The sequence below is a fragment of the Rhipicephalus microplus genome, chromosome 7, assembly GCF_043290135.1.
Source record: "Rhipicephalus microplus isolate Deutch F79 chromosome 7, USDA_Rmic, whole genome shotgun sequence".
Lineage (NCBI taxonomy): Eukaryota > Metazoa > Arthropoda > Arachnida > Ixodida > Ixodidae > Rhipicephalus > Rhipicephalus microplus.
Genome location: NC_134706.1, coordinates 50,964,014 through 51,036,102, shown reverse-complemented (window position 1 = coordinate 51,036,102; position 72,089 = coordinate 50,964,014). Strand labels below are relative to the sequence as shown.

The following is a 72,089-nucleotide window of genomic DNA, read 5'->3' as shown; positions in this document are numbered from 1 at the left end:
TAAAAGTGCGGCGCCTCAGTAGCTACATACGACTGTCATGCATTCATACATAGATAACAATAAACGTTGGTATCGTGAAATGCAAGAAATATCAATAAAAGGTCAGATGGTTGAGGACTGCTTAGGAGATTGACGACAGTGTGTGGTTGTCTTTAGATGGTTGGCAATGAGTAGGTCTTCGTCATAGTCGTTAAAACAGGTAATCATCTCCTCTTTGATTTTTTTGCCATGACTCATCGTGCTTGAATATGTTATTTAGGTAAAATTTAAATGCCTCACCGGTGACGTAGTCGCTGAAGTTCATAACCATCTCCCGTTCCGACCAAGATGCTGCGGTAGCGTGGAGTTCAAACAGGTTGAACCAGTCCTGTACGGGTCCATCGTCCGCTGATCCGGTGTACTTGGGGATGTCGAGATCAGCCGATGGTTCTGTCATGGTGCTGGTCGTTGTCCTCCTAGGCGATGATTTGGTAGTCAATGTATGGTCAGGGCGTCTTCTGGGGAACTGCGTCGATGATGAGTGACTGATGAAGGGGCAGGCAAGTCTCCATCCTGTCGACTCGTGTGACGCTATAATGAATGGGTGACGTGGCCTGGCTCATACCTCATGTGAAGGTCGAATGATGCCTCTGCGATGTATGTCGTCTACTTGGTCAGCAATGACGCGGCGTTCTGCAGCGGACACGTGATATGGGCGTTGTCGCAGTGGTGAGTGGGACCCAGTGTCGATGTGGTGTCCTACTGCTAAGGCACGGCCGAGAGATGTTTGTTCAACGTCGAAAGAATGGCGGTAGCACTGAAGAATGATGAGGAGTTGTGAACGTTGGAAGATGTCAAATCTGCAGCGATGAATGGTAGAAATATGTTTGCTGACGTTGAGCCAGCCGCTGAGACGACAGCCAGTTCACAGACGGAGGTAGAAGGCACCTCATCGGGGACGAATATAATTCTGATAGAACTGATTGTCTCGACGTGGCCAAGGCACTCGTGACAAAGTAGGGATAAAGACGACGACTCATGATTATAAATTGGTATTGTGGTTGAGCCTTCTACAAGGTCGAGAGCAGCAAAAGACAGGGGGAGGGCTCTTTGGGCGACGAATATTGGAGATGGTGTGAAGAAGACCGCGCCGTCGGATATGGCGCTGCATGAAACTGGCACGAGCGCAAAAGAGCATGGAGGGATGTAGGTGTCATCGTTAACGACGACTTCAGCGGCAGACTGGGTGTCGACGTACGCTTGGTCATCCAGTGAGCGAAATTCAACCTCAGCCCTAGCACAGTCGATTACGGCGTTATGACGCGACAAAAAGTCCCATCCCAAGATAATAGTATGGGAGCACGATGAAAGAACGATGAACTCTATCGTATACAGAACGTCCTGAATTGTCACGCGGGCCGTACATACTGCGGTCGGTTGAACAGGTTCAGCACTGGCTGTGCGAAGCGATAATCCAGAGAAAGGCGTCGCAACCTTACGAATTGAGTGGCAAAATCCAGCATCTATAACAGAAACAGCTGCACCGGTATCTACAAGAGCGACAGAAGGGATATTTTCAACGAACACATCAATATCATTGGTAGGTGACAAATGAGGACTTGGGCAAACCGAAACTTGCACAGTTCTTGCCTCAGGAACTGTGTCATCTAGTTTTCCTCCTCGTTAGGCGCGGGCCGTCGACGCATAGGAGAAGGCGAGCGCCGGCGTGGAGAGGGTGAGCGAAGACGTACCGACCGAGGGCGGTGGTCTTCCTGGTAGCGGGCCGGCATTGGAGTGGAGGTACCGTATCGCGCGTTGGAGTCAAGCGGGAAGAAAGGCTCATGGCGGTTTTCATTGGTGATATGCGTCCGGCGGCGGCAATACCTTGCGACGTGTCCGGGGTATCGACAAGCATAACATATCGGACGATTGTCGAGGGTGCGCCACGGGTTGGCGGTGTTAGTGCTGGTCCAGTGAACTGGAGATGGCGGATAGCTCGCGCGAGGCTGGAACGAAGACGCAGGCGCCTTGCGAGTTGGCATGGCTGCAGCCGCGGTGTAGGTGAGAGGAGCAGCCACAAGATTAGGCTCGCGAGCAGCTGGTAAGGCCTCGGCGACCTCTCCTTGAATGACGCCACGTAGAGACGATGGTAAAGTTGTGGTAGGTTCTGGTGTGAAAGGCACCAAGGAAAGCTGTCGTGCGACTTCTTCGCGGACAAATGCTTTTATTTCGGCTATTAGTGACACTTGGTCATGACCACTGATCACACTAGACAGCGATGCCAAATCGTGCGCTGGAGGACGTCTTGTCAGAGCTCGCTGCTTCCGCAATTCATCGTAGCTTTGGTAGAGGTTAATTACGTCGTTAACAGCGGTCGGGCTTTTCACCAAGAGCATTTGAAAAGCGTCGTCGTCAATCCCTTTGAGGATGTGCTTACATTTTTCAGCTTCCGTCAATGCGGCGTTCACGCGTCTGCACAAATCGACGACGTCTTCTATGTAACTAGTGAAGGTTTCACCCGTTTCTTGTGCGCGTGTGCGTAAACGTTGCTCGGCACGAAGTTTTCGGACGGCAGGTCGATCGAAGACTGCTACAATCGACTTTTTCAATTGCGGCCACGTTCGGACGTCTGCCTCATTGTTTCTAAGCCAAAGGCTGGCTACACCCGCGAGGCAGAACGACACGCGTGTCAACTTGTCCACGTCCGTCCATCTGTTTAAAGCGCTCACCCGTTGGAAAGTCGAGAGCCAATCTTGAACGTCGTTGTAGTCTGTTCCGCTGAAGATTGGAGGCTCCCGCTGAGGAACACTGCCTGGACAGGTGGCCGGAAGGGATGGAAGCGTCTGCTGATCGTCGTCCGGCATAGCAGAAGGTAGCCGTCGAGAACGGAGTTCCAGGATGGTAGAGGGAAGGTATAGGGGACCGTACCCAGCACGGCTCCACCAATTATAAAGGATATTTATTGAGTAGAAAGGTTGATGCTTGGAAGGCTTGGAAGGCGATGCACCAGCCGCCTTCCAAGCCGCCTTCCGATCACTCTCATCTTATGATGAGAGTGATCGCCTACAAGTGCACATCAGAGAGGACCTTGAGTAGTGTTAAATGGCGCATGCAAATACGCGTATTAGCGGTGCACCTTTGTGGACTGCATTTTCGTACAATTGCCGGCACCAGCAACTCCCCGTGCAAGGCCGCTGCCAGTGATTTAAAATAAATAAACGTATGCGGGCAGCTAGCGCAGCGAAGACGATTGTACCATGGAGTAACAGTAAATGTTTACTATATTTCTCTATTATTGTACTTGAAAAAGCTGAGTCTGCAGGGAAAATTTGAGTGTAAAAAACACTCCTTGTTCTATTAATTCTTTCGACACCACGCCTATTTGAGTCGATCACCAGCAATAAACGCTCTGTGTCATCGATTTTATGATTGTTATTTTGTTTTGTATGCGATTGAATTTTTTAGTCAAGTTATGTCAGGCGTCCATCGGAATCCATCCACCACTCTCTCCCATAGCAATAGCTACGTGTACTCGCGTCCCAAACAATTGGAGCTCCCACCATGTCACGCTTCGGTGTCAGCAGCTGTCAGCAACAGCTTTGGGCGCGCGCGCTTATCGTCGTTCCTAGCCACCGGGGCTTCCTCCTTCTTGACTTGAACGTGACTTGGCAACCCATCAAGCAGTGCGTTTGAAACGCGTTTGTAGTGTTTGTGCTGCCAGCGTTTGTGTAGCGTTTTTTTTACCGCGCTTGCTAGCTACTAGAGCTGGAAACACATACCACGTTTCTTGCGCTACAAAAAACGCCACGTGCAGTGAACGGTGTGAGAAAAAGAAAGAAAAACATTATTTTTCTAGCGCTAGGTTCTCACGTGCGAAATGCCAATATAGACGCTACGCTATGCATTCGCATTTCTTCACAATTCCTTTTGGCGAGAGGGGGGGGGGAGGCATTTGTTCGCACATGCAGCACTTTCTAATAAGTACTCTATATACGTTCGAGGTCCCCATGCCACTGAGGCTCGGTGTGCTGGCACCGGCTGCCAAGCTTCTCCTCCCGACAAGAAGGCCGCCGGAGACATCTTGACCCTGACTATGGAGCAGCGCGAAACATCTGAGATCTCTATGCGAGCTTGATCATTTTTTTACACGATGCATAAAAATTCAAAGGAATATGCTTGAATGCCTATAGTAAAATGCCAACCTATATGCAGAAAGAGGTGACTCATGAACAGAGGTGACGCTAGACGTCCCCTCTTTCAAGTCACGTTCATTGAACATCTCATTTGTAGATGGATTAGTAACATCATGAGCATCCACCTATATTGAAACAGCGACAAGCTCTTATCAAAAAAAAAACTAAAAATTATTGAGAAAAGCCTAGGAGTGCACTTTTGCCTCATAAAAGAAACTAAGCAATGCTTCACCGCATGACACGTACATTGAACCAGCACCCCTGTTTTAATTTTCTTTCTTTATGAGAATGGAAATTTTATACTGTATTTGTTACTTTTGTAGTGTTCCTGGGTCATTTATTTTGAAAATTTGTATCGTGAAATATTCTAGTTCTGCCATAGCGAGCGTTTAATTTTGTATAACTATTTCCGCTTTGCCTATGTCATCCACGAAACACGTCCAGCAACTCCTCAACCTTTACACTCAGAGAGAATCGCCTCATGTACTATTTCTCGGGATTTTATATAACTACTACCCGAAGATGGAACACATTAGTCAGCCATGTTATAGGCATGCTTCAAGTCCTGTTTTGTAGTACTAAATAAAGTACTAACTAAAGTACTTTCTTTCCAATTCTTTATTGCCCAATGCATCCTAAGAAAAGAACCACATGCCTACATCTATTGTCCGCACGTCAAGTCCTTTCTGTATTTAAGGGGACAGAAAAGCAAAAATATTAAAAAATCATTTTCTTGCGTTACTTGAAATCTGCAGCCGTTTCCGAACCAGCATCAGTCGTTTCATTGCCTTAGTACAACCAAGTTTTGCTGAAAATGACATACTTCTCAGCTTCTGCCTGGTTTTTCACCTGACGGGGTGAAAAACCAGGCGAACCTCTGCAGCTTCCCATTAAAATCATTCTCTCTCTCCCCTTTCTTATGTAGCCAGAGACTCCTTGCAGTTCAAGCATCATGACCTTATGGAAATGTTAGTTTGCAAGCTGGAGGGCAATTGGCACTTTCAGATAAGAATTGGCCTAAAATGGGGAAAACAAAAAAAACGAGGAAGAATCAAGCTTTTTGCTGAAAAATTCATATCGAGCCGGGAACGTCTTAGTGGTATCATCACTGACCGGCACCAAAACTACTATTGTTGGGCCAAAAATCAAATACAGCCAGCTTGGAGGACACCCGAAAAGCTGTCCGGTGCACATATTTTCACTTGGCATAAGAGGGTACCAATCAATGCCGCAGCTTTTGCTCGAAAGACACCGATACTTGTTGCAAGTTCATCAAAGCCTAGTTGAATGGTTAACCATTCGTTCATAAAGAACGCCTACCAGTATCAATATCGAGCCAAATTATCTGGAACTATCTCATCTAGAACTGCTCGCTAAATGCCTCTGTGGGAAATCTGAAAACCTTAACAAGTCATTAGACTGTCGTGTCAGATAATCGTTTTCATTGGGCACCAAACACTGTACATATGCATTCCTGATGGTGTGTTCACTTTTAATGATGACATTATAGTCCGTGTGACTGTGCTCAACTATATTAGAAATTCGCTAAGGCACTGCGCCATGCAGGGCCTAAGCACCTTTAAATTGCGTCGACAGTATGGTGCTGACACGACAGTATAGCAGTCGTTAAATGAGGCTCGCCAAGGAAGAGGGTACAACACACAAAAAAAGTTTATTCGTGATGTACATCTGGCTTGTACCTATTGAATAGGTTAATCAACGTTGTGTTATCACGTTTTAGTTTCGAAATAATGCAGATATTTAACTATGCACGCGGTTATCTGAAAAATGCTGTATTTAGCTATAATCATTTTTCTGAGCAACGACAGTATTTAGAATCATGAATTTCAGTCAGTATTTAGGTGACGTAATAGGAAATACACCTAAGCATGATTATTGTTGATTGAGGAAGCGCTCTTCTGCAATACAAGACCTTATAGCTATATCAAGTGATAATTAAGTACCTGATGTAAAAAATACTAAAAGTGAGCATTACAATTTTCAGTGCTAAATTTGCTTCAGTAAGTAGAAGAAAAGCTCATTATCTCAAAGATAATGAAAAAAAATTACTGTAGCTCTTATGGTTATTGAGAAAAAAGGCACACAAACTTCTCCTAAATTACATGACGGGTATGGAGTTTACCTTGTTTTCTTATGCCCATGGTTGAAAATTTTAATTCAGGTGGTCACTAACAAAGACATTATCTTTTACAACGATTCCTTTCTGTAACGCCATTTAGGTTTGAAGGTGCTGCATTAGAATGTACCACCGGTCGCACCACGATATGATGGATATATATCGATGGCATCATATCGTGGTGCTGGCACCACGATATGATATCGTGGGGCTAGCACCACGATATGATGTTGGAGTATGGCGGGTCGAGGGGGCACTCCGGATTGTGTTTGAAAAATAGCAAGCGGCACAAGAACGTGCGCTTACGTTGAAGCTCAGAATGTTGTTTTTTACTCTTACCCTCATTCAAATACGGCCACCATTGCTGCTAAATGAATCCACGTTCTCTTCATCGTAACGTCGTTTCTGAGCCACAAAACTACTATAGTGGGTTCCCAGACTTGTTGTAAGTACATGACAAAAATCAAAGCAGAATGAAATTTCAGACGTACCATTCCTGTAAGCATTGGGATTATAAAACCTTGCTTCCCATGATAGTTCCGCCAGGCATAGTGTCCCAGCTGAAGCGATCACAAGGCATGTGTTAAATCTCGACATGATAGCTGCGAAGCAATTCTACGTGCCGTTTTAAAGTTTTCCACTAGCGAGCCCCTAAAAAAAGCGTAACGTCATATGTACCAGCCTTTTTCCTTCACGCGTATTTATAAAGGTATTCACACTATGAACGAAACAGGTGTTTGGATGCGGGGAAACGTTCACATGAGTTATTGGAAAATGTACTATGACAGTTTCTGAACTGTTAAACCTCTCGTCGCCTCGACGACACATGATCGCAAAGAAATAAAGAAAATGTAGTGCAGTAAACATTTTTTTTTGTAAACAACTCTGCACTTAAACTGACGCCACAACTCAAATGCGAAGGACGTCTATCATTCTATCATGGCCCAGTTTAAGTTAAGATGGCAAACTGAAGAAAAGAAAAGCGAGGCCTGCTGTCATTTCTAAGTTGAACAATGGAGAAAAGTGGAAGGTGAATAACGTTCGATAAAACAAAAAAAGTACACAGTTTTCCTACTTCGCCTATCTAAAAAACTAAGTTTGCTCTCTTAGAAGTCTACGACCCTAACAAAACGGGAAACCCACAATTAAAAAGTTCTTAAACCAAAGCGCGATTTAACGCGACACATTAGTTTCTTCCTCGCCTTCACCACCTTTTCCACAAGCGCTATCTCCTGCTCGCCACGTATTTATTTATTAATCACCTGCAATGTAAGCCCAAAGAGTTGAGCCAGTCAGAATATGGCTCCCTTTGAGCACACGCTACTATCTCTCCACGGGCAAAAGCAAATACAGAAAACAAAGTGAATGAATTTATCGTGCACAAAAGACATGCAAAAAAAGCAGAATGGTTGGACGTATGCATGTCAAAACGGAGTAGGCGACAAATGACAATAGGTATTTATCGTACATTGGCCAATCCAGCAACTATTTCAGCGTGACGTCATGTGAAGCAATAGCTGGCGTCACGAATAGCGTTGCAAATATGGGAGACGCCGAGGGAGAATAACGAGAAGGTTCTACACATTTTCAGAGGGTATTTAGGAGAGCGTCAATACATCTGCCCTGGAAGCACACCTACACAAACTAAGGACATGGTGTGGAGTCGCAGTGGCTGGCTCATAACTTGGGGACTCTAATCTGGGAGCTTTGCAAGCCCGTGAAGCTATAGCCAGTAGACGCGGTCTCTATACCATCCCTGGCGCGGCCTACTAGTGCCATCAATTTACCGTATTCTTAATTAGGTTGTCTGACTCCGATCGTAAAATATTGTGTCGAGAATGGTAAATAACACTGGCAAGTGGCCTTTTTTATTTGAGACAGAATTACGTTTATTTTCAGGGACTATAGGGCAGGGCAACTAGTGTACGGCCACCACCCTTAAGACAACGACGGCCAAGCTACCACTCTTTAAACTTAATGAGTGAGGCTTTTATTGCCAGACACAAGACGCAGTGTTGAACAGGGTACGCTGTGGAAGACTAATGCTAATTTAAACACGTGGTTGTCTAAAGGGCGCTGAAATCTATGAGCACGGAGAAATTTTCGCACTCGATATGAACGATATCATTTCACGCTCCTGCGACGCCGAAACAAATACGCGCCTTAAATCGTAGCAAATCTACCAAGGTCGGTCACCTGAATGCATGTTACTTGAGAAGACAAGAAAAAAAAACATGCTCACGTGTTAGGTGTACCATTCTTGTAAGCATTCAGTTCGTGGTACAGTGCTTGCCGTGATACCTCAGTCTGACCTAGTTTGCCAGTAATAAATATCACAAAGCATGTGCGAGGTTAGGTGATAATAAATTCAAGCAAAGCCTACGTGCTGCTTCAGTGATAATAAGGCTCGGTAGTGAAGTGCTCAAAAGAAAAAAAAAAGCTCTCGCTGCCTAAGTGTCGACATCGGCCCCTTTCTCTCGCTATTCAACTTGCCTGAACGATTGGTGCTCCGAATAAAAATTAAAGAGGGAGGCAGACCGTAAAATGTGTGGCATTTTGCACAGAAAATAGTGCAAAAATACGCACTAGTCAAGCCATGACAGTTGCTCTAGGATTGATGCCCTCGCGTATGCTTCGACAACATGCAATTGATTAAAAAAGAAGAGCAAATCACTAGACTTTTCTTCCTTAGGGAACCTGTGCATATCGTGATGCCACCTATAAATTAGAAGTACTTTCGTTACTTTACCCTGGCTGACGCTAACTATGTATAACTATAAGAAGAAAAGCGAAGCTATTTTTGTAGTTTATTCAGATAGATAGATAGATAGATAGATAGATAGATAGATAGATAGATACATAGATAGATAGACAGATAGATAGACAGATAGATAGATAGATAGATAGATAGATAGATAGATAGATAGATAGATAGATAGATAGATAACTTTATTCGGGTCCGGAAGAATCTTCACCCCGTTTTTATAGGGGCAAGACTGTGGGCCGCTCCCACGTTGGGACAGGGAGGCCAAGCTTCACCGCCGCATCGTGGGCCTTCTGGACAGCCCGGAGTTGGTCAAACCAGTCGTGCTCGAGAGGAAAGCAGAGAAGGCTTCCTCCGTTGAGCCGTGGATTGTGTAGTGCTAGAAAGAGGGGCACGCCCAGAGCATGTGCTTAAAGTCGCGAACCGCCCCACAGTCGGGACACACAGGGGAGACCTCTGTGTACCTACTGAAGACGGAAAGTGTGGTATACGACTTTGTCTGCAGAAGCCTGAGAGTCAACAATAACATAAATTGTACAGGGAGACACAGCTAAAGGCGAACATTGCCTGAGCGGGCCGTGCCATTTCGAAGTCAAATATTCGAGGAGTGTGCAGTCAGTGAAGCGCTCAGTAGAATAAAAGACAAAGGGGTATATTTTTTCCTTTGCACAGCGAGGCAAGTTAGTCGGCCTTCGAGAACCTAAAAAGAAGGCCACCGAAAAAAAAAACAGTGTTGGGGAATCTGTGATGAGAGTGCGAAATAGTTCTATAATTATGCATTTACCAGATATACGCAATGACTCCCTTTGTAGTCAGCACGTTTCAGTGAACAAAGTTCTGGTATTTGTTGTATTGTATTTGTTCTGTTTTAAATGCGAAGCATTCCTTAGCGAACTTCAGTGACCACGAAAGCACCCAGCCGCTTACGTTTGGGTGCTCTCGTGGTCACCCCCTTAGCTTAGCCAGAACCAAAATTAACATGGGATGATAAAATGGTTTGACGAATAAGACGTGCTGGTCAAGACATGAATAATGTCACAATCCCGTCGCGTACGTCGTCAAAAACTTCCCACCGGACAGTGGCACGTACCCGTGGGTGGGTATGTGCCGCTGGTATTCTGGTATGTGCCACAGATGATTGACACTTGGTATCTACCAAGGAACGACGAGAACACACATGGGCAATTTGAACGCACAAGCGTTAAGAAATACCCTTTATCAGTAGCGTCGACCCGACGAATGCAAAAAATGGCAGTGGCTTACCTCAGCTATGCCAGGATATACGTAGCGTTAGCAAAGATTCAGCTTATTATTCTTAGCTTTCCAGATTGCCTACATTAGCTTGATTATCATGCTTACAGCTGTTCCAATGACACACACACGGTATAAGTGTTATGTGGCACATGTATACTTATTTTGCCGGGCAACTACTTCAGGATCCGATGAGTTCAGCTTGTTCACTCTACTGCACCGTTGAGCAGCATTTGCACTCTCCTTCTCCATGGCTATACCACAGTGGCAAACGCCAGTCAGAGGGGCTATCAAGCGGCTCCTCCGCAGTGTCAGATGGCGACTGCACAGGGAAGGCACGTGCGTCGGCGTCCATATGTCTACCAAGGCTATGACGGCACTCCTCTGGAAAGCGCACACCGGCGGCGGCGAGCCGCGCGCGGTGGCGGCGGAGTATCATTGCGCATGCGCAGACCAGTGCCACGCAAAATTGGCTGAGCGAGGCCAGTGTAGCTAACGCTACAAAATAAATGTCAGGGTCTCAGCTGGCATCGAATCCAAGCATTCTGCGTGGCAATGAAACATTTTACCACAGAGCTATGCCAGGTCTCGAAACTACTTTTCAAATAGACGCTGATCATCGTGAAACGTCAATAGTGGTTGCAGTGTTGCCAATGTAATTTTATAAACATTACATATGTACTCCTTTCATACAGTCGTCAAGTCGGGTTAACGTCAATTGTGGTTAGTTGCCACACGCTGAAGTTGATTTATGTAGCAGTGTCCAGGGCCAGTATCCTCACGGGCATCGGCGCTTCATATCAGCTTATGGTGTGGCTGATATGCATGTTCCAGTTGCCATCGTTAAGCAAGTGCAAACAAATGGTTATATAAATATCTACAACTTGTCAACATGTGTCTGTGCGCACAACATTTGTACATATACTTAGCGTCATTTCATGACGTGTCGCTCAATAAAACATTTGCAGCACGGGCACCTTCCCTCCACATGCTTCCGATTACTATAGATACATGGGATCAAGGCAAATTTTTATTATATTGTAAAAAAGATTTTGTAATTATGCTTTTTTTTGCATTTCACATTGACGTTTATGAGTAGGTTTTCGCATTTATTACTGATCTCACTATGCCTGTGCGATGCTATTTTTGCTGCTTTTATTGCGAAGAGTATTGTATGCCAATTCCTGCTTAACACCTGCTAAACAGGTAACAGCATGCAATAGTATATATATATATATATATATATATATATATATATATATATATATATATATATATATATATATATATATATATATATATATATATATATATACTATTGCATGCTGAATGTATATATATATATATATATATATATATATATGTATATATACATATATATATATATATATATATATATATATATATATATATATATATATATAAATTCACAAGAAATTAGCCGTCCATGTAATGGTACCATGAAAAACAGTCTCTGTACGGCCCCCGGCTGTGGCCAAGTCTGTTGAGCGATTTGGTAAATACTCCATGATATTAACTAACTCACCACGTAAACTCCTGTGTGCACTGTAGGGAAAACAAAACAATAATTTGAACCTGTACCTCTTTAAAGAACACTGGAAATCCTTATGCTTTCAGCAGCACAGAATTCTTTATCAAAATTGATAGCTGTGTGTCAAACGTTAAGGGCCGTTGGTTTTTAACCTTCAGAGATGGGCTTTTTTATTTTATTATATTTAGCCATAAAAAAAAACTCTGGAATGCATATTCAGTAGTGCCCCTGTAAAATGTAGAACTCTTTGTTATTGGTTACGTTGAAAGCTTGTGCACTCATTCAACAACAAAAAAAAACAGTGGACAGGTGCTCAACAATGCTGTCATAACTCAGGAAAGAGTGTAGCTTCTGGCTTTGCGGTCCTCTTTCCTTTCCCTCTTCACCCTTAATTCATTTTTCCATCCATTGTTACGCTATACTATACAGCGCACGCCAGCTATCTTCAGCCATAGTGTAAAAGATATGTAGACGCACGCACTGATGACACGATGAAATGCAGGTTACTGACTGTTGCCTAGAATTTGTCAAACTTTTGTTCATTCTGGTTGCGCATGAAGCCTCCTTGACTCTTTGCATTCTTCTCTTAACACTGGCCTCTTTGCGTTCGTCGGGTCAACGCTGCCAATTTCGGTGTGTCTTGACGGTTCCGCATTTAAATTAGCAATGCCTGTTGTTGCCCTTCCTCAGCATATATGAGTGAGTGAGTGATAATTTATTAGAAGGCAGAGAGGTCAGCCTGAGCTGGTTCGCTCTAGCCTGGTACTCTACACAGGGGATAAATGAACTTCCAAACACCTGTGGCGTATATTCGCTTACCTTGGTCCATGGTACACGTGTATGTGCCACGCATATCTGGAGGAAAGAGTTTGACATCGTACGCGACGGGATTTTCATGTAAGGATTGTGCTGATCAAACAGTCGCGTTTGGCAAGCCATTTTACCTTGATTGGAGCATTGCGTGGAGCATTGCGTGGAACATTGTAGGGACCTCTCTACCATGAACTAATGGCGAATTCCTCTTGTAGAACCGGAACGGCCGCCGAAATTCAGGAGCGAGCTCTCACATTGCGCCAAGCGAGATCTGCGAGTGGAACACGTGAATGCCTCACGTGAGGTCGCTCCGGAAGTTGTTTACGCAGACGTCACTAAACCGGAACCGAAAACTATTTTGCTTCCGCTTTCTGCATTTTTAAGGCAACTGTGTCGCCACTGCAAAGCGCGCATTTGGACCACGCCGTCGCTTAAAGTAGAGGTTCTTTTGTTGTGATGACGTATATCGACGAGTTCATCGTGAGCTCTCCGGTGGTGTGTCGGCTTCTGGTGGGCGTGATTACGAACGGTGGGAACGAGTGCAGAGGCAAGTGCCACATACTTCTAATAATTTCTGCACGTAATTGTAATAAATATTTATTACGGCAGGCCCAAAGACCTGTTGTTTTATAATCTGCCACACACACCAATACCTTTGCCAACTTTGTAAATATGCACTGTCAGCTTCATATGAATGCACGATCATTCAGGCACAAAAAAGTGCAACATCAGTTCTTCCTAGTGCGGATATACCTCATTTACTATGATGCACACGCACTATTTTTTCTTTCTGTACTTGCAGGCGCTACCGAGGGTCTGACGTCACCGACACTTTGACACCTCCACAGAGCACACCTTCGGGAAATGGCAAGTCGTCTGTTCAACAGTGTGAATATAGCCAGTTTTTGTTGTGTATACAGATGATTACATAAGTATAGGGCCATGCCTTGACAAACATATGATGACTGCACTTGAAGAACATCGGTAAATCTGCTTAAATTGTAACGTTGAACTCCACTTTCCAACTTCTCAATGCAGATTCTACAGCATTGAGTGGTGCATCGTGTAGTTCAGGCAAGCCAAGGGCTGCTGTACGTGTTAAGTATGCATGCACTATGTCGGTGGTCCTAGGAGCAGCAGTAGTTCAGATTGTTGCACCCATTCAACATGATCCACGAACTACTCCAAGCAATTTGATGACTTTTCATTGCATGTCTTGAACACTATGGTGTAGAATAGAGTTTAATTCGATGAGTTGACATCTCCATGAAAAGGTGTGATGTTTATATGAAATATTTTCAAATTTACTCCAAGGGAATTGCGCCTTTAAAAATATTCTCCACGGTAGCAATATTACCAGGTTGTGCGAATGCCTTTTTTATGTGCAGCGAAAGCTCTTATGAGATCGCTTTTCCGGTCACGCGCAGTTGCATGTTGTCCACCTCCGCCTTCGTCATCGGTGTTCGTAACAACATCACGCAAAATTAGAAAAAAAAAACTTTGCACCATTGACACAGTCGGGCAGGAACCCGGGTACGCTGGGTACCAGCTTAATATCCTACTACTTAGTGGTGTCAAACTTGCCTTAGGCAGCCATGACCTAGCACCAAAGGCGCAGTGGGGCTCGAACCCGGGTCCGCTGGATCTTAGCCCAGTATTCTACCACTGACCTACACCGGTGTCAAACTACACTGGTGTCAAACTAGCCTAACGCAGGCTTGAAGTCGGGAAAGCAATCGCGTTACTACGACTTATAAAGCATTTTAAAACAGCTAAAAAACAATCAGTCGTTGCACAAGCGATTAGCATAACGAGTGGGCCGCCCAATGCTCCAATCGATTACAAAAGCTTGTTCTTGTTTCCCTATTAACTGTGGCGCATACCCCCCGCAGCCATAATTCTGCATCGTCGTCAGCCACTCTACATGGATGATTGGCACGAAATTCCTTGCAAGTGTTTAGCGGATATCACGCTCCTTCGAGGAATGACTAAAAAATAGCATGGCGAATTCCGGCCTAACACTCAAAAGTTTATTATTAATGCCCTAGTGGGTACCAAGCAAGTGTGCTTGCAGTAGTTACCAAATGAGTGTTTTGAAAAGGCTCTAAAAGGCCGCTCTTCTAGCTTTCGCTATGACTGTGCTGCGCCTACCGTGCAGGCCTGGCGTGTTATGTTTACTGTTAAATATAAAGAGTGTTATCTCCTGCCCTCAATATATGTTGCGTCAAAAATGCGTTGACTACTAAAAGTTACAATAAGCATTTCACTGCTCAGAAAGCACAGCCTAGGTACCAATAGGTCAACGAAGTGCAGCCGTATACATCATCTCATCTCATTGAGCCAGACTGGCATTGCGGCTAAATGTTGCATATGTAAAGCCATTAGTGTCGTCAGCAAGGAGCGGAAATATCTTGTTAGTATAGTAAATTTCTCAGTAACCGAAAAAGTTCAGAAAGCTGCCCTTGGTGTTAAATAATCGCTTTCTTTATTTCAGCTTAACTAGTTCTTTATTTCCATGCATGTTCTTTGTTATAGGTCATTGCTGAACATTTTTTGTGGAGAAGTAGCATTGTCGTTGCCGTAAATATCCACAAATTTTATGTGTTGTTCATTGCGCTAAGGCATTGATGTGTTTCTACTTTACAAGTCTATAGTGATGAGTGCAGAGTGGGAAATGGTGTTTGATTACTGAGCTATGAAACTCGTGTGTTGAATATTTCAGCTGCGGTGTGTGAGGGGACAAGCAGCGAAACGAAGCTGCTGCTCGACTTGTATGCCTCGTATTTACCCCTAGTCGGCCCTATGAAAAGATTCCGAAACACGAAGGCCATTTTTGATAGAATCTCCAGAGAAATTGGTGAAAAACTAGGCGTAACGCAAACAGGCGAGCAGTGCTGCTCAAGGTATAAGACTGTCCTAAAAAGAAAAAAAATGGCAGCAAAAAAACAACAACTCTGGCAATTCCCCGGAAGAAGTTTCATGTGAAGATGAATTGGAAAAAAAATAGGTGGCTATATGACAATGTAGAGCCGGAGCTAGTGAGAAATGCAAGTGGCGTTTTAACAAAAAAGACATACCCACAGACACCGACTCAGCCCGTCTCTCAAGAACATTTTAGCCCGTCACCAGAAAATGGTACAGACAATACATCCGGTTTTTTGGAGAAGATCACACAGCAGATTTTAAAAAGCGCCCAAATTCAGTTTGGGCACTTCGTAAGCAAGCATTCTTTGATAGAATGGGAGAAATAGAAGAACGTCACTCAAAACAAAAAGCTAAAAAAAGCTGAAAATGAAGAACGATGCCTTGACAAGACATTGAGCTAGGAATAAATGCATGCTAAGAAGATGAGCCTTCTCCGTCAAGTTTTTGGCTTGAAAAAAGACGAATGAAGGATCAAAAACACGTTTATTGTATGCATTGCATTGCTTGACATCATGTACACAGGTGCCTCGACTATAGATTTACAACTTTTCCTCCAGATGACCAGTAAGGGTTGCTATGCCCTTTAAAAATTACTTGCATCCATTGTTCATCGTTAACTAAAGTAACTAAAGAGCAAAAAATTAACATAGTCTTGGCAACACCTAGGGTGCCCTTTCTCTTGCATAATTTAATAAAGCACAATAGCTACAGTAGTTGGGCACAGAAAATGAACATTTATGGCTAAGTAACGAACATGCGCTGCAGTACGTGCTGTGTGAAAACTAATGCGGCACATGCAGCAGAACTGTGTGCAAAAAGAAAAGTTTGTGTTGTGAATAACAAATCTAAGAACTCTCTTCAAATCGTACAACTTAAGCTGAGCTCGGAAACACTCAATTTCACAGCGCTAGTTTAGCAACAGATTTTGTGAGAGGCACTGTTGGTTTCGTATCACAAGTAAACATCAACAGCTTGAGCAAAAACAAACACTCTAAAGCACTGTTTCATTTGGCCCTTCTTTGGTATGCAAACGTTTGGCATGGTTGAAGAAATTGAAAACCAAGGCACATAAAAATAAAGCTACTGGAGAACAGGGAAAGAAAAACAAACCGATAAAGCGAAACGACGCAGAGATAAACCAAAGAAAAATGCATCACCTGTGAGCTAACTTGGTTTGAATTTAAATAATAAATAAATTGTTCCTACTTTCAACACTGCGGTGCACAGATGTGGAACGAAAAGTGTTAATTCACACGTCTTCTGTCAAACTTATATACATGTAACACATATAGCAACATGCCTTGTAGTACTTTGCAGTGCACTTACTGATTGTTCTGTTGATAAATAACAATATAAACAAGCAAAATAGGCAGCCTTCGATGCCTTCTTTAGACATCCCTACAAGAAATAAGAACGTGGCTGTCTGCTACACAACCCACAGCAGCTGCATTTTACGAAAAACACTCTCTTTTGTGCTCTGCGTTTCTGTGCAGCAATATATCACTTGCCGCCTGTGGCCCACAGTTTTCAGCAGTATCTTCAGAAAGCTTTTCTCAGGGGTTACTTTGGGTGCCATCACCAAAGTAAAATGGGATATTCCCAACTCCAGCATTTATGCACGAGTTACGCAGAACAGAACACGATAGCATGGACTCATTCATCTTGTCAACGAAAAAAAAGTCAAGATGCAGAAGCTGGCGGATACGAGCTTTTTTTCAGCAAAGCCATTCTTGATCCGCATTCTTGTAGCGGAAAACTTTGCGTTGAACTTTTTCTGCTGATCCGTGAGGCTGGCATAGTCTCTGAATGGGGTCAAGAGCCACTTCATCAAGAGATATGCAGCGTCTCCCAAGACAGGGAAGTTTCCTGGGGCACAAACTTGAGGAAGTTTTTTTCCTGATAATTGAGAGTTTTCACATACCCTGGCATCACGAAGCTTACTCGGATTCCCAACAGTGACATCCAGAAACCTTTTCTCATGGTCACAGGCTGCCTGCAGTGTTATTGATAAAAAATTGTGCCGATTGATGTACGTTGATCACACCTTATCAACTGGACAGTGAATAGTTATGTAGCTGCCAGCGATGTATCCAGTGACACCGGGCGCCCCAGACAAGTACAAATAAGATCAATAATTAGCCACCAGCTCAAATTCTTTATACTATGGTACTTGCTCTTTATATTGAATATACTGTACAAAATTAAAAAAAAAGATTTGTTTTGATGTTTCATATGCACTGAAGCTATAAAAATTTTTATTGACAAAAACTTTTCAGGTTACAAAGCAGGCATTGTGCAAATTTTATTATTGCCTCCTCACCCAATGCCTCTTCAAGGGCCTGTGGGGTTTTCTTGAATAATTTCTGCAGTATATATCATTTGATAAGTCATTATTGCGCACTTGAAATGGTGACAGCCCAAGAATGCCATGGTGGGGTACACCTGAAGTAACGTAATAAAAGTATAAATAAAGATATTACTTATTGTGAAATACTGATGATTACACAAAAAAATTGTGAATCGATTATAGGGGGAGAGGGGTCTGGTTTGACATCAGATAATTTGAAAATCAAGCGGCGATGTGCTTCGAGGAGAAGCGGATTGGAAAAGTTTAGAGAGGCATGATCACTTTATATATCACGTCCATCTTAGGATGTAAATATGCTGTTAATTCGAATACTTGGGTATCACATTAGCGTACTTGTGTTGAGTATTTTCCTGCTGCCGCAACCATGTTCGATACCGTTCTCCCCCTTTCTGCATAGCCTGGAGAAACAACCACTATTATGTATAGAAATTTCAGACGTTCATTTCCACGCTGTTTCATACATGCTCGAACTTCAAGGACAGGCCCTGCAAGTGATCAGGGAAGGATACCACCGTCTTGTTTGACTCCATCAAGGAAGGATACCACCGTCTTATCCAACTCCACAAGATAGTCCATCACACGCTCAATGACTTCGAAAGCGGTTGTTTCTGCAAACCCGAAGCGACCGGTGACATCTCGGACGCAGGCTTTATTTGCAGCATACCTGGGAACAACATTCAAGTAAACTTTCAGCTTAACGAATACGGACGTCGGGGGGCACAGAAGTCACTTTCAGAACAATACTGAAGTTATTAGCGTGAATTCAGCCCCCCCTCCCCCCCATTGTTCCAGCGAGGGTAGATCGGCGAAGCACAGAAATTTTTGTGCAGGTCGGCAGCAACAGCCCTTAAGACTCTGAAGTTTTTGCGAAAATATATAAACAAATATGGGACCGTTTAAGAATGCACAGTAATCATGACGCTAAAAAAAGTTATGCATCACTCAGAAGTATACATACCTCTTCTTCTGAGTACGCGTGCACAACTTCTTCGACGTAGCCGATTATCTTCGGCCACGTACACGGCGGGATAGCGAACATTTGCGTATATATCATTTCGTACAGCACGTACGGATCGTTGTTCTCGCTGATGCTACTGCTAGAAGAACTAGTGTTCTCACTGTCACTCAAAGCGAGAAGCAAACCAGCAGCAACACGTACAGCTGAGTCAAACGACGCCAGTTTTAAATGTATACAAGTGCACAGGGTGACTAGACATTGCCTCAAAAAACGCCGAAGACAGCCCAGCTGCCCGTCTGCTCCGTAAATGGCGGCAACACATTCTCAGAGTTCCGGCAAAATCCGTCTCTGTAACACGGAGCTCGTGGTACGCTCCGGCGCTGAGTCAGTTGCTCCGACTCGGCCAGTGGAAAACGTGAACTTGCTACGAATCTACCAGTAGGAATGCCGATTCTCGGCCGCGGAGCAAGAAAAACTTGCTCCTGCTCGACGAGTTGAATTCGCCGTAAGCGAAAAGGGGTGAAACCTGTGCTTTGTTGGGCTGCCGTATTGTAAGCAAAAATTACGAAGGTAAGAATATCATCGCTGTTCTTGTGGTCAACGGCCACATACTTTGACAGCATGAGCCAATGGTCTTCTTCGGTCGTTCAGTGAGTCCGTTTGTTTGGGGGTTGATAACTTGTGGTGTTCCTATATTTTGTACGACTTAGTCTCAATACTTCTGGTATGACCTTTGCGTGAAAGCTGTTTCACGACGAGTAATTATCACTGCTGGCGCCCACGACGAAGGACCATACTGATGACAAAATACGGGGCAGTTTTGCCTCCGCTAGTTTTGGGCAGGGCCTTTGTGTCGCTGTAACGCGCTAAATAATTGGTGGTGACCACAATCCACCGATTTTTACACGAAGACAGGGAAAATGATCTGAGCAAGTCCATGCCAATTTCATGTATTCATGCTTTCGGTGGGGCATAGCCTGAAGTAGTCCCGCTGGTCGGACATGTGGAGTGTTACGGCATTGGCAGTTGTGACATGTGCGGTCGTATTGCTTGACTCTCTTCGCAAGACATCGCCAGTAACAGGAGCGGTAAATTCTTTCTAAGTGTTCGGATGATGGTTCGTCATTGCAAGCATGTAAAATATTGTCACGAAGCGAGGTCGGTGACACCAGTAGTTAAGTACCTTGCGTATGGTCAAAGTTTTTATTATATAAGACTCCGTCCATGATGCAAAAGGAGGCCAGCAAGGGCGTGAAATTTCAAAGAAGGCGGGATTTGTGGCCTTCGCGGTAGTCAATGTGTGGGCTTAGCTCAAGTCATGACGTTGTTGTTGAGCCAAGTTGGTTGCTGATACAGAGGAAAGGAATGTATCGTATTCACGTCGCTTCCAATCGGCGCACGTGAGACACAGTCAGTGTCGGTGTGTTTCTGTCCTGACCTGTGAAGAATTATAACGTCAAACTCTTGCAGCCGAGGCTCCACCATGCTAGACGACCTGAAGAACTTCTGAGGTTGTTGAGCCAGCATATAGAATGGTGGCACTGATCTAAAGAATGTACAGATCAGTACCGAATGTACCAAGAAGATTGTACAAATCTAAAGCAAACTTGCCTGGGGCTCAACAGCTGTTGATCATTAATAAATGATATATAACCACGAAAGACCCTTTCTATAAGTTACACTACATCTGATGTCAGTACTATTGGTCTTATATACCGATAATAAAGCCAGCCCTCTGCTTTTTAGGCTGCGGTATAATTTTAGCAATCTTTAATTAAATAGCTATCCATGCCCACTTGTTGGATCCAAAAGATCATTGGTGAATTCCTGATATATTATGTTTATGACGGCGTTTGTAATACCACAAGACCCTGGGGATGCGATTGCCAACCTGAACATAGCCTGATCTAATTCGAAAGTCAATACTGCTGTTTACTTAAGAAGAGCATGTGTAGAAACATAATCTTGAAGCCAATTATTAATTCTACTTTTTAGTCCTTCAGCTAATTGAGTTAATGATTCCTGTAATTCTTGTAAGTTATAAACTATTGAGTACACATTTCCTGACATTGAAATTGTCTTTGTACAACAGAGGAAGCTGAATAATACTCCACAGTTTCTTTATTTACATAGGTAGCCGAAGTGATTCGTATCACATTCCCCTTTCGCGCGAAATATTCTAAGTTATTTGTTCCCGCAAGAAATTGATAATCCTTCCAATTTTGTGGACTCTGATTTTGTATAAGACTTTTCAATGCGGCTTTTCTCCTTCTGTAGTCCTGCGTACACTCAGTATTCTACCACCGACTAGGTGGAGAACTGTTATTTGCGCCAACGTAATTAGACACTTTGAAGTGTTTGTTCATAATCTTGAAACTGAGCGAGCACTTTTACCGAGGTCTTTATTTTTACTACTGCATGCTACCTCAATGTTAGAGCGCAAGCAGTCTTTAAGCTTTTCACAATTAATCAAATTTCCCGCTTTTCTTCCAAACAATTTTATTGGACCTACTATTTCAAACTACACAACAATGTAGTCATGGTTTGAAGTGAACTCAATTGTTCTCCAGAGCTTCAGCAGAACGCTTGCACTACAAAACGTCCGGTCTAACACTGATAGTGCTTGACTGCGAACAAACTTAGGCTGCTTCATATTTAGGCAGGTAAAATTTTTTATGCGTAATGCAGTCGCACAGTGAAGAACCGGAAGAGTTCGTTCAAAAACCCCTAGAAACGTGACGGCAACGGAAGTCATTGGTAAAGATACTTCATTTTTGCAGCTAAATAAAACACAGACCATCTATAGTTATAGCGCGAAAACAGAATGAAGACAAAGGGAAAAGGAGGAGACTAGTGCTCATCTCCTTTTTGTCCTTTTGTCGTTGTTCTGTTCTCGCGCTATAATTATCGTCATGTCATACCAACTAGCCCAAACTGCCACACACTATCCGTTGCGTATTGTGCACGCCCGAGGAAAAATATGCGTTTATATTACTAAAAGGGCGGCATCCTGGCATGATTGGTATATTGACAAAATTTCGCACTCCGTTTGCATTAACTGAAAATCCAGGTTTGCTGTGGGGCAAAATTTGCTCGAAATAAGTATCATTACACCACCTCCTAAAGAAGGGCGATCTAACCGAAATGTCCGGAAAATATTTATTATTTGTATCGTCATTATGCCAGGAGTTAAGTGAATAACAAAGCGAAGTAAATCAGCAGAGGACAAAAACAGAAAACGACGATTACACTGGACAACATTAAAAGTATCGACGGTGATAAGTGAATTATTTCAGACAGAGCTATTTCCAGGATACCCTCTTCAGGAACTGAAACTGGATTAGACACGTTTTTTTTCGTTTTAGGAGCTTTTTTGAGAACCAGAAGAGAAAGCAACGAATAAGCAACATTTCCTTCTTCCTACCCTTATACAGTGGCATGGACTAGCTTAGAAGCTAGCCCATGCCACAGCAGACGACTCATACACATCGACATGTAAGAATACGTATGATGTGGGCTAAGATAGCGCTTCAGAAAAGGGAAACAACGAGAGACGCACGCGACTGCACTGGCACTGTGGCACGAGTGCGAGCCTTTGGTCGAACGCTGGCTAATAGTGACTCGAACCCCAGAGCTACACTTGTTAACGTGTTCGTGTTTCTTGTACCTAAAAAAATTTCTACAGCCAGTGACTGTAGAGACGTAACATGATCTACACAAAGACAACTGGTCTTAAGCGTTGTTTTTGTGGTACAGTTCATGCAGTCACATGTCTTGAAATGTAATCATGAAACGAAGGCTATATTTTAAATTCGGCGTATACATAATAATTATTTCGAAGATCACCATCGGTGCATTGTTGTCACGCTGAGAAATAACCCTTATATCAGATATAGGAGAGGCTTTTTTTTTTCAAATTGTAGCGTATGCTGACGCTGTGTTTTATCTATCTCTTTCCCCTCCATCACCACTCGTGCCTTCTTCCCGGCCCAGTCCCTTACGGGTCTAAATTGCATTGTTGATGTCCGCTGGCTGAAACGACTTGGAGACCACTACTTTAGGTAAATAGAGCACATTTATCAAAATGTTCCCGGGAATGACGTTTGCATGCGGAATCTAAAATGGTCGATTATTCCCCCCGATTTGTATTACCAACCCTTATGTTGGGCTATATTTCTTGAAGCAATAAACGAACCAACCGTCAGAAACCAAAACGACAAAAAAATAAAAGTGCATTAAAAAGTAATGCTGAAACGACACCTACACCGGCAAGTAAAAAACACATAACACTTAAGAAAAGTCACAATATTTCAACGTTTTTTTATTCATATGCGCCTAGTTTATACAATAACCTTGTTGGGACATGATGGCTTCGGACAACATTTCGGGTGTATACCTGGTCTCATAGGTATTACTTTACATGGTGGTGGAGCCCACACAGCCCCACACCTGCAAAGAAAAAAATGCTGAATATGAAGCAGGAAAACAATGAAACAACATTACCATGAAATGGTTGTCTGCCTACATATGAAACCAGTAAGAATGACACAAGTATCTACTTGATTCTTTTTGTGATGCTTATTGACCATCATTTTTCGTTATCGTCAAATTTGTGACGTATTGAAGATTCCTTTAATGTTCAGTGAGTAATGAGCGAACTTGTTTAGTGATCATAGTGGTTGGTGGTAAACTCGTGCTTCGTTAGACTAGCCCTAAAGACCATCGATTATTCGGGACAACAGTTACCGGTCACGATTTGCGACCACTTGTTGACGTCTTTGCGATTCGGTAATAACAGTAGTACCGTTTTTGCGAATCACTCGAGTGATCGCATACTTGACCACGCCGGGTACAGAGAGCCCATGAAAAAAAAAAAAAAATATATATATATATATATATATATATATATATATATATATATATATATATATATATATATATATATATTCATATATTTTTCATCAAGACAGAGAGATTAAAAAATGGCCATTCCAAGAAGACCTACTCCAGCTGCAAAATCTAATGAGGTGCCCCCTCAATTGTTGAATATATATAGGGCTTACACCCTTGAATTTGCAGAAATGACAACCCATCTGTTGGAGTTAGCCTAAGTAAATCGATTGAGAACGTACAAATACGGAGCGATGACTTGTTCGGAAGTGATAGAACTATACTGTCACGGGGTCGTGACGTGGCCAAAGACAGGAAACTTCGTGTTGGGATTTAACTGTTTATTTGGGCGAACGCGTGCCCGGTAAAGGGAAAGTCTAATTACAGCAGCAGTCTTGCACAGATAGCAGTCTCGGGCTGATAGCGCCGAACGCAGCGTCGGCCTTCGATCAACAACTGACAAGCGGCGAAGCGCGTCGGCATATATACCCTTGCCGTCGAATGTTCTAGCGTTATCGCTGGTGGTGGCGTAGGTTCCAGAACAATCTGTACCGTTCGCACAGTGGGCGTGATCTTATCGAAATGATCTACTACAGTCCGGAACCTTCTCGAAACCTGCAGGCGTGGTTTGCGTCGAGAATCGTGTGGTGTTTCGGAACGATAACAAAAACTTGTGAAATGGAACGTGGCATTGCCCCCCTCTGAAAAAAGGCATCGTCCCGATGCTTTAACTAAAGATGAAGGTACAATAATAATGCAAGAAAGTACAATGAATAAATTACAATACAACAATAATACAAAAAACACTGTTTCAGTTTGTTAACGTGCATGAAACGGCTTGAGGCGCGCGACATGGACGACTTCAGGTCGCGATCGGCGTCGTTGAGAGTTCGTGATGCCGTTGGGGACAACCTCGTAATCAAGTGGTCCGAGACGTCGAACCACCTTGTACGGTCCGAAGTACCGTCGCAGAAGCTTTTCACTTAGTCCACGTCGGCGTATCGGCGTCCACACCCAAACACGTTCACCGGGCTGGTATTCCACGAAGCGTCGTCGAAGGTTGTAACGGTGGCTGTCGGTTATCTGTTGATTCTTGATACGGAGACGCGCAAGTTGTCGGGCTTCTTCGGCGCGTTGAAGGTACTCGCTCACATCGAGGTTTTCTTCGTCGGTGACGTTGGGTAACATGGCATCGAGCGTCGTTGCCGGGCTCCTTCCGTACACAAATTTGTATGGAGATATCTGCGTCGTCTCCTGCACCGCCGTGTTGTATGCGAAGGTCACATACGGAAGAATGGCGTCCCACGTCTTGTGTTCGACATCGACGTACATTGACAGCATGTCGGCGATCGTCTTGTTAAGCCGCTCGGTGAGGCCGTTGGTCTGTGGGTGGTACACTGTCGTCCGGCGGTGGTTTGGATGTATGCCAAGATCGCTTGAGTTAAGTCGGCAGTGAATGCCGTTCCTCTGTCGGTGATAAGGACCTCCGGGGTGCCGTGGCGTAGGACGATATTTTCGACGAAGAACTTAGCTACCTCGGATGCACTGCCTTTTGGCAGGGCTTTTGCCTCGGCGTAGCGGGTGAGGTAGTCGGTAGCTACCACGATCCACTTGTTTCCAAAAGCCGACGTCGGGAACGGCCCCAGTAGGTCTATACCAATCTGCTGGAAAGGTCGGCAAGGTGGATCAATTGGCTGCAGAAGTCCCGCTGGCCTTGTCGGCGGTGTCTTGCGTCGCTGACAGTCCCGGCATGTCCTCACATAACGAGTGACGTCGGTGGAAAGACGTGGCCAGTAGTACCTTTCTTGTATCCTCGCGAGCGTGCGGGAAACACCGAGGTGCCCTGCCGTCGGATCGTCGTGCAGGGCCTGCAGGAGTTCTGGTCGCAGAGCTGAAGGCATTGCAAGGAGGTACTTAGCTCGAAACGGTGAAAAGTTTTTCTTTTGTAGAAGACCGTTTCGTAGAAAGAACGACGCAAGTGCGCGCTTGAATACCTTCGGGACTTCCGCGGTCCTGCCTTCGAGGTATTCTATTAGGGCTTTAAGTTCCGGGTCGGCCCGCTGTCGTTCAGCGAAGTCGTCGGTAGTTATCCTTCCCAAGAAGTAGTCGTCATCCGAGTCGTCGGGTAGCGGTTGTTCGACAGGCGCACGAGAGAGACAGTCAGCGTCGGAGTGTTTTTTGCTGGACTTGTAAATGACAGTAATGTCATATTCTTGAAGTCTCAGGCTCCATCGTGCGAGGCGACCTGAAGGGTCCTTCAAGGTGGCTAGCCAACACAAGGCGTGGTGGTCGCTCACAACTTTGAAGGGCCTGCCGTAGAGGTAGGGGCGAAATTTTGACGTAACCCAGATGATGGCGAGGCACTCCTTTTCTGTTGTGGAATAATTTGCTTCTGCTTTGGATAGCGATCGGCTGGCGTAACTAATAACCCTTTCAAGTCCGTCAGTTCTCTGCACAAAAACGGCGCCAAGACCTACGCTGCTTGCGTCAGTATGTATTTCTGTCTCGGCGAATTTGCCGAAATGGGCAAGTAATGGAGGCGTCTGGAGGCGATGTTTAAGCTCCTGGAAAGTGTGTTCCTGTGGCGTTTCCCACTTGAACTCCGAGTCGGCCTTGGTAAGGTTAGTGAGAGGATCGGCGATGCGGGCGAAGTTTTTCACGAACCGCCTATAATAGGCGCACAGGCCCAGAAATCGGCACACGGCCTTCTTGTCAGTGGGTGGCGGGAAGTCGCCGATGGCGGCTGTTTTCCGTGGATTGGGACGAACTCCAGACGTGCTGATAACGTGCCCCAGAAACAAGAGCTCCTCATACGCAAATCTGCACTTTTCTGGCTTCAGTGTGAGTCCGGACGTCTTGATGGCTTGAAGTACAGCTTCGAGGCGCCGAAGAGGCTCGTCGAAACTCGCGGAAAACACGACGACGTCATCCAAGTACACAAGGCAAGTCTGCCACTTCAATCCTGCCAGTATTGTATCCATAACACGTTGAAAAGTTGCAGGCGCTGAGCAAAAGCCGAAGGGCATCACCTTAAACTCGAAGAGGCCGTACGGTGTTATAAACGCCGTCTTCTCTCGGTCTCTTTCGTCGACTTCAATTTGCCAATAGCCAGTCTTGAGGTCCATTGACGAGAAGTACTTGGCGTTATGGAGCCAATCAAGTGCGTCGTCTATTCGTGGGAGAGGATACACGTCCTTTCTTGTGATTTTGTTCAGTCGGCGATAATCGACGCAGAAACGTAGGGTCCCATTCTTTTTCTTCACTAACACCACGGGGGATGCCCACAGACTCTTGGACGGCTGGATAATGTCATTTCGCAGCATTTCATCATTTTGTCTTTTCATTGCCTCACGTTCTCGCGTCGAAACCCTGTACGGACTCTGACGGAGTGGTCTGGCATTTTCTTCGGTTATGATTCGATGTTTCGTGATTGGCGTCTGCCGAATTTTCGATGACGACGAAAAGCAATCTTCGTAGTGCAGGAGCAGGGCCTTGAGCTGTTCTTTCTTATCGTTCAGAAGTCTGGGATTGACGTCGAAGGCTATGGGAGGGGCTTGGTTCCTCTGAGCAGATTCCGCAGAATCGGCGAGGGCGAAAGCACTGGTGGCTTCGACAATTTCTTCGATGTATGCGACCGTTGTTCCTTGGTTCACATGTTTGTACTCATTGCTGAAATTCGTGAGCATAACCGTTGCTTTGCCTCCCCGCAGCTCTGCAATTCCTGTTGCGACGCAAATATTTCGGGTGACCAACAGATGTTGACTGCCTTCAACGACGCCTTCCAAGTCAGGTGATTTAGGAGCGCCGACTGAAATAATGACGCTTGAGCGAGGCGGAATGCTGACTTGTTCTTCCAGCACATTCAAGGCATGGTGTCTTGACGGCGTGCGCGGCGGTTGTGCTTCTTCTGTGGATAACGTTATCGACCTTGCTTTTAGGTTGATGACAGCACCATGGAGGCATAAAAAGTCCATGCCAAGGATGACATCTCTCGAGCAACGCTGTAGGACTACAAAGTCTGTAGGATAAATACGGCCGTTAATGGTGACTCTCGCTGTGCAGATTCCTGCAGGCGTTACGAGATGACCTCCGGCTGTGCGGATTTCAGGGCCTTTCCAAGCTGTCCTAACTTTCTTTAACTTCGCGGCGAACGACCCACTGATGACAGAATAGTCGGCTCCAGTATCGACGAGAGCAGTCACACTGTGGCCGTCGATAAGAACGTCGAGGTCGCTAGTTCGCCGTCTCGCATTACAGTTAGGGCGTGGCGTCGGGTCACGGCTGCGTCGGCTTGTTCCGCTGCTTCCATGTTGCGTCGTCCGGCCACCTTCGGTAAGTGAGCTTTTGCCTTCAGGGCTTTGTCTGGTTGGTGTTGTGTTCAAAAAGCTCCGTCGCGTCGGCGTCGTCGTCGGAGGATCTTCGGTAGTTCGTCGCACAGCAACCGCACCTCCATCGGTTGCTGCCTTTAGTTTCCTGGATACGGGCTAGGAGACCGCCCCGCGTTGGGCCAGAGTACTGCCGGGGGTGCGGTGGCATGCGGCGGCTGGGTGACGGCGAACGGGAAGGACTTCGTGGTGTCGAATGAGTTCCCGCCAGGTAGTCGGCGATGTCACGTGGCCGATCTCCTGGCTGCGGACGCGGTGCATTGACGGCGAAGCCACGCAGTCCCATCTGTCGGTACTGGCAACGGTGGTATGTGTGCCCGGCCTCGCCGCAGTGGTAGCAGAGCGGGCGGTTGTCAGGTGCACGCCAAACGTCCGTTTTCTTCGGTGCACTGCGCTGGCCCGCTGGGGAACGGTAGGACGTCGGTTGGGGTGGTGGCGGCGGTGGCGTCTGGCGACGGAAGTGTGACGAGGCGGCGTTTTCGCGTAGACGGGGAGGAGCGTTGTGGCGCACTGCAGCGGCGTAGCTCATAGTTTCTGGCTCGGGCGGCGGTGTTTCGGGAATTCGAAGCGATTGCCGGACTTCTTCTCGCACAATGTCGGCGATCGAATCCACTTGAGGCTGCGCCGAAGGCAACAGTTTGCGCAGCTCTTCCCACACGATCGCTCGGATCGTTTCACGCAGGTCGTCGGAGTCACTGGCTTGAGCAGCAGCGCATTCTGGAGTCAGGCGACGAATATACTGTCTGGTGCGCATGTCCAGCGTTTTTTCGATGGTGGTCGCCTCGGATACAAATTCTTGGACGTTGTTCGGAGGATTCCTCATTAGTCCCGCGAAGAGCTCCTGTTTGACCCCTCGCATGAGGAAACGAACTTTCTTTTCCTCAGGCATGTCTGGGTCAGCGTGACGAAATAGGCGGGTCATCTCCTCTGTGAAAATTCCAACCTTTTCATTTGGTAGCTGAACCCGGGTCTCGAGTAGAGCAGCGGCCCTCTCTTTCCGAGCGACGCTTGCGAACGTTTGCAGAAATGCACCGCAGAAGACATCCCACGTTCGGAGCGTGGACTCCCGATTCTCTAGCCAGGTCCTTGCGGTGTCTTCCAGGTAGAAGTACACACGACGGAGCTTTTCTTCGTTGTCCCAGTGGTTGAGGGCGGCCACACGGTCATATGTTTCTAGCCAGGTTTCCGGGTCTTCAAACGATGAGCCATGGAACGTTGGTGGTTCCCTGGGTTGATGAATGACGATCGCGGGCTGGGACGCTCCGGTTGTCATTGTCACTGCAGTCGAGGTCATGGTCTTGGTCTTCCGCGCCTTGTCTTGTAGAAGGCCGTACTCCGGTGGGAGACCTTGCTGTCGGCGGCTCGTTCGCTGCTCTTGGTTGGCGTCGGTGTCTTCTCCGCGACGGGGGCTGGGTTCACGGCTTGACGGGGGCGTCCGGTACATGAACGAAGCAGCACCTCCACCAGATGTCACGGGGTCGTGACGTGGCCAAAGACAGAAAACTTCGTGTTGGGATTTAACTGTTTTTTTGGGCGAACCTGTGCCCGGTAAAGGGAAAGTCTAATTACAGCAGCAGTCTTGCACAGATAGCAGTCTCGGACTGATAGCGGCGAACGCAGCGTCGGCCTTCGATCAACAATTGACAAGCGGCGAAGCGCGTCGGCATTTATACCCTTGCCGTCGAATGTTCTAGCGTTATCGCTGGCGGTGGCGTAGGTTCCAGAACAATCTGTACCGTTCGCACAGTGGGCGTGATCTTATCGAAATGATCTACTACAGTCCGGAACCTTCTCGAAACCTGCAGGCGCGGTTTGCGCCGAGAATCGTGTGGTGTTTCGGAACGATAACAAAAACTTGTGAAATGGAACGTGGCAATACGCAGTCAAAGAGGGAGTGACACAGGTGGATTTCGTCGTTGAGAAAAACCCTACGTACCGTGTAATAAAAGGCAGACGAAAGAATCTTGCTTGGAAATGGCAAAGTAAAGACAACCTTTTCGCCAATAAATCCTTTCCCATATCGCCTATAGCTAGCGCCAGCTAGACATAAAACAGATTTGCGATAGCGGTCGTCATCGCACACTTTTTTACTCTCTCAGCGCCCTAGTAAATAGTCTGAAAATTGACCAGCCAGGCTGACCAAGTCTGCAAATAGACAAGCCAGGCTGACTTGAGTAGAATACCTAAGAAAAAGTACCCAAACAAGAATATCGTCTTTAAAACCACAAATTATGCCATCACCTTCCAAAAGTTCGGCGCCTCGTCACCATCTCGTCCATCATATGTCTCAGTCATCTCATTGTCTCTCACATCAATTTTTTATTCCTCAAGCCGCCTTCGCGGTCATGGTCCCATGGTCGCTTTTCGCTGGTCTCGATTTCACCACTTTGTGGCAATCGTGACTGTTGACACATGTTTTCCTGTCAGTGAACCTGTCAGCCTGACAGCCACCTTTGATTGATTGATATGTGAGGTTTAACGTCCCAAAACCACCATATGATTATGAGAGACGCCGTATTGGAGGGTTCCGGAAATTTGACCACCTGGGGTTTTTCAACGTGCACCCAAATCTGAGCACACGGGCCTACAACATTTTCGCCTCCATCAGAATTGCAGCCGCCGCAGCCGGGATCGGACATCCACCTTTTCAGTACAGAGCAGTGGGAAAACCTTGCTCCTAGATAAGTGCAGCAACAAATAAACAAACAAAAAATTGGGAGAGGGGAACGGGCCAGCTCCTTCAAGACGCGCAGAACATGGGTGGCTATGAGGGTCATGCTCCGACAAAGCGAACCGTTTGCTAATGACCAACGCACATTGCTTTGAGAACTGTGCCGAAGAGCCTCTAGCGGTCTCCATTGGCCCACTTTTCTCGAAACCTAAAGACTAGACGTCCAGATCGGTCTTCAACGCGTACAATCCACCGTCTTCCGCGCAATTCTTAGTTGTCGCCACCTCTTCTTCTTTAAATGCCACGGGCGATCATTTGTTCAACAAGACGCCATAATGTGCCCCGGCAGTCATGGAGCCAACAGCTCCGCTGACTGAATTTCTGGCCTGGCCCGTAACAGGGGCTTAGTCACAGAAACAAATCAACAATCGGTGCTTTACTCCAGCCACTGTGCCATAATACGGAAGGGCGCGCACGGCACCTTGCCGCTGCAGGGACTGCACAGCGGAGACGCTGCAGCCCGATCCTGTTGTTTGTGCGGTGAGCCCCGCAAGGGTCGTCGGGGCAAGTTTCAATGGGTCATGCTTCGAAAAGCTTATCATAATTAGGGACTCCGGAGAACCATGTGCCATTTACTGAGCAGAGGAGAGATCCTCATTGTTTGATATGTGGGGTTTGACGTCCCAAAACCACCATATGATTATGGGAGGCGCCGTAGCGGAGGGCTCCGGAAATTAAGATCACCTGGGATTCTTTAATGTGCACCCAAATCTGAGCACACGGGCCTACATCATTTTCGCCTCCATCAGAAATGCAGCCGCCAGCCGGGATTTCAACCCGCGACCTGCGGGTCAGAAGCCGAGTACCTTATCCACTAGACCACCGCGGCGGGGCGAGGAGAGATCCTCCTTAGCCAGCCAAATTACAAGACGGACTTCCGCCCTTCGTACCTTGAAAATATTTCTCGTGCCCCTGACTAGCAGGGCTTATGAGGATATGAGGCTGCTGTCGTGGCCGCCAGAGCGCTTAGCCTCCGGGCTCTCACCCCAGCTCTTGACACAGAGCCCTGAACACCACCGCTGCTCTTCAGCGAAATTATTTCATATTATCGCTCTTGCAAAGCGGCTGAGTAGGTCCTAGTAGCCAAACTAATAGCTGCTGCAGATTGATTGATTAATTGATTGATTTGTGGGGTTTAACATCCAAAATCAACATATAATCATGAGAGACGCCGCAGTGGAGGGCTCCGAAAATTTTGACTACCTGGGGTTCTTTAACGTGCACCCAAATCTGAGCACATGGCCCTACACCATTTCCGCCTCCATTGGAAATGCAGTCACTGCAGCCGGGATTCCATCCCACAAACTTCTCGCCAGCAGCCGAGTACTTCAGCCACTATACCACCGTGGCGGGGCCACAGCTGTAGACAGGTACACTACTCTGTCCTGCAATTATCGTGGCCCAGGCGTGCACGAAAATCCCAACCCACCCCTTTTTTCGCCTCATCCAGAGTTGCATTGGAGATTGCTTGTGCCAACTGCTCCTGGTAGAAGTCTTGACTCTGTGAGACGAGTACGAGATGAGGCATCGTCATTCAGTGTCCCGGACAAAGCATGCAGAGCATCTAGCGGGGTGATGCTTTGACCTACAAACTCTCTTTTCAAAGGCTTGTTTGTCCGGCAGTGTCGATGGCTCGTCCACTTCTCTAGTGATTTTCGAAAATCTCACTAGATAGCACTGGCGCTAAAGGCGTCTTTGGTGGGCCGGAAGATTAGTCACTCTACATGCTGGAGTGAGTGATGCTATCAATAATGACAAATGCAGCCCTGGCGGGTATTCACAAAGAGATTGCTAGGGGCCAAGGGTATTCGGCTAGGGGCCAACAAGGCGCTGATAGAGTGTGTGTACGAGGACTCAAAGTGCATGACCAACAGCCGGGAAGTTTTGGTCCTTGAAGATTTTAACGGCCATATGTCTGAACTGAGTGGTTACACGGACGCAAATGGGAGCCTTTTGATGCAGTTGACGGAACGACGATAACTGGATATTGAAAATCTTGATTCCAGATGCGAGAGAAAACACACATGGTGTGCGCGAGACAGTGCAATATCTATTGACTTTGTCCTCTTATCTCAAAACCTAACTCGTCTCCTCGAATCCATCGGTACAGATGAAGTAGGAGGTTATTCCATTGGAATCGATTATAATCGTATTCGAATTGATTTCTCTCGCACACAACACCTCAAAACGAAGCGCCGCATCACCTTCGATGGTCAAATGCACCTTCCGGCTAAAAGTATAAAAGTGGCGGCTGCAGCATTTGAGGACAGTGAACGGCGACGAGAGACAAAAACGTACGAAGAATACATCGACATATGGCTCAGCACTGTGCCATGGCACATGTCCCGCAACACGAACCCCGTGCGCCACGCGCGCAAACAGTGGTAGGACAACGAAGTCACTCAGACGTGGAAGGCACGCCGACAGGCAAACCGTGCCCACCACCGTGCGGTCAAGGCAAAAGAGCCCAAGGTATGTAATGACAAAATGCAGCACTACGTCAAGCTGAATCTCGGAATGCAGGCCCTGTTCAAATGAAGCTAGTCAATGCCAGATGTTACAGGACCTGCGAGACAGATGTTACAGGACCTGCGAGAGGAGGGAAACTCAACGGTTGCAATATTCTGGAACTATGTCCAATCGCTTGATAGAAAAGAGCAGCCGGAGCTCCAACGATGGGCAGTGAAACAGGACAACAGGTTGTAGACCTTAAAAGGCATGTGATGACATATTTAGAGGCCCTGTGTAGTCCAGCAAGCGCAAAAGACAGTCGTACAACTGAGACTCTAAGTGTGCCGACCACTCCGCACCTCTCAGAGACAAACTCGGCTTTCTCATACAGAAGTGTGGAACGGGCAATCTGCCGTCTTCGGACGCACACAGCCACTGGACCGGATGGCGTACCAGCTACCCTAACTAAGTGCCTAGGCTCGGAGTGTAAAGAACAGTGGGCCAGTTTTTTCACCAACATGTTGGATGGTTTTGTACCCATAGAATGGCGACTCGGCAGAGTAGTGCCGATCCTCAAGAAATGAGGCAAGACAGGTCGTCTAAGTCACTACAGACCAATGTCAGGCACCTGCACGCTATAAAGAGGCTTCACGCAGGTGATAAAAGACTAGGTCTTTTATCACCTGCGGGTCGCCTCCCTTACACGCATCGAAGCACTCACGTAGCGTCTCTAGAATACCATTCATGAATTTTCTCGCGCAGAACATAAAATAAACGTTTAATGCGAAGCATTTCTTGGCGAACTTCGGTGACTTTGAGCGTATCTATCTATCTATCTATCTATCTATCTATCTATCTATCTATCTATCTATCTATCTATCTATCTATCTATCTATCTATCTATCTATCTATCTATCTATCTATCTATCTATCTATCTATCTATCTAGCCGCTTATGTTTGGGTGCCCTCGTGATCACTGCCTTAACTTGGCGTGAGCCAAAACTAACATGGGGGGTAAGGTGGTTTAACGAATATGACGCGCTGGCCAACACATGAATAATGTCACAATCCTGTCGCGTACGTCCTCAAACACTTCCCGCCAGAGAATGGCACATACCCACGGGCGGGTATATGCCGCTGGTATGAGGAGATGTAGCAACAGGTGATTAACGCTTAGAATCTACCTAGGAACGACAAAAACACACGTGGACAATTTTAACACGCGAGCGTTAAAAAATACCCGACATCGGTAGCGTCGACCCGACGAATGCAAAGAATAAATGTCAGGGTTCCAGCTGGAGTCAAACCCAAGAGTTTCGCGATGCAATGAAGCATTTTGCCACAGAGCTAAGCCAGATCTAAGAACTACTTTTTAAGTATACGTTAACCTTCGTGAAACGTCAATAGTGGTTGCAGTGCAGCCTACCCAATTTTATAAACATTACATATGTACTTTTTTGATACAGCAGTCACTTCGGGTTAACGTCAGTTGTGGTTAGTTGATATGCGCTGAAGTTTATTGAGCTAGCAGCGTCCAGGCCAGCATCTTTGCGACTATCAGCGCTTCATATCAGCTTCTGGTCTTCTACTATGCATGTTTCAGTTGGAATCGTTGTGCAAGTGCGAACAACCGGTGATATAAACATCTGCAACCCTTTAACACATGTCTGGGCGTGCAAAATTTGTACATATATTCAGCGTCATTTCATGTCGTATCACTCAATAAAAAACTGCAACATGTTCAACTTCCCTCCGCATGCTTCGCATAACATCCATTCCCAGGTACGTGGGAGCTTTCCAATTTTTTCGCACTCTCTCCAGAAGCAAGACTATCGTCTTTCGATGAAATTTGCAGTGAAACATGCAGATATGGGGCCATTTTTTATCTTTCGGAATCATTAAACTTTGGTTGTGATCTATTTTAGCAGCAATGAGGCCTTTTTTCAAACAGGATTAGTGGTTTTTTCGGTTGTTGCTTTAAAGACGATAGTCTTCGGATACTTCGACGCAGAATTTATACCTGTGGGCCGGTCCTCTGTTTCTTTCTGCCACTCAATCCAGCCATTAGAGCAATAGTTTAAATCCTTTCTGAACGACCACCCATCTATATCTGCTGGCCTGATTCATACTAGTCAAGATTTTCATTCTAAACACGAATATTGCAGATGTTTAGGCACACAATCAGTACGGGAGCATTAGGTGGTGTGTCACTTCATTTTTAAAATGCATATATGCGTAATCGTAAGAACTGCACTGCTTATTACGCGACGCTGGCAAAGCAACGTTGTTATGATCGAGAAAACGAATGTTTCCTACGCTCCACTAAAACTACATGGTGCTGCCACGTACCAGTGGCTTCGCATTTTAGGAAAAAAAAACTACGTTACTCCAATTTATTTCTAGATGTCATTCACAAATGACGCAGCGCCTACTCAATGGTTTACTCGCGCAGAATGTCATATAATCTTTTATGCTCTCTTTTCAGACAGAAAACTGTTCGCTTGTCCTCGTTGTTTCCTTAGTTCGTTGTTAACTTTTTGCGCTCAAGCTGTTTAAGAAGACTATTGCCTCCCGGCGACCTTTTCCAGCGAAACACGCAGATAAGCCGCCAACTTTTGTTTCATTTTGTCGTATATGTTTCAGTTTTTTTTCATGAAACCATTATCTAAAAGGGTATATATGTCACAGATTTCTGAATAAACTTTGTCTTGGTAGTACGCGCTTGTTCTTACCTTCCTCACTGCCTCTTTGTAATACACACCCGTACGTTAAGTATAGGAAATCACCAATTTCCACAACTTAAAGCCATTTTGACTGTACGAGCGAATTCTGCTTCGGGCTTCTACACTGTCTCTCAAAACAGCAGGAAGAAACTCAAAGCATATTTTTTACTTTGGTTAGCCCTGAAGATCACGTGGCATAAAAGCTAGTGTTCGCAGTCACTGAGTCAGATGACCTCGCGTAATCGTGTATCTATGCATATCGTAATTTATTAAACAAGTCTCTACCAGAAACAATTAGGTGTATAAAACTAGCACCTACATAAATTGAGTCAAAATGCCTTACTACCAGTTTTAGGACTGAATTTGTCAGAAAAAGCAGGCTCTTTCTTTAACCAAGCAAATTTCTATAGTTGATTAGCAGTAGTAGTAATGTAGGTAACTATATTCGTCAGGGAAAATTGACTGTTTCATTAAACAGTAAAATTTCTATAGTTCATTAGCAATAGCAGTGATATAGGTAACTATTGTGAAGAGCTAGCTCTCAATAGTGTTGAAACTGCTGCATACTCCAAGAAACAAAACAGAACTACATTTGTGATGTCACTCGCAGTTTTCTGATGCCTTAAAAATGTGGCTGGCATTATTCGTCACTTTATTTTCTCGATGACAACCTGAAAAAAGTATTTCTTATGAGAATTCGTGACCTATTTATATCTAACGAGTGCATACGTGCTGTAATTTTTATTGTTAACTAGATTGTTCATACGTTAGAATACGTTTAAGCAGGTACACCTAAATGATCACAGCTTTCGCATGAAGCTCGAGTTCGTTCAAGGAAAAAAAAACGTTGCATGTGAAAGTTGATTTTTATTTTAGGTGAAGGGTGCGTACAAGTGAAGGTGAATACTTTTTCAGCAAAATTATAATGAAAAGTAGTCACAAAACCGTCATCGCGTCTGATCAAAAGTATTCAAATGGTGTTCACTCGCAGTTTATTTAAAATTGTAACCGTCAGAAGACTAATCAAAGTGCCTGTGTGTGATAGAATATAAAATGAACTGAATATTGACTCACGATGCGCCCCTCATTTTGCCATGAGTGCTGTTAATTTTCCCATAGCAAGTCCACTGTTTGCACGTCTTTATCTCGTACGTGCTTTGTTCAACGCCGACTTTTTCGCCATTGAAGATGCACTTTCCTTTAGGAAATAATAAAGACGCAATTGGTAAGAAAAACAGAGGGTTCAAACAATTGAACAACAGCCTATCCACTAAATTATTTCAGCCACAATTAAGCGCACAAAAAGGAGCCACTTACAGCGAACCCTTGAAGAGAGGCCTATGCAGAAAAAGCTGTATACTTTTGGGGGGGAACGTCCAGCAGTACGCTTATAATGCCATAAGTGATCCCAGTCTTTGTAAAGTAGGCAAACAGCGACTTTTCATTATTTGCCGTTGTGTTGGGAAGCGTGAGAGAGACAAAGGACTTCCTGAGTATATTTGTGGACACCGCTACAAATCTGTAAGACATTCGAGGTATTAAGAGCTGCACGCGCGCAATGTGCGTGCGTGCCGCTCCACTAGCCCGGCTGCGGTTGAGCAAGTCTGATAAATTTGAACAACAATTAGGAGTGTCTTAGCTCGTCTATGCCAGGATATACGTATCATGAGCTATGAATGGATGGCCGGATGAACGGATGGAGAGATGAACGGACATAGGGACGGACAAAGAGACAGGAAGACAGGCATAGAGACATACAGTTGGACAGACGGATGGACGGATAGACCAGCGAGCAAGCTCAAGTGAGCAAAGCACCAAGCCATAGCGACACGTCGCCCTAGGAGCTCAGAGTCTTACTCCAGGCGCGCCAACTGTGCGCCATGTGCCGTCACTGCTCCTCGGGCATGAGCAGCACGGCTCCCGATAAGTCACACGAAACTGCTCAACCTCGGCCAGGATAGCTTACGCTACAAGACAGTCCTTCACCAAGAACTAAAATTACTACCACGAAAAAAGGTGGCAGAGGCGGAAGAGACTTTTCGCAAAACTTCACCAAGGCAGCTACAGTGACAGATAAACTAAGTGGACAGAACTAGAAGGCTGAACTTGAAAATTCGTAGGAAATACTTAGTTCAAAATTAAACTCAGTTGCATCACCGAACACAGTCACTGACAAACAAGAGGCAAAAAAAAAAACAAGTCACAGCTTTGCCGCAAAGGTCAAGCAATGAACGCGATAACAACAAATTGGAAGGTAACGCGCAGAATGGCAAGCATATTTAAACGTGTCCCGTGTTTCTCACGCATGAATGACGCACGAAACGTACTCACAGGAGGAGATCAACGCGAATAAGCGTCTCAGCTGTCACTTCGCTGTGTTTGAAAGGCACGCCCTTTTCGCGAACGAAGCCCGTGCAACGATTGCAGTGATCTTTGTGTGCCTGGTATCTACCAAATATTCCTTCCGGTGAAAGCCCAAGGCCAGCCAAGACGTACTGTTGCCCCACCACGAGACAAGCGCACGCGTGAATGTCTACCCTACCCCCTCTTCGCGGAGAAAACTACGCGTGGAAGATGACAGCGTGCGCCGCTGAGTCGTCGCGATGTGCCGACGCGCGCTCATTGCGCCATCTTGGGGGTAATGTTGAAAACACGATAGTTTCTCCCGAGATTTCCGTCACTAGAGGTAGAGAGAGATATATATATAATATGAACAAAGGCAGGAAGGTTAACCAGAAAGCAATTGTCTGGTTTGCTACCCTGCACTGGAGAAGGGGAAATGGGAGACAGAAAAGTAAGAAAAAGGGAATGAGAGAAAGAGAGCTGGATGGAAGGGAAAGCACACAAACACACTAAAATGTCACAAACGTTCGACGAGGTGGGTCGATCACTAAAACTTCAGAAGGGCCTTCGTCGCTCTTGCGCGTGAAGCTTGATCTTTCCGGTATTCGAAATTTTTTTTTCGGAAAGCGGCTTGTCATCGAGGCGTGCAAACGCTGCTGACAGGGACTGTCTCAGATAAGTTACTGAGGGCACTGACACAAAATATTTTCCATGGTTTTGTCACCACCGCAATTCTCACACGCAGCACTGTCTGCACATCCTATGCGGCAAACAAAGGCGTTCGCAAAAGACACCCCAAGCCGCATGCGAAATAAAACGGTTGTCTCTGATCTGGATAAGCCAGATGAAATTGAAAGTCGGTGGTATGGGTCCAGACGGTGAAGACGTGTGCGTATAAATCTGGGCGTGTTCCACAGAGACCTGGTGACATCGTGCGCGAGCGTGTTAATCCTTGCTGCTGCGTCGCTTCTTGAGAGTGGAATGCGATCCATCATGCCATTTTCGTGAGCGTTCTTTGCAGCGTGGGCACGCTCGTTATGGATGACTGTGCAGTGGCTTGGTAACCGTTGAAAAGTTACATCGTGTCCTTTCTGTGGTACTTGCTGATACAATTGTCTTGTTTCCACCACCCACCAATTGGTCTTGAGGTCCACCCCGTAGCACAGTTAGAATACAATACAGAGCTAGTTACGAATCGGTGAAAATGCACCATTTTAGAGGCACTTCCTTATCAATCCTGCGCAGTGCACAGCGAAGTGCTGCGAGCTCTGCGGCTGTCGGTATTGTTTTGTGAGACGTTCGAAATTAGATGGTTTAGGCTTCTCCTTGGAAGATCACAGCTTCTGCAGATCTCCTAACATTTGTCGAACCATCCGTATAAAGTTTAGCGTGGTGTTTGTATCCTTCGTGCAGGATATGTAGAGTCAGCAGTTTCAACGCTGGTGTCGAAAGATCCGACTTTTTTCGAATTCCTGGCACTGTCAAGGGTAAGTTTGGACGGCCTAAACACCATGGGGTTGTCAGGATACGTTCCGAAGGTGTGCGGCCTGCCGGAGGGCACTCACGGTTACTCAATACTCTGTAACAGAAGGAGGCGCTTGGTCAACTAGAGGTAAGTGATAGATATAAGTAGCTTGCTCTTTGAAAGTTAAATGAGGTGCTTCTTCATGGCTCAGTGGATAATGCCTCGCATTCACGATTCAGAGGTCCGACATTCGATTTCATGCGCCGGAGTCATTTTATGGATTGTTTTTCTTTCTTACGTTTTCATATATATAGATACGTATACATATATTGTGAGTGGCAGCAACACCAATGCCGGCGGCCAAATCTATTGGAGAGTGTTCATATAATCGCCATCGCATATAATAAGGTATCTAATCACACTCCCAGCAAAACCGGAGACACTACCAGCAAAATTCTTGAGTTTGTTCAACAACAGATTAGAAATGCACGAAGTTCTACCATGGCGGTATATTAGCGACGATGCTGAGCTGCTGAATTAAAGTCATGGGTTGGATTCCGGCCGCGTTGGTCGCCTTTTTGATGGAGCTAAACTGTACAGATCCGTCTTCTAGGCACTGTCAGTGCACTTTAAAGAGCACCCGAGTAATGTAATTTACTGAAGCGCTTGAATGCGGTGTCTGTCATAATCGTGTGCAAGTTTTGAACGTAAAACACCCAATATTGTTATTATCACCACCTTGTTACCTAGCGTGGTCGAGTACAAGTTGTACAATTTTTTTTATCAGCTCTTTTCTTTGGAGTGGGGGTGGGAGTGGAAGAGGAGGTTGTGAACACGGGTTGTGAACCATGGTATACGCAGCTATACTGTCACAGTCCCCTTTCTCTACAAGAGAACAAAAATTAAACGTAACTTGATTCGCTGGCGGGTGTGTGTGGTGACTGCGCTTACTGCAACCCACCCGTAAGGAAGAAATCGAGGAATGAAACTTAGAGAAGAATACAGCGAACACAACAAGAGCGGCGTTTCGATTACCAAATGCGTGTAACTGTGCCAGTGTTCACTGTAGGCTCAAACGCAAATGCAACCTATTGGGTAAACTGCGTATAATTGTGTGGGTCCCACTTAACATTTGCAACAGTCTATAATGAAACGCTGAGGGCATAGTATCAAAAAAAAAAAAAAACCAGGCGCACATACATTTCGCTCTTGATAACTGGGTCTACAAAAACTAGACCTTAGCCGATTGTTATGACCTGACCACTGAATAATTATAGACAGATAGAAAAGACTGCACTCGTTAGAAACTCTTATTTCCTTCACATGTTCTAAATGCATTTTAAAGGCGGACCTCGTGGTGATCAGCGCAAAAAAAGGACAGAAAAAAGCAAGGAAGTGCAACACCGTGCTTTTCCGTGTATATGATTTTTAATTTTGTGCTGATTGTCATGAGTATGCGTCTACTATCCATATTTCCTACATTACATAAGGTGCACCTGCAACACTTCTTCAAGTAGTGCTGTAATGGTTTCATGAAAAGAGCTTATTGATCAAAATATCGTCTACCATGAACATATGTACTACCCGCCAAGTAGGAGCGATGTTACAGAGATTTTCCGTGCGCTTTAAGCGTTTCACGTATCCTTTCATACCAGCTAGTAAACTGAAACCGCGCTGGGAATCAAGGACGTAAAGGCTAGCAATTGTGCCTCTTCGCCAGCTCACTTCATGACTTTGAGCAGCTTCTTCTCATTTTTTCGTGGAATTAGCGAGCTACTTTCCGTATGATTGCCAGAGCGTTAACTGAAAGGTGGCGGCCTCCCGTAGTGCTCACAATAACTACGCAGTGCGAAAGAAGAAAGGGTAGAGAAGGAAATGCAGGGAGGTTAAGCAGACCAAGAAAGCCGGTTTGCCAATCTACATGGGGCAACGAGAAGTGGAGGTAGAGAATAGGGTGGAAAGAAAGATGAATGAAACAAGTAACACAGCAAACACATAAAAATGCAGTCAGTTACAGGTCCATCGCGCTCGTCGGGTACTAGACATCGCTGTTACAGCCGCTTGTTCAAATGAGTTCTTCTAAAGAACTTCAAGAGTACTTGGTTGCCTTCAGCTGTGATGTCCTCCCAAGAATGCATTCAGCTGACATTCTTCTATTGATGCTGAAAGGAACAGCACAAAAACGATACGTAGAAAGACTAATCACACAACACAATGATCAGAAAAGACATTCATATATTGTCACGGAGCTCTAAAACAAACGCCAGTCACTGTCCCTCCACATCATGTACTGGGCAGTCAGGCATGATTGGTGTAGCGTCTTTTTAAAACAACATGCATCGCAGAGAGCATAGTCGGCCATCTTAATGTGAAAGGAGTAAGCTTTGGTGAACGCCACACCTAGCCACAAACGACAATGCAGTGTGGCATCTCTCCAACGGAGTGCAGATGGTACATGAATCTTGATCAAAGAACACAGGCGGTGTGGTCACGCTGCTTCTTGGGTACCATTGAGATAGCCTGATCTCCTGTGGAAGCCTTCGATGACTGCTGGCTCCGTCAGACATTAAAAGTGGTATATTATCTTTCTGCGTTTCTTCAACAGCTTCTATAGTGGCATCATAAGCGTGTTCGTTTCCAATCCCGCCGCAATGACTTGGAAGTCACTGAAACGTCACGTGGTGCCCTTTCTCATGTGCTGTATGGAGAAGACATCGATTTTTGAACACGAGCTGCTCACATGGCCTGCAATGTAGGGCTAATAACACATATATTATGGGTGCCTTCAAGCCGTTGAAAATGAATCACTGTTGAGGTGGTTCCCAAGAGATGAAACAAAGTGCAGCGTGCCCAGCGGCTAGTTCAGCAGCTATTGACGTCGTGGGATGGTCAGTCCTAAAGCTGATGGTAATAGGTTTTGCTGGGACTAACACTGCACTGGACAAAGAATGTACATCGAATTGTTGAACTATCAGTATATACAGGGTGTCCCAGGTAACTTTAGGCAGAGTAAAAAATATGCTAGCACACGCAATGAAGTCGCGACCAACTGCATGTTGCTCACCGTTTCCTGGAGTTAGACTATTTTTGTGCTCTTAAATAATGTTGATTACATCTGTTTAAGTAAATAACTTTTGAATGAACGAAGATGGATAAAATATTTCAATAATAAACTTGTAGATTGGTATGGGAAACGTCCAAATAGATAGTTTTAAACTTTATATCTGTTAAGTATTAGTGTTTTTCTGCTGATTACAAATACCCGTGAAATACAAAAAATACCACGTGACAAACCCGCTCGCGCCTATGTGCGCCCGATCATTCGAGTGCTCCATAACATTTCGAGTACGATTAATACGCGGGGCAGATGTTATGATCGTTCGTACGCGGAACGTTAGAGAGCACTAAAATCATCGTGCGCACTGACGCACGAACGGGCTTGTCACGTGGTATTTCTGTATTTTGTGGGCACTTGTAATTAGCAGAAAAACTAATACCTAACAGATATAAAGTTCAAAATTATCTAGTTGGAAGTTTTGCAAACCGATCTACGACTTTCTCAACGAAATTTTTTTTACCATCTTTGTTTCTTGAAAAGTTAGTTAAACCGATTTAATTAAACAATACTTGAGAGCTGAAAACAGTCTAACTCCAGACAATGGTGAGCAAGATGCATTTGGTCGCGTCGTAATTGCGTGTGCCGGCATATTTTTAAACTCTGGCTCAAGTTACCTGGAACATTCTGTATATGTAAGCTGCCCGCATACCTGTCGTGCAAGAGAAGCAGAGACAGTTGTTTCAGCACAGGCGACGACAGTACATTTTTTTTTTCGAATTCCTGGCACACTGAGATGTACTGCGGGCCGAATGAGACACCAAGAGTCACAGACGGTTTAGATGCAGTGCTGAAGCCCGAAAGAAGTTTGTTACACTTCCCGATGGCCTAAAGGAGTACTGAGCGAAAATTTCGGGGCCGAGATAGCCTGTGTGGTTGATTCTCGTGAACATTCGCATATCATCTGCAACATATCAAAAGCGAATATTGCTTGGAAGGTATTTCAAATTCATTTTGAAGTTTGCGTGAGCGACCGACTCCGTAGCGCTATAGACACCATCGGAGGGAACCCCGAGGCGGCTCCCTAATTTCATCCCGTCACCATGCTACGGTCAGCAAGAGAAGTTATGACGACGTCATAGCCCCCATTTTTTTTGCCGTGTTAGTTCCCGCTGTCCATATTTTTCGGCGTCTGGCTGCAAGTGCGTGGCCGTGGCGAACGCTTAGAAAGGTATGTGTTTGGCGACATTGCAGTTCCGCCATCTATTCGAAAGTAATTCTTTATGCGGGCAGTGTGGAAGTGCGTTATATTTTTGTGTGCTGACGTGGTCAAGAGCTGCACATGCTAGGTGGCGACAACTGCACCCAGTTTTTGGAACTCTCTCAAACCGAAACTGAAACGGACTGATATTGAGGGGCCTGTAATTAATTATCCGTCGCGTGCTGCAGTAAACAATGTGTCGTGTCATGACTAACAGGCCCCTAGCAACGCATTGCAGCAGAAAAACGCGAGGCCAAGGCTATTGTGTCAGTACCCTTTTGAGAGAACGATGGTTGAGGCCTGTCTGAAGGCAGCGTGGCAAGATGATGACAAGGATCACGTACACAGTAAAATTTTTTACACCCTTATGGGTGTAAAAAGGGTGTTTTCAAGATTTACACCCTCTTTGAATGAATTTAACACCCTTTTCTTTGCTGGTACACCCTCAGAGAAGGGTGTAACGGGAAAAAGGGTGTTATTATGCCGTTCGTGAGGGTGTTGAAGAACAGAAGGGTGTACACCTATAATTGTTGGAATAAAAATTGTTCCGTTTAACGTCCCAAAGTTGTCATATAATCATTAGAGACGCTGTACCGAAGGGTTCCGAAAATTTAAACCACCTGGGGTTACTTAAGGTGCACCTAAGTCTAACTACACAGGTCTCGCACTCTTTCTCGTCCATTAAAAATGTGGCCGCCGTGAACTGCCGGGATTCAATCCTGCGACTTGCGGGTCAACAGTTCAGCACCATAAGCACCAGACCACCGGCGCGGGAGTGCACGTGCAAGAATCGAGCTGCATCCATGCTTGCAAATCAAATACCACGCATAGCGCAAGGAATGCATGCCTTTCCTAAGATAACAATGTCGCAGGGATGAAAAAAATCAAGGAAATGATTGAGGCATTGACCAATTTTACAGAACACTAAGAATAATTGAGAAAATGTAAAAGAGACTAACGTCTCGCACTGTATCATTCGACATGCTTTGCCGCTTTATATCGTCCACATTATATGTGAATAAATGAATGGGCTACTGTCACGATCTACGGACAGCACATATTCATGTGTAGAAGCAATTGAGAAAAAAAAAAGCTTGAATTTATTACAAAAAACCCTTGCTCGGTCAAAAGCCGTTTGAGTGCAAGTTGTTTTCACAAGATTATCGAAGACGAGACGTGCTTGGTCCAAAAAGAAAACAATGCACTACCTTCTGCAACCATGCGGGAGCACGGGAAGTGGTTTTTTAGGTGAAGAAATAAAGGTCAGAGAATGGCACGGTCAGTGCACGCAGCGCCTTTGCGAAGCGAAGGGGAGAAGGGTACGAGAGGAGGAAGAGACACGCCTCTCGCCCCCCCCCTACACACACACACACACACACACACACACACATATATATATATATATATATATATATATATATATATATATATATATATATATATATATATATATATATATATATATATATATATATATATATATATATATATATATTGTGGGACCTGCGACTCACGCCGTAAAATTTGTATTTGCTATCTATTCTCTTTGACATCCCCTCGGGGGGGGGGGGGGGGGGTGTATGAGGTGATCAGCAGGGGGCGCTGCAACCCCCGTCGAGTTAAAAAACTTACGTCGAGTTACAGTGCCCCCTCTATATTTCTCTATGTACCTATAGGGATTTACATTGCCCCCTAAGTGACCAAGGGTTGCCCCCGCCCCCCTTCCCCCGTGGTGGGCACGCCTATGCATAGGCACCATCAATCATTGCAATAAAATTTTCTGTGTAAATGTGTGCGTCAACCATAGTACATTTCAAAGTCAAGAACATGAGTGTTTTAGGTGATTATTACCGCTGTTCTTCATTTGTTAAAAATGCATTGTACCTGCAAACGTTTCAAACTTCGCGCGCTAAAGTCACGTGTTAATTTCTTATTTCGTTTTTTTTGTAAAAATAAAATTATTTTTCCTGCTTTGTTTTTATGCTATATATTTCCGTTTACTCTTCATACTTAACCGCATTGATTAAGCATTTTATTGCGCCTTTGTACGTCTGCGGAGCTGTAACCCCGAACTTGTTTTGGCGTGCTCGCTGGTCGGGCGCTGCAGCTTGTCGGTTCTGCATCGTTTTTTCTCGTTTTTTGAGGTGTGCTTGCGCGCTGCGTTCGTGTTTTGTGTTCTGCCGGTGCTGCCTATTACGAAGATGAACTCTACTCAAGCGAGGACGTGTGGCGTCGCATTTTGGAACACTCGCCAGGTACGTACCACATTCCTGCTGTCGGCGCTTTGTCAACACCGAGAGCGTGATAACGACGCCATGCTACGTTTTTCGTTACATGTGGGCGATAAGTGATGTTTTTTAACGTAGCGAACCTGTTTGTGTGTGTCATTTCATCAGGATGAAGGCGTTTTTGTAGGAAGTGAAGCGTGGGCGAACTTTTACTTTCGATTCAAGCATGCTTCGGTGTGTGAAGCACATGGCGCGTGCCTGCGCAGTGGGAATTCGGCGGCGGATTTGTGCGAGTTGTGACGGCGCTCGCCTCTGTCGGCAGTGGTGTTGGCAGGGAGCCCTGCTCGCGATGGACCAATATCTTGGTTAAATAATTGTTGGGCGAAGACGGCGTTTGTTAGCTGTAAGCGTTGATTACGCCTAGGGCGCGTATGTTTGGATCTCTTAACTCGAGGATTTTTTTTTTTTTTTGCATGCCTGTTCATATTGTGTGCTACAGGAGTCAACGGGTTCATTTGTTGTACGTTTCATACGTTGTACGTCCAAAGCAGTTTGAAAAGTTTCGTATGTTGTACGCCCTTTTTTTAAACTGCTATCAGAAATTGCTGCGGGCAACCGAACGTATGCCGGTGTATGCATCCACGCCGGCACGCATCTACCGTGTTACTACCGTGTTATTCGAGTTCGCGTGCAGCATGCTGCCTCGTCTTAGATACGGCTCGCAAGGCTTGCACGTATGTACGCTTACGTGTTTATGCAGTCCGTTTAGTCAAATCTGAGCTTACGTTATACACTCGCAACATAGGTTGTCTGATGCGTTCGGAACCCATGAATTTTGAGCCGTTCGTTAAACTTGAACTGTATTTCCGAACAAAATTTTCATGGCTTATTGGGGCCGAATAACTGTAGCTTAACTGTGCGAGCCCTAATTCGATCAGTAGTTCATGCGGTAGAGCACATTTTATTTTATTCAGCTTGTTTTCGGTATGCTTAGATTTCATTATTTTGTGGTGGTTTATTAAATATTGTATGTGCCTCGCCAAAACTTTGTGTTCAAACTTCGCTAAGCAATTTTACTTGTACGAACAGTAAGAACAGTTTAGACCATCACCTCCAATGGCATTTAATAACAGATGACAAGCTTATGCCGATCTGGTCAGAAACACACATGAAAACATTGAAAAACCACACATTGGCCTCGAATAAAAGCACAGTCTTTGTCACTTGTGAATAGGGCTTTTGTGTGGGGGCCAAAACGTCATGATTTCAATTAGGGTCAGCATGTTGTTTTGTCTTCACATCAGATGACAAGCTTCAGTAAATTCTATAGGCATGCGCTACAGTTATAGAAGGGATCTGTGGTGTTTGGAGAAACAAATATATCATTTAACGCTCAAAACTTGCAATAATGTTATACATCATAGTATGCATACATAAGGCATGCACGTGTTGCTGTGAAAATGGAAAATTGGACAGTATGTTCATCTGACAATCATGAATATAGACTGCATGTTTCCAAGCTGTTGGCATTGACGCAATTACACAACTTCAGAAATCAGTCTCATCAAACGTTTGTGTATTGCTAAATCGTGACCAATGCCTTCCAGTATTCTTGTTACTAGAGATCGTTGCAGAAGCTTGCATGCTTTATTGGGATGGTATTTAGCTCAAGATGGGTGCGTTGTATTAGCACTTCCACATTTTTTCCCATTATTTATTAGACAGCCTGTAATGAGGGGTATGTTAGGGATGAGTGAGGGGCACTGCCTTTTTAGCCACCTGGAATCATTAAATTAACAGCCATAATTTAGCAGTTGACAATAGTAATTTAGTGAAACCAATTTTCTTCGTTATCGGCATAATCGTTCTAATGTAGGCAGCCGAAAGAGAGTTGCATTAGTTGTGTTCAAACCAAAATTCGTAATATAACTTTATGTGTTACCTCCAATGGATACTTGATCAAAGTGCATACCGTCATGTACGCACTGCCCTATTATTGAATTGGCATGTATACGCACTATGCCAGAGCGCTATTTAAGTATATTTTGTGACAGATCTGTTATGTGAAAAATGCATATTCTTTCGTAAGGTTGCAGCTATGTTCGCCAAAAACATTGAGGATGTTTTTGTTGTAGCATGTCTGGTTTTCGTACATCCTACTCTTTTAAAACAAAACTTTCCAGATCATTCTAAATTGAGTTCCAAATTCTGCTTCGCTAACAGACACATCAGTAAATTGTTTTTTTGTTTCTCTCGCAGTCTATACATGCTCGTCGTAGGAAGAGAGTGTGGGAGACGTCTGGACTAGCCCATCACCCAAGGCTGGCTCGTGGAAAATTTGACTGCTGGTGCACATCAGTGGCGCATGGCTTCTGTTTCTTCTGAAAAGCGAGCTGCAGAGAGCCACCTGGTAGCTGTATTCAAGGAGCACAAAGGTTCAGGGTGTTCAAAGTTAACCCTTTTGTTTTTCCTTAAAAGAGAAGTCAGCGCTGTAAGTTATCTATGTAAAGCCACCTGTGCTGATAGCTATGTATCGAGGAGGATGCAATGTGAGACAATAATTATCACTGTCAGCGGTGCCATTAAGTTTTATTAATCAACTTAATATTGACCACAGCAAGAGATCATGTATGTGTTAAATATTTGAGCCAGTCACATTTCTACATATTGTCACTTGTAAGAATTCTAGCATGCCTGTGCTCAGATATCCTGCTGGAAATTAAGTTGCGGCTTGCATTATTATGTGTGCAGGACAGTGAGCACTAGCACAGACTCTGATTTCATGCATTTAATCTGACCGTCGGTGGAAGGCATGGGCAAACATTAAAATGGTTACTCTTGCTATTCGCTGGCGATAGCAAGAACCGACTGCTCGTTCCGCTATGGAGTGATATTTTGCTAAACCTCACTGCCTTGCATGCGTAATCATGAAAAGCAAAATTAAACTTTCAAACGGGATATCTAGGAGCATAAACATAATCAAAAAAGTTTTCCAAGTGGGACTGTGTAGAAACACGACTGCCTCCAACTTTTTAATGCAAACATACCTGCTTATTTGCGTTACTAAAGTTTCAATATTTTTGGTTAATAGGCCAGATGACAGCATTATTTTATTACTTTGTGTCCCCCTGGACACAATCTGCCAAGGTGTTTGTCTGTTCCTAAGGGTAAAATTCAATGTAACTAGGCAGTGCATTTAAGAATGTGTCAGTGCTGCTTACTGAGCTCTTTATTGGATATTTTGTTTTTTCCAAGATCTACTGAGTGTGTTGCTCGCCAGACTTGCATGTCATGTTAATTGATGCCTTATGTGCAATTGGCCATTTAGAAACACTTTTTGTGTTGTGATAAAAAGTAGCACATTAATGATTTTATCTTCAGTGTAACCTTCACTGAATATTCTATTTTAATATATTTTTGTCACTGTAGTTATTTCATTGCCTTTGGGAAGTTCAATTCATAAGTACAATCAAGTGTTTTCCCACTGTCATACTTCATCGTACCTAACTTTGCCAATACCAAACCATGTCGGATATTTTACAGTGATACATACTCATGTTTAACATTGTTAATGATAACTGATAGAAGGCATACTAGAATATTGTAACGTGAGTCCTTGGATCGGAGGGTTGAATGGTGAATTTTTTCAACTACATAGTAATATCTGCTTGCTTTATTTCATGTCAAGTGTAATGAGAATAATATTTACCGAGGTTAATGTGTTAAAACCATGATATAATTATCAGGGACACTGGAGTAGAGGGTTTCAGATATTTTGACCACCTGGGGTTCTTTAAATCCATCCACGTCTAAGCAGACACGTGTCATGCATTTCCTCCTTAATCGAAATTGCAGCCACCACAGCCATGGTTTGATTTTGTGGCCTTCAGTTTAGCAGTCAAGGGTTACTTGAGGCGTATATTAGTTGTGGGCTGTGGTCTTGCTTCCATGATGCATCTTAAGTACAGCAGTTTGGTGCCAACCAGGCATCTCTACTAGTGCACTGGTGTTGTGTTTTTGCATTTGTAATTTACTGCAATATTAAACTATTTTATCAAGATGCATTTCTGAGCAGCTCTGCGAAGTCTGTGCTGGTGCTTATTACATTCCTAATTTTTTGTAAGAGGTAATGATTGTTGCATGTATTCTGAGTTAGATATGAAGTTACGAATTTTCCTTCTTTTATACTCTGTGAGAGTGTAAAGCCCAACAAGTCACTCTGTTATACTTTGCATATTGTACATCAGATGGCTAAATTGTGTGTGCAGAGCTTATATAAACAGCCCATAGTGTTTCGAATGCCTTGAAAACTGCCTTAGGATCAGAAAAAACTTGTAAAGAGTGGGATAGTCTGGGTGAACAGTGGAAGTTCCTCAGATAGGCTGGCTGATGTTTCGATAGGAGGACTTATGTTCGTCAAAAGTGCCGTTTCTTCTTATCCTTGGCATGTTAGCTTTAAGGGGGTTAGTAGAGATGTCATCTCCTGGTGGTGGTGCGTGTATTTGTTGGCAATTGCTGCCGGAAAAGAAAAAAAAACTAGAAAGCAAACAAGTGCAGTCCTCACTTCATTTCAAGTTGACTGGTAGCAATTCACAATGTTCTCGGAGGGTAGAGAAAAAAATGGAAGCAAAAAAGAGGAAACACGCAAAGTAGGAGCGGTGTGCTGCCGCTACAGAGGCAAAAAAAGCGAAGAGCTTTAAAGTTTGAAGCCAGCAGACAGTCCCCGCGTTTGGCCATCACAAAGGGTTGCCGACGATAAAGGCCTATGCTGTTCTCGAACATCTATGAATGGGACTCGTAAGAAAGCGGTTACGAAAAGGCGCGAGAGAGAAGCAGGCAGCTACCTTTACATGCTAAGATTTCAAAGGTAAGCGAAAACAGATGTGTTCGGAAGAGAATGTGTTTAATTGGGAAAGTCATTGGTTAAAATATGCTTTCACTATCCCCGTAGGTGGCCCGCTCAACAGAATTGCCTCAAGAATTTGGCGGCATGTTGGCAGAGAAATAGAGAAATTCAGAATGCAAAGGATATTAGCATCAACGAGAGAAAGGCAGAAAGAAAGGAAAAAATTAAAAAAGGCGGGTTGGAGGTAGATGACACGCTAGTGTTAACAGACGAGGAAAGGAAAAAAGAGACGCAGAGAAATTTGTGGCTTGGCAATGACTTAAGGGTGCACGGTAGTACTGTTTTTTGAAGCGACAAAAAGAAGAAAGAAAGCTGTGGTTGAAAGGTTCTGGCAAATAAAAACTTCGTAGTTGTGTGTGTATAGACACATGTATATCTATAGTTATAATTTTAAAAATTTCGAGAGAACATCAATAGTACACTTGTAGTCTAGGAGCGATTCCATGTAATACCGGTTATGTCTATTTGAAGGTTGAACCTTTCTCATTTCTAAATGCTGTCGTAATTATGCTATGGCTTTCAGCGATTCCAAATTGCGACGTGCTACATTGATTCGTGATCGGTGTAGGTGCTTACATTTCTGTATCAAATGTCATTCCATGTATTTCCTCTCTCATGGTGAGCAGAAATTCGTAGAACATAAAGCTATGCTTGGTCGAAATTGTGGCCCTGTTGGTTGAAGTGATTGGCTACTGCTTTTGGTAAATTGTGTTTTGTGTCTGCACAGTGGTCGTTCAGTCTTACGTGAATTGGCTGCCCAGTTTTGCCTATATATTGTCTGCAGGTGGCGCACTTAAGACAGTATATTAGGTTGTTCGAAGTGCAGATGAAGATCGATGGTACCTTGTGAATGTAGTCAAATTTTGTGCTTTTTAAGTTGTTAGCCAGCTATATATTTTTACAGGTGGAGCATCTGGGCCGGCCACAGGGACCAGACGTCCTAGTGTTTGCTTTAAGTTTTGCGGGAATTAGAAATGCGTGGCACGTGGCATTTGCAACGCTAACTTAAAGACATGCTTGTTCACGCAAACTTAGACTAGGACGTCTGATCCCTGTGGCCGGCCCAGGTGCTCACCCTGCAAATATATACAGCCGGCTACCAACATAAAAAGCACAGCATCTGACTACATTCACAAGGTCACATAGAGCTTCACCTGCATTTATAAACAACCTAATATACTTTTCTGAGTGTGCCAGCTGTAGAAAACAATATATAGGCGAAAGTGGGCCGCCAATTCACGTAAGACTGAACGGCCACCGTGCAGACACAAAGCACAATTTACCGAAAGTAGTAGCCGGTCACTTCTACCAACAGGACCACACTTTCTAAAAAGCAAAGCTTTATGTTCTACAAAATAATTTCCGGTCACCACGAGAGAATAAATACATGAAATCATAATTTATACACAAATTTATGTCCCTACACCCATCAGGAATCAATGTTGCACGTGGTAATTTGGAATCGCTGAAAGCCATTGCATAATTGCGGCCATATTTAGGGACTAGAAACGTTCAACCTTCAAATAGACATAACTGGTATTACATGGAATCACTCCTAACCTACATATTGTAATAATAATATTCACTCTAAATTTTAAAACTTTAATTATAGATATACATGTGTCTATATACACACAACTATGAAGTTTTTATTTTCCAGAACCTTTCAACCACAGCTTCCTTTCCTCTTTTGTCGCTTCAAAAAACACTCCTACCGTGCACCATTAAGTCATTGCCAAGCCACAAATTTCTCTGCGTCTCTTTTTCCTTTCCTCGTTTGTTAACGCTAGCGTGTCGCCTATCACCAATCCGCCTTTTTTTTTCATTTTTTCTTTTCTTTTGTGTTTCTCTCGTAGTTGCTTATTCCTTTTGCATTCCGAACTTGCCTATTTCTCTGCCAACATGCCGCCAAATTCTTGAGGCAATTCCGTTGAGCGGGACACTTATGGGGATAGTGAAAGCATATTTTAACCAATGACCTTCCCCAATAAACACGTGGTCTTACAAACACATATGGTGTCGCTTACCTTTGAAATCTTGGTATTTAAAAGTAGCCGCCTGCTTCTCTCTTGCGCCTTTTTGTAACCTCTCTCTTATAAGTCCCATTCATAGATGTTCGAGAACGGCATAGGTCAATCAGCAACCCTTCGTGATGGCCAAACGCGGGGACATTCTGCTCGCTTCCAACTTTTAACCTCTTTGCTTTTTTCTTGTCTGTAGCGGCCACCCATTGGCAGCACACCGCTCCTACTTTGGGTGTTTCCTTTTTTTTTTCTTTTTTTCTCCACCCTCTGAGAACATTCTGAATCGCTACCACCCAACTTGAAATGAAGCAAGGACTGCACTCCTATGCTTTATAGTTTTGTTTTTCAGGCTTTGATTGCCAACAGGGACACATGCCACCACCAGGAGATGACGTCTTTACTAACCCCCTTGCAACTAATATGCCAGTGATGAGAAGGCTAGGCACCTTTGACGAAGATAGGTTCTCCTATCGAAACTTTGGTCAGCCTATCTGAGGCATTTCCACCTGTCGGCCCTCGTTTTGGTTTTGTTGTGAAGAGTGTGTTTTTGAGAAATGGATGCTGTCTCTATTACCTAGAAAGATGCTGAAAAATAAAACTTGCAATTTTAATATGTGGTGAAGCTTCATGGGGTGCGGGCTGATCTGTTAATCATTTTTCTTCGGCCACTGACCTTACCTGTTCGAATATTGGCGGTAAAATGCTCTAACTGTAGTATGTATGAAATATCATAATAACTGTGTTTGCTTTCAGTTGAGAGAAAACCTGTGTTGTGGTACATGTACTTGACATTTATCTTACGCCAATATATGCCTGCTTTTAGGAAGTGGGAAAAGATATTTATCAATAAGTGGAAACGATGTCTGCCAGAGCAGCTCTGTTATTTTTGTATAATCAGAAAGTTTGAAATGAACTAGGTGAGGCTGAACTCGCATGGTTTTGCGATACCAAGTGTAACTGCAAATTAAGTTGCTGAAATATGTATATGTCTGCATCCTGCATGGGAAGTGTGCACTGTTACGGGTAATAATGTTTTTTGAATATAATGTGTTCGTGTGTCTACACAAATGTATGCATACCAAGCACCTTTGCTGTATCGACTCACTGAGCCACGAATTGATATACCCCAGATGTTTATGCTATTTAACACTAAATATTTGTATTTAATTGTATAACTATAGAAGGCAGTCTAAATTTCTATAGTCGCTTTACAAAGAAGGCTTTGAGAAATATCATTGCATTTCAGTAAGCTTGCTTATACACACACACACACACATTTTTTCATCCACTTTTTTTTATTCTTTCTTCTTATTTACATTCTATAGGTTCTAATAACTTCCCCTGTACATTCCTTGGCATTACTGTCTGTTAGATCTCATTAATATATATATATATATATTTATATATATATATATATATATAATGAGATCAAACAGACAATATTGCCAAGGAAAGTATAGGGGAAGTTATTAGACCGAATTGTAATTTAAATGTGAAGAAATGTGGGTGAAAAGATAACTTGCCACGGACAGGAACCGAACCTGCGACCTTTGAATAACGCGTTACTCAAAGGTCGCACACCCTTTCAACACCCTCTTGAAGGGTGTTAGCTTAACACCCTACACGAAGGGTGTTCAGCAAAATGTTAGGGTGTTCAACACCCTTCTAAGTAGGGTGTATCTGAAAACACCCATAGGGTGTTCCTCTGGCGACAAGCCAGTTTACACCCTTAAGGGTGTAAAAAAATTTACTGTGTAAAATATGTCTGTCGTGCGTTCTGAGGCCTTCCACCGTATTGTGAGTTTCCATTGGATCGTCTGTCATAAGCAATAGCAATAGTTGCCTTTGTTGACGTACATTCGGACAAATTAAGGCACTCCTTTAGCGCGTGCGCTTGTGGTGCCTGGGAAACCCTAACATTTTTCTTGTAATTCTTGCTCAGCACTGGAAGGCTATATCTCAGAAAACCGTGAAACACCACTCTGTAGAGTTTCAGCATTGCCTCTATGGCATTCTCCATCTATTGCCTGCCAACAAATTGAACAGTTTGCAAATTGATGTCAGGCGCTTCTTCATGCAGGCCGAGTTTGGACTCCAACAGAGGTTCCTCTCTATAGTTACGCAAAAAAAAACATGTGAGTTTTCGCATAACTAATTGGCCGCCCGTTGATTCGTCGTCCACGTATCTGAGGACGCGTGACTGCCGAAGTTCAGACACAGATTTCGTCTGGATCTGTTCAAAGCTTGAACGATAACAAAAAAGAAAACAAAAGCCCAGAATTGCAAAAAAAGAACAAGGACACAACGTGATACGAAACCGGGTTTCCTGCGTGCCAGCCTATTATAAACCCCTGATTCACGCTGGTGCTGCGGACGTTTCCGGAAACTGACCTTAGGCAGGCTTGAAGTCGTCGAAAGAAATCTTGTTATTAGGAGCGATGAAGCGTTTTACAACAGCAAAGGAACGACCTTGTGTAACACAATGCGAATTGCGCAACTAGTGGGTAGTGGAGTGCTCTATTACTTAACAAAATCTTGATCTTGTTCACTATTACCTGTGGCGCATACCCACTTTGAGGAATTGTAGTGATTACAAAAGGTTCTGCCATAAATCTTCATCGTCGACCGTCACAAGACAACAAAATGCTGCCCAAAATTGCTTGCAAGTGTGTAGCGGGTACCATGAATCTGTGAAGATTGACGGCTGACCTTGTCTGCCTACTACATAATAATTTATAGCGTAGTGGGTGCCCTGCAAGCATGCTAGCAGCAGCTACCCGAACAGTGTTAAAAAAAGGCTCTCATACAATGCTGTTCGAGCTTTCACCATGACAGTGCTGCGCACAGCTCTGGCGGTTTTTTCTACTGTTGGCAGATGATCGTTGCGACTTCGAAAGTCACGAATCATTACGAAAATAGAAGGAAAATATTGATACGGGGTATCACTACCAGGAAAAACAAGGGAAGCGCGGATAGAGAAGGAAGATGACGTTGCCTCCACCGCGATTCCCCTGAGTGGGTACGAGCCATGGCGGCGGAGATCATCATCATTATACTTTGATCGCGGACTCAGGGCCCATTAAAAACCCCCATTCCCATTAAGTTACCTTACCTTGTGTAACAATTTGGTGGATGTGCCGGAGTAGGACGAACCCAAAGACGGGAGCTTCCATACCAGGACTTCGTCGCAGCCGCCGCCTCGCCGGACTTCCACCTTCGCCGATCATAATGGTCCAAGAGCAGCCATCCAACGCTTCGAGGCCAACTCAAATGGGTTCCGTGCCGTACTACAGAGTGCCACCAAACTTCGGCGGGACCTCAGGAGAAGACGTCGACGTGTGGCTCAAGAACTACAAGCGGGTGAGCAGAAGCAATGGCTGGGACTCGAACAAACAGCTCAATCATGTCGTATTCTCGTTAACTGACACCGCCCTCATGTAGTACGAGAACCACGAGGACATGTTCACGACTTGGGAACGTTTTGTTGAAGAAGTGCATAAGTTCTTAGGTGATTCGGACTCAAAGAAGAAACGCGCAGAGCAGACATTGTCTCAGAGGGCACAGCTTCCAGCAGAAAGATGTACGACATACATTGAAGAAATATTGAAGCTGTGCAAGATCGTGAATGGGAGGATGTTTGAAGAAGACAAGGTTGGACACGTTTTCAAGGGTATAGCCGAAGACGTGTACAATTTCTAAATTGGGAAAGACTGCTTGAACTCCGTGTCCGACGTGATGAAGCACTGTCGTTCCTTTGAATCCCCCAAGATGTGACGAATTTCTCCGAAATTCGGCCGCCTGTCCAACGTCCCCACTGTGGCTAGTGTTGAAACAGTGCCGCCTAACGACCTTGCTTTGACCATACGGCAGATTGTCAGAGAATAGCTGCTTCGATGTCAGCAGACCTATCATCGCCCCAGCGATTTTCAGGACGTGTACGTAAGCGAATCAGAACGAGTGCGGACTCATGTTTCTCTTCCACCATGGCAACCATCGATCTACGCAGCAGACGCTTATGCATATCAAGGCACACGGCAGGCTGGATTCCCCCGTCAAACACCTCCCAACTACGAACGAAGTTTTCACCCGCCTGTTTACCCAACATCGCCTGCCTACAGTGCCCCCGAAGGGCGGCACCACTATCCCATGCCTTCCGAGAGGAGTCGTTACTCTGAGCAGCCACGTGCCCCTCGACCAATTCCGGTATGCTACAACTGTGCCATCCCGGGTCACATTGCACGTTTTTGTGACCATCGCCCATATCAGCGAGAGTCTTGGCACATGTCTCACCAACCTTTCGACTATCCGCTCTCCACGTCACGGAAACCACGCGCAGCTACCGGGTCACGCTACCCCTCGCCAGCCTTTAATCGAAGTTTGACGCCACCACCAGCTCCCCGTGTTCCACGATCGCCGTCGCCACGGAGACGGGCACGTACACCGCCGCCGGAAAACTAGTCGGTGCGGCCAGTGGGGGTGAGGCCGCGAGATCACAGGTGCTATCTACAGATATACCCCCGTCAGCGTTTATGTTGAAGAACAAAGTTCATGTAGTTGTCGATGGAGTGGTACTATGGCACTTGTGGGTACAGGTGCGACAGTCTCGGTGATGAGTGTAAATTTTAAAAACCTGCTAGGGCCAAAAGTGATGTTTTGTCTGAACCGTGGGGTGACATTTCGTGGTGTAAGTGGTGACGTGTTGTGTCCGGTGGGATATTGTACTGTGAACGCCTCGCTGTGTGGCAAGGTGTTTTGCACAGAGTTTACGGTTATTCCGCGGTCTACACATGACGTTATCTTGGGTATTGACTGCTTGTGTGAGTGTGGGGCAACTGTAGACTGCAGAAGTGGGCATCTTTCTATACACGGTACTTTCCCAACGGCGCTCTTAGAAAATTCCTTTTCGGAGGAATGCATCTTTTTCGTCTCCGTGGACACAGTCGTTCCTGCATTTTCTGCCATGTGTGTTCCCGTGACATGTTCCAGCAACAACTGTGGCACGTTTGACGCCACGCTCGAACCGATTGTCTTGGCATGCCTGAAAAAGAACCTTCTCATTCCCCATTGTATAATGTCAGTCGTTGATGGACGGGCAGGTGTGTGGACAATGAACAGTTCCATGGAGCCTGCAATTCTGCTTGGTGGCATGAAACTTGCAGTATTTAGACCGAATCATGTACGACGCTGGTTGCGCTTGTTGAAGCTACAAGCCAAGATAAACATCTAGGCTTAGAAGATTCAGAAGATGCCCAATCGCTACAAATGGTCAGCAAGTCACTTGATCAAAGCGAACGTCATACTCTGCTCGACGTTCTATCTAAGCACTCGAAAGTGTTCGATTTTTCTAAACATAGCCAAAGGCCCTTAATCCCAGCGTCCCGGATACGTCATCAGATCCACACCGAGTCGGCTATCCCATTAGGCAGAAACCTTACCAAGTGGCACCATCGGAGCGCAAGATCATCAACGAGCAAGTCCAAGAAATGCTGGAAAAGGGAATAATACAGGAATCGGCAAGTCCGTGGGCTGCTCCCGTCATTCTAGTGAGGAAGAAGGATGGTACGTGGAGATTTTGCGTTGACTACCGCCGACTGAATTCTGTTACCAAGAAAGACGTCTATCCACTGCCGCGCATCGATGATGCTCTAGACTGCCTACATTCCGCGTCCTACTTTTCATATGTCGACCTGAGATCAGGTTACTGGCAAATTCCGATGCACGCAGCTGACAAAGAAAGGACGGCATTTGTTACGACCGACAGACTTTACGAGTTCAATGTTATGCCATTCGGATTATGTAATGCTCCTGCGACATTCGAAAGATTTATGGACTCTATATTGCGTGGTTTAAAAGGGCATATATGCATGTGTTACCTTGATGATGTCGTAATTTTTGGACGTACGTTTGATGAGCACAACACTCGCCTAGACCTCGTGCTCGGCTGCATTGCAAAAGCTGGCCTTGTATTGAATTTCAAAAAAGTGCCACTTAGGCGAGCGACAGACATTGGTGTTAGGACATCTCGTCGACGAAGATGGCATTAGACCTGACCCACAAATGACAGCGGCCGTTGAATCGTTCGAGCATCCTAAATCTGTGAAACAACTGCGTAGCTTCATCGGGCTCTGCTCGTATTTCCGCCGGTTCATACCCAATTTTGCGGATGTCGCTCACTCCCTGACGAGCCTTCTACGCAAGAACGGCCTGTTTCAGTGGACCTCCGAGTGTGATGCCGCTTTTCACAAGCTGAAGTGTTTGTTAACTTCACAGCCAATACTTCGGCACTTCAATCCTTCGTAGGCCACGGAAATTCACACAGACGCAAGTGGCATCGGTATCGGTGCCGTTCTCGTTCAGCGTTCTGGCAAGAAGGAACACGTTGTGGCTTACGCGAGTCGTTCTTTAAGCAAGCCTGAACGCAACTACACCATGACCGAACAGGAATGCCTAGCGGTAGTCTTTGCCGTGCAACGGTTTCGCTCATACATCTATGGTCGCCCGTTCACTATCGTCACAGATCACCATTCCCTGTGTTGGCTGGTCAACCTTCGTGACCCATTCGGCCGCCTCGCACGATGGGCCATTCGTTTGCAAGAACATGTCTTCACCATCTCATACAAGACTGGCCGTCTACACGCTGATGCGGATTGCCTCTCCAGAATGCCGCTACCATCGACAGATTGTGAAGCCGATAACTTTGACCACCTTATCGCTCCTCTGTCGTCTGGCTCTCCCGATGCCGTGACCTTCGCCGCTGAGCAGTGTAATGACCCAAGCTTACAAGCTCTCTTCCCTGGAGCGAGAAATTCATTAAGCGAAGGCCGATTCTGTGTCCGATATTGTCTTCTTTACCAGAGAAACTTGTCCACGGCGGGCGCCCGCTTTCTGCTGGTTGTTCCTGCGTCCCTCCAAACGTCTGTTCTGCGTCTCACGCATGATGACTCCACCTCTGGCCATCTAGGCACCGTACGAACACTTAGTCGCACGAAAGAGCGGTTCTATTGGCCGAAAATGAGAAAAACGATTTAGAACTACGTGGCCAGCAACCACAAGCGGCCCTCCTCGGGTCCAGTTGGTCACCTGCAACCTGTAAAACCTCCCAAAAGGTCGGTATTGATCTTATGGGACCATTTTCACGCTCCTCAAAAGGTAACTGGTGGATAATTGTATGCGCCGACTACCTGACGCGGTGCTGCGAGACGGCTGCCATATGCTCCGCCACGGCATTCCAGGTTTCGGAGTTCCTGTTGCATTCAGTCATCCTCCGACACAGACCTCCTCGCGTGATAATAAGTGACCGCGGACGACAATTTACCGCTTATATTGTCGAATCAATACTTCGTTTGTGTGCCACCAAGTTCCGACACTCAACTGCGTATCATCCACAAACTAACGGCCTCACTGAGCGCACAAAGCGAACGTTGACCAACATGTTGTCAAAGTACGTCGCCTCCGACCACAAAAACTGGGATGAAGTATTACCATTCGTCACGTACGCCTTGAACACGTCGAAACACGAAACGACAGGCTACAGCCCTTTTTATTTGCTCTACACTCGCTCACCTCGACATATGCTGGACACTATATTTCCTTTTGCCGTCCATGACGATTTAACCATTGCGGACACTTTGTGTCGTGCGGAAGAGACACGTCGACTTGCCTGCTTACGCACACTGGCAGTGCAAGAGTCCTCAAAAATTCGCTACGACAGTCAAAAAAGGCATGTAACCTATGCCCCCAATGATCTAGTGTGGGTGTGGACGCCAATACGCAGACGTGGCTTGAGCCAAAAGCTACTGGCACACTACGCCGGTCAGTTCGTGATACTCCGTCGTCTCAGCGAGGTCAACTATGAAATTGCACGTGTCACCACTAGTGGCCGACGTTCATGTAAGACAGAGGTGACGCATGTTGCCCGCCTGGAGCTGTTTACTCGGAGGATGCAAGAATGACTCGCCCGGAGGGCTTCGTCTGAAACGGGAGGAATGATACGGGGTATCACTACCAGAAAAAACGAGGGAAGCCCGGATAGAAAAGGAAGACGACGTTGCCTCTACCGCGATTTTCCTGAGTGGGTACGAGTCATGGTGGTGATCATCATCATTATACTGTGATCGCGGACTCAGGGCCCATTAACCTCCCCCCCTCCCATTTAGTTACCTTACCTTGTGTAACATTATGACAAATGAGCCGTATGTGGGCTGTGGAGATCGCTAAATGATAACTGACCGCGTGTTTGATACCACTAATGTGTATTCACTTTAACTGGTCTCATTTAGGTGATAAATTGAAGAAAGGAATGGTCTCTCTCTTTCTAAATCGACAAACTTGATACACTTAGTCTAAAAAAACCACGTTGTTTGCCAAACCATTCGTTAAAATGTTTCATGTTTTTTTACGATAACATCTTCAATCACCATAGGTAATAGAGATCCATTTGTATTGTAAAATCACGTCAAAGCAGACCACAAACATGTGAAATGGCACTGAGGACATACCGTTTTCGAAAGGAAGAAACCTGTACTCCAATGCTTGCTGAGAAAGTTCGATCAAAAATAGCGTCATTGCAATTATGACCAAGAGGCATGTGCTTAATTTGGCCATGTTGATGTCCACTCGAATTTAAGCGTGCTGCAAGAGGACTTCCTAAGCAGCGTCTGCATTTATATACCTCGCTGGCCCTTCTATAGGTACTGTCTTTTGATAGTTTTCGTAATTTTGTCATTTATTTTTCGATGAAGTTTATAAGCGACAAACGGATGTTGGCAAACATCTGCGAAAACTCTAGGAAAGCAGCACAATAGCGCGTACTAGTCAAGAAAGCCCTGTCAGGGGATTCAACACAAGCGGGAACACTTGTGCAATAGCACGAGATGAGAAATAAATAGAATGAAATAAAAAACAACGGCGTGTACTTGTAATCAGAGATCGTAATGATTTAACGAGTTTAACATGGGGTACATGCATCTTTTTATTATGTTCGACTGATACGAAACGTGAAAAAAAGTAAATGAGCTCTATTGTCATTGATGTAAGACCTGTCGTGGTGCTGTCAAGCGAGACACGAAGGTCGGCGGGATTACAAAAGACCTGAGCTCCAGCTTTTGGGGTGAATGACGAAATATCAGCCGTACCATATCTTCCTAAAAAACTACCCTAGCGTTCTTATTACGGTAGATATTATTCAAAGTGCGCTGGTATACTGCATTTTGGACGCATGATAATATGCGGGGTGCCACAGCTATCTTGAGCTAGAGTTTAAACACAGCCGACCCACGCAATGGCGACACCATTAAATGCATCCTTCTGACTGTTGACTAGAATGAGTCGGATTATTTTTTTCTACCCTGATTATTTGCTTAGTTATGCCAGTTTTATTAACTTTGTTTTCAAGCAATTGAACAAGACTTGAAAATACATTACCAAAGCTGTTCACTGGTCTTCAAAACGTCTCCTTAGAAAAATGTAACTTCTAAGTATAATAATTTTAGCGTTTTAGTGCTAGCTATAACTTCGCTCGTTACAAATGCCAGTGAAATACAAAACCAATATCACGTGACGAGCCCGCTCGCGCTGCCGTGCGCACGATGTTTCCAGTTCTCCATAAAGTCCCCCGTACCAATGACCAAAGCCCTTTCCCAATGGCGCTGTCTCGACACGGCCGCGACGAGTGGTGGCTTAACGAGGGACACGTTTACGATAGTCATTGCGACTGCTTATCGCTGTCATGAGCTAGTGCGAAGGAAGCATATCGTTCGCCCGCGAAACTTTATGGGGAACCAGAATTAGGGCCCCAGTGAATTTGCCACGTGGTATTATTTTGTAATTAGCAGAAAAAACACCGTTAATTAACTGATGAAAAGTTCGGAACTATCTAATCAGACGTTTTGCAAACGAATTTACAAGTTTCTCTATGAAATTTTCGAACCACCTTCGTTCTTTCAACAATTATTTCATTAACATTTCGCGTCATTTCTAAGCAACCATCCCATTCGTTGCGTTTCGAATTCGCAAATTTCATCGCCTATAGAGGGCGCACAGGGTGGTTCAATATGGCGCCCACAGACAGTATCGGTTGTGGTCGAAGTCGATGAGCTAATATATCGCCTGCCCGGAGTGTGTGTGTGTGTGTGTGTGTGTGTTTTGTGATGACTCTATTCTTTTTGCAGTCGCATATTATGCGCCACTTAGACGCTTCAGATTCAGAAACACAGATACAATGCCTCGAAGAGGTCCTCGATTCCAAAGACATCACATGTTGAGGCGTGAAGGTCTGTAGCTGACATTTTTGACGCATTTTTGAGAAATGTCACTGATTTGCTACAAAGGCAAAGCAATGAACACGATAGCAACAAATCTAGTAAGAGATGCATATGCAGAATATATGCGTGTTCTTATGGTGCCCCAGACATGCGCAATAATTGCTTTTAGGGGCGAAGCTCCTTGTTTAGAAAAAGTTTATTTACAGCATGTACAGAACAAAAAGGCTTCATACCATTCCAGCAACAGGGCACATACACTTGGAGACATTTATGTTTTACGACTAACATCACTATGTTACTGTGAAGACATTTGCTCTAATATACATGACAATGTTGGCATATATGTACACAAGAACTCAATACGATATCATGATACAATGGTATAACTATACAATAGATGCAATGAAACACGATATGTAACAAATGAAATCATATTAAACAACTCAACGGGCGCTGCTTAGCACCAAGTCGGTCGAAAAATGAGTTGTATCCTTTCGTGTTCCACCTTGACGAAAGGGCACGACCAATGCCACAGAAACTATTGCTCCCAGAGGAAGAAAAGCTCTTGGGAGAGGAACGCGAGGATCTCTCGTCTCATTCTCCCCAGTATCGGCCACAAGGCACGCCGGCGGCAATTGGCAGCTACGGCCTCACATCGGTTTCTCCAAAGGCTGAACAGCCCCGCAACTATTAAGAGGGCGGAGTAGCGGCTACGCGGAAATCGGCCGTTGGACACGAAAGTTCGCACACCCTGTCCCCGAAAACCAGCATTAACCGCACGCCAAAAAAGACGGGAAACCACACATTCAAACGTCGCATGTCGATTGGTCTCTACCATGACGCAGTTGGGGCAAGTGGAAGTGCGAACTACCTGCCATCGCTGCAACCGATCTCGCGTGGGGAGCAAGCCCCAGCCCAACCTCCAGACAAAGTCTCTGAGAAGCCCTGGCAACACTGCGGCAGTTATTGGCTTCCAAGCGCGGTTCAATACAGAATGACGATGCTGGGGCACCAAGGGCCGTAGAAGGGCGGCCATTGTGTCCACCACTTTAGAATCGGCCACCCCTATCTCTGGGCACGTAGCTTCCAAACGTCGGTGAAATGCCAGAAGGGCTCGATATAAAGATGGTAATTCAGTTGATTGGGGACCTTTGTTTATTTGGCTATCAGGCAAGAAGACACGTAGTGATGGCCCCAAATGGTAACGAGCCAGTGTCTGAGTGGGCATGTCATCATTGCTTAGTATTCGCAATAGAGTGCGGAGGCACAATGTAGAAGCCGCGACGGAAACGTCGGGGAATGCAAAACCGTCTTGATCTCGCGGTTGAGCTAACGCTGAACGCGATAATAATTCTGTGCCACCAGACCAAAAAAATGAACTGATGCAGCTTTGCACTTTTCTGCAGACGTGGAGCGGTGGTTTAACAGAATGGCAAAGGTACCAAAATTTTCCTAGGTACACCGTTTGAGTTAAGTATCGGCGTTCCAAGAGGGGGAATTCGAAGTACCTGGCTGCTTTGATGTCATTTAGAAGAGTTTGTACAACGGATGACCAGATGCTATCCTGTATACCAAATACAGTGAAAGTAACTCCGAGTATTGAAATCTCAAGAGACCACTGTAAAGGCGACGTGATGTTGATACGACCACTGGGGTTGCCAATGAAAAAATAATGGCTTTTAGAAAAGTTTAACCTTGCAACGGAGATAATACCGAAATCATGGAATGTATCAAGAGCATGCTGCAGCGACTGTTCATTATGTACATATAGAGTGATATCATCTGCATATGCAGCGACCTTTACTTGAGTGTTACCGGGTAGAGGTAAGCCACGAATCTGCGGGTGATGTTCAATGGCCCTTAAGAAAGGCTCTAATGCAAGGATAAATAACACTGGGGAGAGGACCCCACGCGTGACTCTAAATGTGTGACTCTCACTGGAATCTAAGTAAAGGGTACTTTCTGAATTAGTGTACATCGTGTTGATAAGGTCAATGAACTTATCCGGGAATCCGTATGCATGTAAAACATTTAGTATGTAGCCATGTTCTATGAAATCAAAAGCTTTATCTTGATCTAATGAAACCAACAGTCCTTGCGCACATCGGCTAATGGTGTATTGAATGATGTCACGCGTTAACCACGTATGGGTGTGTATTTCTCGGCCCGGAACAGAACAGATCGGGTGGGGAGCAAATAATGTTGCAAAATATGGACTGATTCGGCGCCCCAAAATGTTAGCCAAGAGCTTGTAATCTACATTGAGCAAGGTAATAGGGCGCCAATCTTCTGGTCGCGTGGACATTGGGTCTTTCTTGGGAACAAGTGTTATACGGCCTTTGTGGAAAGAAGTTGGAAGTGTAATATCTTGGAAGCACTTGCGAATGACACGTGACATAGTTGGATTATTGATAGGCCAGAACTGTACATAAAACTCTGCAGGGAGTCCGTCAGGCCCTGGGGCCGATCCCTTTTTCATTGCGTGTAATGCGCCTTTGATTTCGTCATCGGATGGCGGTGATAGGAGGACGTCATTTGACATGTTGGAATCATGAGGTAAATCTGTTAACAGAGGATGCGAAGAAACGAATCCTGGGTAACAGACATTAGCACCAGATTTAGCTATTGACTCAAAGCGAAGCTTATGGCGTGGCTTGGGCGTTCTTCGTAGTACGTAACCACCAGTGGCACATACCCGAAATAGGTATAACATTTGACCTCCAAGGTGGTGCCGGTGAAAGATTTCTTTTGTGCGTTGTTTAACAATAAAAAATAGTGCTCAATGTACATGCCAATGGCTGCTAATGGGGAATGAGAGACAGGAGCATTCGGCTTTTAGTCAACGCGAACGCTGTGCTACCACTGCGGCGAGGCCGGGCACACTTACCGCCGTTGCCAGTACCGACAGATGGGACTGCGTGGCTTCGCCGTCGATGCACCACGTCCGCAGCCAGGGGAACGGCCACGTGACATCGCCGACTACCTGACAGGAACTCAATGGACACCCCGAAGTCCTTCCCGTTCGCCGTCGCCCAGCCGCCGCATGTCACCGCACCCCCGGCAGTACTCCGGCCCAACGCGGGGCCGGTCTCCTAGCCCATATCCGGGAAACTAAGGGCAGCAACTGGTGGAGGTGCGGTTGCTGTGCGACGAACTACCGAAGATCCTCCGACGACGACGACGCCGCGACGGAGCTTTCCGAACACAATGCCAACCAGGCAAAGCCCTGGCGGCGAAAGCTCACTTACCGGAGGTGGCCTGACGACGCAACATGGAAGCAGCGGAACAAGCCGACGCAGCCGTGACCCGACGCCACGCCCTAACTGTAATGCGAGACGGCGAACTAGCGACATCGACGTTCTTATTGACGGCCACAGTGTGACCGCTCTCGTCGATACTGGAGCCGACTTTTCTGTCATCAGTGGGTCGTTCGCCGCGAAGTTAAAGAAAGTTAGGACAGCTTGGAAAGGCCCTGAAATCCGCACAGCCGGAGGTCATCTCGTAACGCCTGCTGGAATCTGCACAGCGAGAGTCACCATTAACGGCCGTATTTATCCTACAGACTTCGTAGTCCTACAGCGTTGCTCGAGAGATGTCATCCTTGGCATGGACTTCTTATGCCTCCATGGTGCTGTCATCAACCTAAAAACAAAGTCGATAACGTTATCCACAGAAGAAGCACTACCACCGCGCACGCCGTCAAGACACCATCCCTTGAATGTGCTGGAAGAACAAGTCACCATTCCGCCTCGCTCAAGCGTACATTATTTCAGTCGGCGCTCCTAAATCACCTGACTTGGAAGGCGTCGTTGAAGGCAGTCAGCATCTGTTGGTCACCCGAAATATTTGCGTCGCAAGAGGAATTGCAGAGCTGCGGGGAGGCAAAGCAACGGTTATGCTCACGAATTTCCGCAATGAGTACAAACATGTGAACAAAGGAACAACGGTCGCATACATCGAAGAAATTGTCGAAGCCACCAGTGCTTTCGCCCTCGCCGATTCTGCGGAACCTGCTCAGAGGAACCAAGCCCCTCCCATAGCTTTCGACGTCAATCCCAGACTTCCGAACGATAAGCAAGAACAGCTCAAGGCCCTGCTCCTGCAATACGAAGATTGCTTTTCGTCGTCATCGAAAATTCGGCAGACCCCAATCACGAAACATCGCATCATAATCGAAGAAAATACCAGACTGCTCCGTCAGAGTCCGTACAGGGTTTCGACGCGAGAACGTGAGGCCATGAAGAGACAAGTTGATGAAATGCTGCGGGATGACATTATCCAGCCGTCTAAGAGTCCATGGGCATCTCCGTGGTGTTAGTGAAGAAAAAGGATGGGACCCTACGTTTCTGCGTCGATTATCGCCGCCTGAACAAAATCACAAGAAAGGACGTGTATCCTCTCCCACGAATAGACGACGCACTTGATCGGCTCCATAACGCCAAGTACTTTTCGTCAATGGACCTCAAGACTGGCTATTGGCAAATCGAAGTCGACAAAAGAGACCGAGAGAAGACGGCGTTTATAACACCGGACGGCCTCTTCGAGTTTAAGGTGATGCCCTTCGGCCTTTGCTCAGCGCCTGCAACTTTTCAACGCGTTATGGATACAGTACTGGCAGGATTGAAGTGGCAGACTTGCTTTGTGTACTTGGACGACGTCGTCGTGTTTTCCTCGAGTTTCGACGAGCATCTTCGGCGCCTTGAAGCTGTACTTTAAGCCATCAAGACGTCCGGACTCACACTGAAGCCAGAAAAGTGCAGATTTGCGTATGAGGAGCTCTTGTTTCTGGGACACGTTATCAGCAAGTCTGGAGTTCGTCCCGATCCACGGAAAACAGCCGCCATCGCCGACTTCCCGCCGCCCACTGACAAGAATGCTGTGCGCCGATTTTTGGGCCTGTGCGCCTATTATAGGCGGTTCGTGAAAAACTTCGCCCACATCGCCGATCCTCTCACTAACCTTACCAAGGCCGACGTGGAGTTCAAGTGGGAAACGCCACAGGAACACGCTTTCCAGGAGCTTAAACATCGCCTCCAGACGCCTCCGTTACTTGCCCATTTCGACGAATTCGCCGAGACAGAAATACATACTGACGCAAGCAGCGTAGGTCTTGGCGCCGTTCTTGTGCAGAGGGCTGACGGATTTGAAAGGGTTATTAGTTACGCCAGCCGATCGCTATCCAAAGCAGAAGCAAATTATTCCACAACAGAAAAGGAGTGCCTCGCCATCATCTGGGCTACGTCGAAATTTCGCCCCTACATCTACGGCAGGCCCTTCAAAGTTGTGAGCGACCACCATGCCTTGTGTTGGCTAGCCACCTTGAAGTACCCTTCAGGTCGCCTCGCACGATAGAGCCTGAAACTTCAAGAGTATGACATTACTGTCATTTACAAGTCCGGCAAAAAACACTCCAACGCCGACTGTCTCTCTCGTGCGCCTGTCGACCAACCGCTACCCGACGACCTGGATGACGAGTACTTCTTGGGAATGATAACTACCGACGACTTCGCTGAACGACAGCGGGCCGACCCGGAACTTAAGGCCCTAATAGAATACCTCGAAGGCAGGACCGCCGAAGTCCCGAAGGTATTCAAGCGCGCGCTTGCGTCGTTCTTTCTACGAAACGGTCTTCAACAAAAGAAAAACTTTTCACCGCTTCGAGCTAAGTACCTCCTTGTGGTGCCTTCAGCTCTGCGACCAGAACTCCTGCAGGCCCTGCACGACGATCCGACGGCAGGGCACCTCGGTGTTTCTCGCACGCTTGCGAGGATACAAGAAAGGTACTACTGGCCACGTCTTACCACCGACGTCACTCGTTATGTGAGGACATGCCGGGACTGTCAGCGACGCAAGACACCGCCGACAAGGCCAGCGCGACTTCTGCAGCCAATTGATCCACCTTGCCGACCTTTCCAGCAGATTGGTATGAACCTACTGGGGCCGTTCCCGACGTCGGCTTCCGGAAACAAGTGGATCGTGGTAGCTACCGACTACCTCACCCGCTACGCCGAGACAAAAGCCCTGCCAAAAGGCAGTGCATTCGAGGTAGCTAAGTTCTTCGTCGAAAATATCGTCCTACGTCACGGCGCCCCGGAGGTCCTTATCACCGACAGAGGAACGGCATTTACTGCCGACTTAACTCAAGCGGCGATCTTGGCATACAGCTAAACAAACCACCGCCGGACGACAGCGTACCACCCACCCCTTACGGAAACGCCATACATGGCCCATATATAAGTTATATCTGGCCATATATAAGCATATATGGCAGCATATATGGCACCATATAAGCATATATGGCAGCATATGTGGCCAGATATAAGCATATATGGATGTATATCTGGCGGAGTCGGTTCATGTGTGGGGTTATATACGGCCATATATGACGCGGTTGGCCCATATAAGGAGTCAAATCCGTCCAAATAAGGCACGGCCACACCATATATAACATAACAAGTGGGTCCTTATATGTGGAAGTGCTCTCTTATTTGGGATGAACCACGTATATATTTAGCACCGTGATCACACTTTTATGCGAATTGTAATATATAACAATTTGTACACAAAGCTGACCTGCTTATTTTTCATAACAATAGGAGTATTAAATATATATGTTGTTTCTGCCATGCAAAAAAACCGAAATTTCAGGTCAGCTTTGTGTACGTGATTGTTGCAACTCAGTTGAATGCATATATATGCATGCATTCGTGTAATTTAACTCGTAAATTTTTCATGGCATTTAGGTTTGAAACAATAAGTTGCAACTAATACGACGTAAATAATGTATACAAGAGCAGACATGTTTTACGAGGAAGAAATCGTGTCAAGTCACAAAACGTATTGAAGCTTCCGAACCTCGCTATTATTATATATTATGTAAAGACAAAATGCATGCAAGTTATATTGTTCACATTAATGCATTGTTTAAAGTGGCAGCAAGAAATAGTAATTTCAATGCGCTTTTAGCTTCCACATCGGTGGACAAAATTCCTGATTATTTGAAAGTTTTGATGGCTATATGCTCCCTTCATATAACAAGATTTCTATTAATCCTGTTGACTCCTCATCTGCGATTGCTTTCAGCAGCCATTTACTATAATTGCATGCGCTGTGCAATGTTTAAGGGAGTATTTTTAAAAACAAAAAGAACTTACGTGAATGAAACTTCCAGGCACCATTATGATTACATTCAAGATGGAAGTTTACTAATTTATTGCAAAAATATATCTTGCGTTTCCTTTGGCTACGTATAATTTTCCTGGCTGTGCACATAGTAAATTTATCAAAAATTTTATGATTGCACAAGTGAACAATTAATTTAGTGTAATGTTTTTTGCAAGCGTCAAATAAATCTCACGTCATAGACATGTACGTTAAAAAAGGTGCAGCTGACTCACATGTGATACATATTTAATGGACAATGTAATGAAATGCTGAAGCTTTATAGCAACATTTACCGTAGCCTGCCGAATTCACAAAACTTCTATTTCGAGTCGTTGTGTCATTACTTGGTCGAGGTCACTAAAGCGCACGTGCCATCATCAGGATTAGCCTAAACATTGCCTTGTGAATACAATTAGTATGACACATTTTTTGCGGGCTGGCGTGATACCTAAGCCAAACTCTACATTATGTAAATAGCCCCTTGCTGTGCAGGCGCGTAACGGTTCAAACTGCTTGCGAACATATCCTTTCAACACCAACACGGTAGTGCACTTATAAGATATGTATGCCGGTACATACCCACCAAACTGACAAGTGTACACTCGCGTATAGAGATTCATGGGCACCCGGACACTGGCATTTCATTCAATGTGGCTAGATATTTTCGCACATGTCAGAATGATATGAGTGTATTATTATTATTATTATTATTATTATTATCATTAATGTTGTTGTTGTTGTTGTTGTATTTCGCAAAACGTCCAACAGCGAATTCATATGCTGTCATACTGTGTCGTTATGTAAGTTTTATGAGATCAGTTATCTTGGTGTTCTTTTTGATAGCATGCTGAATTTTTTCTACTTGCATTAAATGTGCTGCCATGCGAGGCCTTCATTCTCTTCCTGTTGGCTCAACATCTCGCGAGAATCCGGTTCTCCTACAGCCTTCTACAAATTGTACACCGCGATATGTCGTCGTCAATTTGAGTACATATGCATATTTGATTTGGAATGGCCCTGCTATATCCAGCAGTAGCGCCACTGAGTGAGTCCAAAAAATTTCATAAGCATTTACCCTCATTGTTTCACTAGAATCCTTTCAACACTGCTAGAATATTATATTTGCCATCAGTTAACGGCCGGCAAAATCGCGCTGAGCTGTTATTTCTTTACAAGCTAGTTCAGGGTGAGATATTCTGCCCTTCTCGGTTGTAATAATTTTGAAACTCCGCGTAAGTTATCGAGAGAGAATCGACCATT

At 45.2% G+C, this 72,089-nt stretch overlaps 2 long non-coding RNA genes across 2 annotated transcripts; one reads left to right on the top strand and one right to left on the bottom strand.

Moving 5' to 3' along the window:
• Positions 1-23,235: 23,235 nt before the first annotated feature.
• Positions 23,236-62,038, bottom strand: LOC119180266 (uncharacterized). Its single transcript, XR_012884894.1, has 3 exons — positions 61,902-62,038; positions 37,196-37,319; positions 23,236-23,389 (listed from the first exon to the last, which is right to left on the bottom strand). It is a non-coding gene; the product is annotated as an uncharacterized LOC119180266 (long non-coding RNA).
• On the top strand, positions 46,338-48,861 carry LOC142767456 (uncharacterized). The gene is made up of 2 exons (XR_012884893.1): positions 46,338-46,500; positions 48,733-48,861. It is a non-coding gene; the product is annotated as an uncharacterized LOC142767456 (long non-coding RNA).
• Positions 62,039-72,089: the final 10,051 nt, after the last annotated feature.